The sequence below is a fragment of the Chionomys nivalis genome, chromosome 6 (assembly GCF_950005125.1).
Source record: "Chionomys nivalis chromosome 6, mChiNiv1.1, whole genome shotgun sequence".
Lineage (NCBI taxonomy): Eukaryota > Metazoa > Chordata > Mammalia > Rodentia > Cricetidae > Chionomys > Chionomys nivalis.
Window position 1 is genome coordinate 85,430,706 of NC_080091.1, and position 72,089 is coordinate 85,502,794.

The 72,089-nt window shown below is 37.7% G+C and overlaps 1 protein-coding gene across 1 annotated transcript; it reads right to left on the bottom strand.

Annotated features, from left to right (window-relative positions):
* Positions 1-25,817: 25,817 nt before the first annotated feature.
* Positions 25,818-40,390, bottom strand: LOC130875561 (UDP-glucuronosyltransferase 2B7-like). Its single transcript, XM_057771559.1, is given in 7 exon segments — positions 25,818-26,094; positions 27,911-28,130; positions 31,115-31,202; positions 33,212-33,343; positions 38,662-38,810; positions 39,669-39,721; positions 39,723-40,390. Coding segments are annotated over 7 exon segments (1,587 nt in total).
* Between the last annotated feature and the right edge of the window lie 31,699 nt (positions 40,391-72,089).

Here is a 72,089-nt window from a genome sequence, read left to right on the forward strand (position 1 = left end):
GGTATGGGAAGATCAGCATTTCTTAGACAATGGTGCTTTTTTAAATTCTTGATTATATATAATGCATTATGTTATAATCAAATTGCTGCATTTCCTCCTGGAAGAAGGAGGAAGCCCTATAATACTCAGGAGAGGAGTGCAGATGGAAGTTTCTGTCCCAACTGGTCCCACAGCCATTCAGTCCCAAAGAAACACAAAGAGGCTTATATTAATTATATACTGTTCTATTAGTTCAGGCTTATTATTAGCTGGCTCTTACAACTTAAATCAAATCATAATCCTTATCTATGTTTAGTCACATTGTTTGTTACCATTTCTCAGTGTAGAATTTTCATCTTGGTTCCTCTGGGTCTGGGTGGTGACTCTAGACTGAGTCTTTCTTCTTCCCAGAGTTGTTCTAGTCAGGTCACCCCATCTATACTTCTCTGGCTCCTGGCCAATTAGGGCCTTAATAAACCAATATGAATGACAAAAATCTTTACAAGGTACAAGAGCATTAGCCCACAGTACTTCCCTTTGTTTTCTTTTCAAAACAAGAGCTCTGAATCTCCTTTGTTTAGCTTTTTTCCTGACCATCATCCAAAATAACTTGTAACCAACATGCTAAACAAAAACAAACATCCATAAACCATTTTGGGGGAATATAGGCATTGTTTTCTAGGCTACTTCCTGCTTATGGGTACACCAATAATCTTACAGGGACCTTAAGAAAAATTAGGATTATGGTCAAGTACTGACTGGATTCTTTGAGCCTGGATCATCTCAGCCAGCAGTCTTGAGACTGTTCTGGATGTAGAACTCACAGGAAACTGCAACAGAGGTACTCTGAAACATTGGATCATCTGGGCCATCTGTTTCCATTGAAGATTTTTCAGGGGATCCTTCTTGATGAAACTGTCCCCCCTCCCAAGTGCTTGGATTAAAGGCATATGCCACTACACCCAACTACTCTCATTTTTTCTTTTGTAATTGATTTTTATTGAGTTATACATTTTTATTTTCTCCCTCCCTTCCTCTCCCCTCCCCTTCAACCCTCTCCCATGGTCCCTATGGTCTCAATTTACTCAGGAGATCTTGTCTTTGTCTACTTCCCATGTAGATTAGATCATGTATGTCTTAGATCCATGAATGTCTTTCTTCAGGTCAAACTTTCTCTATCTTTTTTTCTTTCTTTCTCAATCCTACATATATTTTTAAACACACTGTAAACCATATAGAGTTTTTTTCCAAATCTGTCTTTATTTTATATCTCTTTTTTTCTCACTACACAAGTATTTAATTTGCTAAGTGATATGGCTAGGATTAAAGCTGCATCTTTGGTAGTTGGATCAGCCTACTCCTTGGCTTCCTGAGAGTCTAGCTTCATGGTAGAGGTACTAGTGGGAGCCATGTTTTTTTTTCCACAACTCTGTGGAGTTTGTAGGTACATGCCACCACCAAGAAGCATGCCAATGGTCCTGTTAAAAGAGCTGCAAGGTTTTTGCTGCTAACACTAAGTCAGGAAGCCTCTCTTAGAAAAACCACTCTTCTGCTTGCCTCTAGCAAACAGAGCCCACCTGAGGCAACGCTGCTACCAAGAAATCATGCTTCAGACTATTTTTTGACAATGGCAAATAATAATTTGTAACCACTCCTCCTAAACAATGATAAACATTTATAATCCATTGAATAACCAACCCCTCATACCTCAACTTTTGAGAGTTTGGGAGTAGTTTTCTAGATGACTTTATGTTAGTTGGGGTTCTGGTAATATTTGGGGAATCTGGAGAAAATTGGGATAATGATAAAGTCCCAGTTGTAGTAGTCCATGTGGTTGGACCATCTTTACCAGGCACCTTGAAGATATTTTGGCTGTAGAGCTAAGAGGAAACTGAAACAGAGGGGTTCTGAGATGGTGGGTCATCTGAGCCATTGGCTCACATCAGAGATTTTTCAGGGGGGTCTTACTTGATCAATCCTAATTTTTCTTAAACTGGAAAGAATTCACACACAATCTTTCATTTCCTGTGGAAATAAAAGCATAACCTCTTCCCCAAATGCAACATATCTTTTGATTTAAATTTTGAAGTCAAAATATTATTAAAATATATAGGTTGACTTAATCCAGCTGTTTCCATAATCCAATGTCTCTTAGTAACCAAAAAATTTAAAGACAACACAGTAACATATAGAATCCAGACTCTGTGTATTATCCATCATTTTGAGGCTTATTGTGTTTTTATGGCTCTATTTTTTTAAAGGCCTTTACTGTTTTACTGTTAATTATTTTTATATACTCTTTTTCTTGTCTCTCCCAATGTTATTTTTGAATACACTCTAACCTGTTTAGAGTTTTTTTCTATTTTAATATGTCATTACTGTGTATCTGTAACCTTTTTTGTCTGCATGAGAAAAACCTCGAATCTGTTGTGCAGCAAGCTGATGCTTTCAGCTCAAGTATCAGGCAATGACCGAGAAACACCTCTCTGTACTGTGGCCCATGTGAGACATTGCAGAAATCTGCTATGTCCTTAGCTTATGGTGGTTGGTGTCTGATTCCACCTCATGGGCAGTTGTTTAGAGATGTGTCTACATACCATATGGCTAGCATAAGAGCCTAGAAAACTCAGTGCAGCTTCATTTCTGTGTATTTAGAACCTTTCTAAAGCCTTTTCAGGTCTTACGTGGATCCACACCAGATGGTGGGTGTCTTATGTAGACAGAGATCTTTTATCCCACAGCCTATTTCAAATAATCACTCAGAGGCTTACATTAATTACAAAGGTCAGCCAATATCTCAGGCTTATTATTCACTAGTCTTTACAACTTAAATTAACCTATATTCTTGTGACTTGTTACTTTATCTTATGTACATCTGGCTCATTTGGCAGGTCATTTTTGTCTCCCTTGAAATCCCTAACTCTACCGTTCCTTTTTCCATCATTCTCTGTGCGGCAGGCTATCTCACCCAACCTCTTTTTGTCTTGCTATCTGCCCATTAGTTTTTTTTATTAACAATAAGCATAAGTCACAGCAATAACCCAATAAATTCCTTGACTCACTTTGCCACACTTGAGTGAAATTACTAATTTGGTTTTTCATCAATGCCTTTTCTGATCTTAATAGGCATTTGTTTTCATGTTTCTAGGGAAAAAAATCATCTATGTAAATGTAGTCCAAAAAGGGACAAATACAGATAAAATCAAATATTATTCTAGTAGAATGGTTTGTGTGACTGTTGCTGTAGGTGATGTATAGACTCAGCTGCTGGTCTATAAAGAACTTTATAATGTAAGGAGGGTATCACGACAATTAAAGAGAGGGGGGGTGCACCTTTCCTCACTAGACTCAGATATGACAGGGAAAGTAGAAAAAAGTGAGAGTGAGGTGAAATATTGGCTTGTGCTTTCTTAGAGTCAGTGGAAAACAAAGAATTTCTTCCCTTCTACATTATGTCATTGATATTGCTATGGTCTCATGTTTGCATGTGCAGGCAATTCTAGGAGAGCCTGATTCACCATAGACTTTACTTCATGGTATTCTGATTCTTACCATCATGGTGTTTACTCTTTCATCATATTCCTTGAACTGTATTTACAGGAACTGTGATGTAAACATATCTATTGGCACAGGAATTTCTGAACTTTTGATATTGGTATTATGCAAAATTGTGCTTTTCTGTGGTGGCTCTCTATTGTAAAGTGTGGCAATCATATTGTAGTGGTTTAAATATGAATGATCCTCATAGGCTCATATACTTGAATACTTGGTTACCAAGAACTTGGCACTATTAGGGGTATGCGTTTTTGAAGTAGCTGTGGCCTTCTTGGAGGAAGTGTGTCCTGGGGAGTGGGTTTTGGGATTTCAAATGCTAAAACCAGGTCTAGTGTCTCTTTTTCTCTTCCTGCTTCATGCAGATCTGAATGTAGACCTCTCAGCTACCTCTCTAAAACCATGTCTGCCTGCATGCCACCATGCTTTCTGCCATAATGACAATGATCTAAACCTCTGTACTGTAAGCCAACCCAAATAAACCCTTTATAAGAGTTGCCATGATCATAGTGTTTCTTCACAGCAACATTGAATAAAACACAAAGATACCTATGGGTATAAGGATAAGATTTAGAAGTATTACGGAATTGTGTTTGCTCAGCAAAGTAGATTTTTTCCCCCTAAGGTCAGTAATGTCACTAGCCCCAGAAAGCTGGCTAGGTTTTCAGTACCAGTCATAATTTCCTTCCAGTACACTTTTCTTTTGTTCTGGCTAATCTTATGTGAACTTGACACACAAAGTAGAGTTATTTGAAAGGAGGGAACCTCAACTGAGAAAATGCCTCCACAAGATCCAGGTATAAGACATTTTCTTAATTAGTGATTGATTGGGGAGAGCCCAGCACACTGGATCATGCCATCCTTGGGCTGGTGGTCCTGGGTTCTATAGGAAAACAGACTGGAAGTACGAGGAACAAGCCAGTAGGCAGCACCTCTCCATAGCCTCTGCATCAATTTGTGTCTCCAGGTTCTTGCCATATTTGAGTTCTTGTTCTGACTTTCTTCAGTGATGAACGGTGGTATGAAGATGTAAGCTGAATAAATCCTTTCCTCCCCAACTTGATTTTGGTCATGGTGCTTCATCCCAGCAATAAAAAACCTGACGAAGACATCCTTATTTCAAATGGTTGGTCAGGGTAGTCCAAGTGACTCTCCCAAAATATAGGCTACTGATGCAGTCCTTGGTTGCCTCTTAAGGGTGTAGGGTGGGACCCCATTTCTGAAGACATTGTACACTAAAAACACAGAACTCAGAGGATTCTACCTGGATTTGACCGGTAAGTCTCTTCCTGCAGTCTGACTTCAATGGTTCCAGAAAATACTATGAGATCTGCCAAGAGAGGAAGTACTTAAGCAGTCTTCCCTAGCTGAATGTGTCTGTGTCCTGTGGCTCATCTAAGAAGCATTCATTGGAGAGCATTTCTATAGGACTATTGTGTTAAGGGGATGGAATACTGTTTTGATCTTTCATATTTGAGTTTTTGCATTGTGAGTGGGCATGTGGTCTTTTCTTATGTTTTCTATCTGATGTAATATTCTAGCCTGCTTCATTCAGTGTGGGCTCTTCTAAGAATTGCACCCCTGGAGCTAGGCCTTGGAGTTTGGTGTGGCATTGAAGTTTAAGATTCTGTTGAGGTTTCCAGACAAAGCCTGCACTGCTTGTCAGGAGCTATGTCTAGAAGTGTGGAGATGGTTTGGGTGGGATTCCGGTGACACTCTCTACGGAAAGCCAGTGGAGAAGCTACATGGCTGGAATTAGGGGTGGGAATTTGCTAATGGCACAGAAAAGCTTGCTTTTGGTGACACTAACCTGGGAAAGTCTGAGTGGTAGCTGTGTGGTCATTGCTAGGTATATATAGAAATGGTGCTGGTGAGCATGTGCAACTCAACCAATAGCTAGTGTAGAAGCTTGCACTTCTACACCATTCTTTTAAATTTTAACTTATTTTTATATGTGTGGGTATTTGGCCTGCATGTATGACTGTGTACCACTTGTGTGCCTGGTGTGTGAGGAGGTCAGAAGAGGGCATTGGAGTCTCTGGGACTAGGGTTAGAGAAGAAAGTGAAGCTCCATATAGGAAAATGTAGGTCCTGGAAGAGGAGTCAGTGCTTTTGTCTGCCAAGCTCTTTCTATCTCCTTACTTTACATTTTATTTAATGAAAAGATACAATTTAAAGAATTGACTCAGGTCAGAAATTTTGCTCTGCTGGTGAAGGCACTTGCCACCAAAATCCCAATGACCTGAATTCAATCCTATTTAAACACATGGTGGAAAGAGAGAACCTGTTCTCTCAACTTGTCTTGTAGATACACCCTCTGTAGATACACCCTGGTATCGAACTGAAACCCACCGCTTAGGAATATTGCTGCAATGTAAGTGCTTCTGGCAAATTTTGTTTTTCTTCTCTGGTTCACTTTAAGGACAAAGCAATCAAGAGGTTAAAGTCTAAACTTTATGTTTTCTTGTAAATCAATACTTTTAGTTTTTGATCATTTGGACACTTGGGTACCATAGAACTCAGATGACTTGAAGGTTATAAAAGTTTATTTGTGATCTCCTTTCTCTTTTTTTTTTAATCCATAACCACCTTGCTTACATTCTCCTTTACTTAGAAATATAAAGATGATGCAATGCAGTTGTGTCAAAATTATTTATCTGTCCATTTAAAATGTACTTAAAATTTTGATACTATAAAACCAACATAGCATACAATTTAGAAATTCAAAAGTTAAAGTTCAATGCTGTACAGTAAATTTATAGAATTATTAAATTGTTACATTTCATTTGCTAAAGTTTTATCATTTAAAAAATCTTTTAAAAATGTTTCTGTAACAAAATACTTGCAGCATACTATAACACATGGAAAAATGCTATAGTTTGCTCATAATTCTGGTAGCTGGAAAGCCCAGACAGCCTGAAGTTAATCCCTAGTGACAGCGATTTGTCTATATATTAAAATGACAGAGAAATAAGACATAAAATGTGTATGTGCAAAAGAGGCCAAGTATGTGCACTACTTCATAACAATTTATTATTATAGGAATGACTCTAGTCCTAACTGATGTATACTCCCAGGAGAAATTTATAATCATCTGTCAAAAATCTCTACTGCTTCTCAACTTTTTTTTTTTTTTTTCAGCAGGTGCCCATCTTTATTTATTTGGCTTTTCAAGACTGGGTTTCTCTGTAGCTTTTGGAGCCTGTCCTGCAACTAGCTTTTGTAGATTAGGACAGAGATCCGCATGCCTCTGCCTCCTCAGTGCTGGGATTAAAGGTGTGTCACCACCGCCTGGCTCAGGTGCGCAGCTTGACGGAAGCCGTGAGAGCTGTGATAAGCCTGATCACGTGGTCGGGTCTTTGGGATGAGTGTGTAAGAGGAATTGGAGACTTGTGGCTGTGGGCTAGGCAAGCCCACAGTTCTGTAAGCAGAGTTTACTGGGCCACTGTCCTCAGGACTTCCAAGAGGGAGCAAGGGCTTTTACCAGGAACTGACTGCTAGAGACCATTGTGTTTCATTTGACAAGCACTCTGGCTGCACTCTGTTTGTGTCCTGAAAATGGGAGTGACATTGAAGTCAAAAATAATGGGCTGTTTGTTTGGCAGAGGAAGTCTCGGGCAGCGTGATGGTCAGGCTACGGTGTGGTCATTGCACTCTCCGTTCACTGAGGTTTACAGGGTGCGAGACTTCTCAACTTTTTTACAATGACCAAAGTTTATCATGTGGATAGGTCATATTCAAATTGCAGCACTCCACACTGAAAATATGGTTTGGGTGATAGAGACACTAATTATCATGGTCTTAAATAAAGTTGTTGTGGTGTGTTTTGTAACAGACCCCTGGATCTTAGCAGAATTGATGCCACAGTAGAAGAATGGAACACATTCAGCCTTTGGAACTCAGCACATAGGCAGCAACACTTGAGAAACAAAGACAAAAAACAAGAACTGAGACCTAATCTACCAAGGCCCATAGTTCCAGGAATGTTCCTAAATGCACTAACAATGCTTTTCAGCTTCTGTAGCTACACTTCTGACTAACTGTTTTTGCTGAGGTGTGTCAATCCAAGATGTGGTTTTGGGCTTCAAAGTTCAACCTGAGAAAAGCTGGGACTTTCTCCAGCCAGTGAATAAAAGCTTACTATTGGCTTGAACTCATGTCTAAGTAGTCTTCTCTGGTGGATATGTCACAACATTTCCACAGACACTGGGCATATGTTCTTTTGACTAGACTTATTTGGGGACACTAAGAAAACATTCTACTCAGACTTACCATTTGCAATGCTATTGTTTACTACTAATATGTATAAATCTATGTATGTATTTTTGAAGTTTTATTTATTTATTTATTTATTTATTTATTTATTTATTTATTTATATGTTTCTGTGCACATGTGTGAGTATTCTCATGGCAGCCAGAAGAAGGTGCCTGGTCTGCAAAGCACGAGTAATAGGTAGTTTTAAGCTGGCCAACTTTTAAGTACTTAGAATCGAACTCTGGTCCTCCGCAAGAGAAACAAGAGCCCTCACAATGTATTTTCAAAAGGAAAGGGATAATTTAGTTACTTTAAGTTTATTTATTATTATCCTCTTACAAAATTATTTCAGGTTATCTGGGATTCATTTCATTGAGTATAATTTTTTCTTTGATCATGAGTTATGTAAGAAGTAGTTGAAATTAAAATTACAGTATATTTCTATCTCTTACCTTCTGTATTCCTTTATATATTGTCTAAGTTTGTAAAAGTTTCCCAGTCTTGCCACCTAAATCTCTCTTTGATGAAAAGAAGTAAAATAAAAAAATCTGAATTTCAGTTTATGTTGTTTGAATTCAGAAATTTAGTAAAAGAATTTGATTTGTAATCCAGAAGTATGCATTCTGATTTACCTGTTTTAGTGTAATATTCACTGTTCTTATGTAATTCTGTATGTATGACACCTTTTGCTCTGATATTAATTTAATGTCCCTAAAGAATGCACTGTGCATAACTGGCACAGAAAGATACTTCTCTTTGCTTTTATAGGGAACATTCAAACAACAATGGATGGTGTCTATTAGGAATTCACAGGTGGAGATTTGTCTTGGTTTAACCACTTCTCAAAGCTTTTGGTTAAATGTGTTTGAAATTGAGATTTTTTTTTTCAATTTTGATTTCAATCGTCCAATTCCCAACCTTGACCTTTTAAAAGCCAGGTATTATCTACAAACATAATGGTCCTTATATTGCCTAATTTCCTTTCCCTTTTATGCCATTCTCCTTTTACTGACATAATTAGTTTACAAGGAGACAACATTTATTTTGGCCATCATGGGGAAAGTGTATGGCACAGCAAGCTCCTTACCTCATTCTAGGAACAAATGGCACAACACTCTTGCTCTAGGCCTCACCACCTAAATGTTTACTGCAATGATCTGGAGATGAAACCCTCAAAGTTTAGTTTTATAGAATAATCAAAATTGAACCTAGGTCTGGGGCTGTAATTTGATTTATAAAACACTTGTCTATCTTAAATAAGTTCATATCCAAGCACCATATACTTCATGTTCAGGTAATGGTCCTTGAAAGGTGGTGGCATGAAGACCCAGAATTCAGCATGATTTTCAGCTGCACAATGAATCTGAGATCATAGTAAGATCTTGCCTCAAAGAGAAAGTCCTAAACAAAATAATAAGAAACCAACCAGCTGCTCTGTAGGAAGCGACAAGATGAGGCAAAAGTTTTATTGAACCCATGTAAATTTGCATAATACTCTTTTTATTAATTCACTCTTTTATTTACATTATACATTATTTTCTCACTGCAAAAATATTACTGATTCTTTAGTACATGAAATGTAGACTTTCTAACACTTTTTAATCAGTGGTTTAAATTTTTTTTAAAAATTGACTAAAAACTTAGAAAACACATCTTGCAATTTTAGCTTATTTTTATTGATTTGTTCATGACAAAATATTTACATGAAAATGTATGTTTCATGCAACAGCAAAAAAGAAGCTACAAAGAGAGAACCAGAAAAGTTTCCAAATGATGATCATGCAGACTATATATTATATAGAATGTTTTTCTTTTATTGAAAATAGGTTCTTTTTCCATTGATTATATACTGAGTATATTTTTCCCTCATTTTATTTCAACCAGTTCCTCACCACCCCTGGATCCACCATCTTTTGCCTCTCCTTGGAAAAGAACTGTCTTCTAAGAAATAGCAACCAAATAAGACAAAATAAAATAAAACAAAGCAAAAACAATCACATTTATATTGAACATGGTATACCAACAGGAGGAAAAGAGGCCCAAGAGGAGGCATAAGAATCAGAGACCCGGAAATAGACAAGATTGCCGGGCAAAAAATTGGAATCTTGGGGGTAGGGTGGGATGGGAGTAAGGGGAGATGGAGAGAGAAAAGTGTGAAGGAGAGGATGAGGGGAACTTGGGGAAACGGGATGATTGGGGATATAGGAAGGTTGGATAGGGGAGCAGGGAAACTCATATCTTAGTTAAGGGAACCACCTAAGGGTTGGCAAGAGACTTGAACTTGGGGTGGCTACCAGATGCCCAGGGCAATGTCCCCAGTTAGTTCCTTGGGCACCTGAGGATAGGGAACCTGAAATGAACCTATCCTATAGCCATACTGATGAATATCTTGCATATCACCATAGAACCTTCATCTAGCGATGGATGGAGATAGAGCCAGAGACCCACACTGGAGCACCGGACTGAGCTCCCAAGGTCCTAATGAGGAGCAGAAGGAGGGAGAACATGTACAACGAAGTCAGGACCACGAGGGGTGCACCCACCCACTGAGACAGTGGGGCCGATCTATTGGGAGCTCACCAAGGCCAGCTGGACAGTGACTGAAAAAGCATGGGATAAAACCGGACTCTCTGAACATGGAGGACAATGAGAGCTGACAAGAGGCCAAGGACAATGGCACGGGGTTTTGATCCTACTTCAGGTTCTGGCTTTGTGGGAGCCTAGACAGTTTGGATGTTCAACTTCCTAGATCTGGATGGAGGGGGGAGGACCTTGGACTTTCCACAGGGCAGGGAACCCTGACTGCTCCTGGGACTGGAGAGGGAGGAGAAGAGGAGTGGGGGGAGGGGGAGAGGGGCGGGAGGAGGGGGAGGGAAATGGGAGGCGGGGAGGAGGCGGAAAATTTTTTTTTCAATAAAAAAAAAATCAGAGACCCACTTGTTCCCACACTCAGGAGTCCTATAAAAGTACTAAATTGACAAAATCCAACATTCCTTCATGATGAAATACCTCAAGAAACTTTTTAATTGAAGGACAATAAGAAGGGCTATATATGAAAAATTTATAGCTAACATTATAAATGAAAAAACACAAATATTACTGCTGAAATTAGCATAAAGGCATGGATCAGATTGTCCATGTGCATTTATTTAATATAGTCCTTGAAATCTTAGCTAGAGCAATAATACAAGAGGAGGAAATAAAATGGATACAAGTAGGAAATAACATTTTCTGCTATTTGCATATCGTGTGATCTTATATGCAAGAGATCCTAATAGTACAGAAGATGAGAAAATAGTTCTAAGTACTAATGAGCTTTTTCAACAATGTTTTAACACAAAATCAATATACAAATATCAGTAGCAGGCCAGGGAGATGCCTTAGCAGTAAAAGTACCTGCCATTCAAGCATGAGAACCAGAGTAAATCCAGATGGATGTGTTAGTACACCTGTGTTTCATAGTTTAGAAGGTCTTGAAGACAAGGGAACAGCAGATCAAACTGTCTAACTAGACTTGTCCATATTGGTGAGCTCTGGGCTCAAATGAAAGACTGCCTCAGTGAAAGACATGGAGAATAATTGAGAAAGACTCCCAATACCAATCTCAGACCTCCACGCAATGCATACACATGTGCACCACACACTCACGATGTACTAGTGCAATGCATACAAACATGCATACCACCCACAAAAATACATGCAAAAAACCAGGAGGCTTTCAATATGTTTATAATGAGCATTCTCAGAAAGAAATTGGGAAAAAATTCTACACAAAGCAGCTTTAAAGCAAAACACTATCACCAAAATATAATGTAGGAATAAACTTAACAATGCTATAAGAGGAAAGACCTCTGCAGTAGAAATTTTAAAAAACTGAAGAAAAATTTAAAGAGAGTACTAGAAAATGGAAAGATCCACTATATTAATGACATATTTGATATTGTAAGGATTGCATAGAACACAACTACAGATTCGGTACAATTCTCATCAAAATTAAACTTATACTGGTGTAGGAGGTCCTTCTGCCTTTGTGTTGCTTTCATTGGTTAGTAAAGAAAGTGCTTTGGACACTTGATAGGGCAGAACATAGGTAGGTGGGGAAAATTAAACAGAATGCTGGGAAGAAGAAAGCAGAGTGAAAGCTGCCATGGAGCCACCAGAGTAAGACATGTTGAATCTATCCCGGTAAGCCACTGCCACGTGGCGATGTGCAGATTAATAGAAATGAGTTAAATCAAGATGTGAAAGTTAGTCAATAAGAGGCTAGAGCTAATGGTCCAAGAAGTAATTTAATTAATACAATTTTTGTGTGGTTATTTCAGGGTTAAGCAAATCAGGCAGCCAGGACAAACAAGCAGTCCTTTACATTATACTTTACACAGAAGTATAAAATATCCTAAAGCTCACAAGAAAGAACAAAAAATTCCAAATATCCAGTGCAATCTTGAGCAATTAGGATAATGCAGAAAATATCACCACGTCCAATTTGAAATTATCCTGCAGATTCATAGTAGCAAAATCCACATGATACTCACACAGAGGAGACATGTATTTCAATGGGACACAATAGGAGATTCATAACTGAACATGAATAGTTATCACCACCATTATTTTTTGAAAAAATGTAGAAATTATACACTGAAGAAAAGAAAATTCTGCAATAAAGAATGCTAAAATAGTTATCAATATGTGTATACTGAACCTAGGTTAATATTCTTCACCCCATACAAAAAAATTCAAAATGGACCAAAGATGTTGATATTAAACCTGAACTTAGGAACTTTTAAAGGAAAGCAGGACAAGTATTTCAAGACATGGTATTGGGCAAGGACTTTTGGAAACGAAGTCTCACAGATAAGAAAATGAAAACAGGAAGTGACAAGTAGGATTGCGTGAAATTTAAAAAACTTCTGTCCAGCAAAGGATGCAGTCGAGGGAAAACTCAGCCTAGAGAATGAGAGAAAACTTTGCCAGCTACATATCTGCGAGAAAATTGAAACATGGAATGTATGAATAACTCACAAAACAGAACACTGAAAATATGTGACAACTCACCTAGTAAAAGGGCAAATGAAGCAAACAGGCTGCTCTCAGAATAGGAGACTATTTTTGTTGTTTGTGTGTCTATGGTTTCAGTGCTGACCATACTGATCCGGACAACCAACAACGGGACTCATTCTTGGGAGAGGCTAATTCTCCTTCTCCCAAGAGTCATTAGTTGCCTGCAGTTTTCTATCTATGGTAGGGACCTCTAGAAAATTTCTCCCTTTCATGTTAACATGTTCATTGTTGCTGCCATTGTTCCAATCTTATTTATGCAGCCACCTCTTGAAGAGACGGTTCTACAACAGATATCCTGGTCCTCTGGCTCTTAAAGTCTTTCAAACCCCTCTTCTGTCATGTTCCCCGAGCCTCAGAAAGTTGTATTTATACATTTGTTTACACACACAACACAGCCAGACACACATACAAATATACACCCCACATACGGTCATGCAGAAAATAAGGAAACAAAACAGAGCTAAAATTGAATATATGTATACGTATGTCATACACACATATATACATATACATGTATATATATACATGTATATATACACACAACACAGCTATACCACTTCTGAGCTGGACTCCAGAGATTCCAAGGGTGCACATCACAGAGATGTACGCACATCAGTGTTGCAACCCTATTCACAATAGCTAAGTTATGAAACCAGCTTAAGTTTCAGCACAGACAACAAAGAACACGTAGATTATATACAAAATGGGATTTTTCAGCCTTAGAAGATGAAGATATGTCGTTTTCTCAAATACAGACACAAGTGGAGTTAATCATATTAGGGTAATTAAACAGAACTGAGAAAGATAGTGTTTTCTCTCTTGTGTAGACTCTTAAATGTTATATGTGTGATCTCTTTCTTCTCTCTCTCTGTCTCCCCTCCCCCAGTCCTAAACATAACCAGCTAAATCCATATCTAAATCTATATAATGTCACTTGTATGTATGTAGGCTTTCAGGGATGACCATTTGGTGCTGGGGAAGACTAGTTCTCCTGCTCTCAGCATTCCTTAGCTGCCTGAAGTTCATATTGTAGGGTTGACCCCTTTTGGTTTTTCTCCATCTCGACATGTCTCTTGTTGTTGTCCTTGCTCATCTCCTGTTTAGGTGGTCATGTCGGTGGGACTTTAGGGGTATAGCTTCTGATGTTGCCAGACTGATTTTCAAAAGTCTAGTCTTTTAATAAAAAAACCCCCCACAATATACAGGTTCACCTTCAGATGAACAGAAACACTAAGATTATACAACGCCTATTTTAAAACATTTCTAAAACTTTACTCTAAAATTATTTCTAGTAGATGATCTGAACGAAAAGCCAGAGACAAAGCATGTAAATTCTATTTCTTTAACCTTCTCTCTGAATGTCATTTTCTCACTTAGTTCTGAGAGAACAATGTCACACAGGAGGAGGAAATCTTCAGCTCTACTTTTCCACTGTATAGCCAGGCCAGAAATGCAGAGGGTAATTTTTTAAAAAGTATTTTAAGAATCTCAGCCACTAGCTGGGCCATGGTGGAACATTCCTTTAATCCCAGAAGAGGCATGCAGATCTCTGTGAGTTTAAGGCCAGTCTGACCTACAAGAGCTAGTTTCAGGATAGGCTCCAAAGCTACAGAGAAACCCTGTCTCTAAAAACCACAAAAAAACAAAACAAAACAAAACAACAACAACAAAAAAACCAAAACAACAACAAAAAAAGAATCTCAGCCACCAGCTCACCACACTGACAAATGGCATCTTCAACTATAACATCAAAGTTTAAGTCTTGCAGCTTTGTCAAGAGTCTCTGCAGCACTGTCCAGAATATTCAAATATTCTACAAACTCTCTTGGCTATTGTGACTAACAGTTCCCAAATCAACACTTTTATTACTCATGTAATCACTGATTGACTCATTTTGTGATGTGATCTTCAAACTCTCGTTTCATCAAATATATAGAGAAAGTCTCAAATATTAAGGAATTCAGTTAGCTGGGGTCAGTATGAACTGGATGCCCCCCAGGATCTCTGTAAACGTTCATTCAGGATGTGCCAATAGCGACCCGATGGCTGTATTCCAAGGTCACATCAGCACACTTACACAATTTCCTGAGTGAAAGTAAGATGTCCTGGCATCAGCAGAGGAACCAAGGTGAGTCAGCTTTGTAGGTACTTGGTGCGGTGTAAGAGCTTCTTTGACATTTGCAATTCCTATGAACTCATGCTTTCATGCAACAACGAATCAATCAAGAAGTTAATGTGTAACTCCTACACTTCAAAGTCCACTGTTAGCGAGCACCATCTGATGGTGTGGAATGCAGTTGGTCAAACAGAACTTTGGTGACCTCAAGGCTCTAAAACAATTTTGTATCTTTTTAAGATATGTAAGACTATCTTCCAATCAAGAGGGAATGACTTTGCATTTATAGGTTATATATATGTTGTGTGCAGTATTTTTGGAGTAGTGTCAAAAATAGTGTTCTCTGGAATGTACTGCATATAGCTATATAAAATATAAATGCAGGTAAATAATATTAATTAGCTGTTATTGAGTAAATGTATATTTAAAAACTTTGATGATAAAAACACACATATGTTAACAAAATGAATTTAAGCTGATAATTCTGTATTTCATGTTTACAAGATTGTAAAAAGAAAGGCCCTTGGTTTGAGCAGCTTTTTGAGTCAGGAAGTGGATGGTGGTGGTTGTGTTGGAGTCACTTGCACTTATCTCAAGTTTTTATCTTTAATATTCCTAGTTTTGTTTTATAATACACTGTAAAAGAAATCACTCTATCTGGTGCGCATGAAGGGCGTTATTAAACCACACAAAGGCAGTGGGATTCTGTCATGCTACATGCTGTAGCAGCCACTTTGGTTATAATGGAAAGCATAGTCAACCTTCCGTCACTCCTTCCTTGCCTACTTTCCGGCATTCGAGGGTTTTTTTCCCTTGAGGCCCTCCCAGGCACAGATTCCCAGGTCTTCTCACTTCATGCATGTGTCCACCGCTACTCTCCCAGGCCATTTCCGCTGCGCACACAAGTGCTGTGGCAGAAGCTAGTCCACCTGCCTTTGCCAAGCCGTCTTCTGTGTCTCCCATTGATCACCACCGCTGAGGCCAGAGAGCATTCACTACTAGCACGCTGAACCAGAGCTGTTGGTTTGTCCTGCACCTGAATTTCTCAGTATCTACTCCCCTCCTGACTCGGCACTGCACCTGCTCCTCCTGCTGGCTGAGCATCATCACTACATCTGATTACCTTTGCACAACCCTGTCCTTTCAAACATTGGCGTCAGAGCTGGTAAGACACTTTTAGTTTTTAAACGGTAAACAAACAAACAAAAATAAATAGAAAGACAAGAAAAAAGGGGGGGGCAATCTTAAAATCCTCCCTATGTTAAATGTTGAACATATCACAACCCAGGACTTTAGGACCCTGCTTACTGTTACTATTGACTGGACGAATGAGGAGATAATAAATTTCGCTGGGATTGACTTAATGTTGGTCATAATTATTATCAGTTTGATTGTTCATATTTTATCGTTAAAATGGTTTGATAATTGTGCCAAATATGAGAAAATGACAGATAAGATACAAACTTTAGAAAAACTTACTATTCATAAGATACAAGCCTTAGGAAAGGTTGCAAATAATAATATACAAGCCTTACAAATACTTAGTAATGAAAACAATAAAAAAATAAAATGCAGACTTTAGAAATGCTCAGTAATGAAAATAATAAAAGTAAACCTAAATTTCCAGAAGAGACCATAAAACAAGCATTTTGGAAACTTCTAGACCAAAGCTATAAATATGAATAGATGGCATTGTAATTGAAGGTTTGGTTGACACAGGCGTGGAGGTAACCATAATCTCGCCAAAATCCTGGGATCCAGATTGGCCTCTTCAGAAAGTAAATGTTCAACTTTTTTGGATTGTAACTTTATCTCAGGTAAAACAAAGTACCAGATGGGTCGAATGTAGAGAACCAGAAGCATAGATAGGAAAATGAAGGCGATTCGTGGCTAACAGTAATAAATTTATGAAGACATGATTTATTGCAGTGATGGAAAACATAGATCAACATTTCTCAAATCTCAGAAACAACCCATAAAGTAGAGAATGCTTCTGAGAGAAATATTAGAAGGTATTTTCAAGAGTGGTCAGACTGCTCCAGTTATGCATAAACAGGACACAGCAGTGTCAATCTGGGGGCTTAGGTCCCAGCCCCTCACATCTATCCCAGCCCCCAGGCCTGGTCTGGACTCCAAATCCCAGCAGGCCAGGTCCTGACCCCTTCCTGGGGGTGGGGTCATGACCACTCCTGAGGGTATTTAAATGAGTTCCCAAAAGAGGACTACATGGTCTCCCTCTTTTCCTCCTCTCTGAGAGTGCAGAACTTCCATTAAACCTGGAATATTTTAATTTGGCTTGTTGTGATTCAGCTTGATTGGGAATTTTGCTTTGACAGGGAGCTCACATTAGGAAATATTCCTAACAAGCAGTTGTTGGTCTTTCAACAGTACCAATAGTCATACCTTTAAAATGGTTAACTGACAAACCTGTCTGGGTGGAATAATAACCTTTAACGTCAGAGAAATTAGAGATTTCTAATTGCAATTCTTCTGTGCTTCCCTTCTGGACAACTTTGGTAATAAAACACATTCATAGCATACAGAGGGGAATCCTATATCATCTCCTCTTTTCTGTCTAAACAAAAGGAAAGTTTTAACTTTAACATAGTAAAATTACATATAACAAAGTAGGTAGCAGACAAGAATTACATTTACAATATTTTTTGGCTCTAAAGTTTTATATCTAATTTATCTTTTAGTATAGCTGAGAACAATTATAACTATCTATTCTTCAACTCCATCAAAGATCCCAGAAGGATATAATATTACCCAAGTTAACAAGAAGTACATTGTAAGCAACTTCCAAAACTCTAGATTAGGCAGAGAAATTTTGTTGCCTGGATAGTCACCAAAAGTTCTATAACATTGGGGTATCCATGTTCTGCTTACAGGCTTATAGTATCTGGCAGACATTTTCATGAAGCAGGAAATTTGAAGATCTGTTTTGACTTGCAATGGCAAAGTTCATCATTTGCTTTCTTATGTGTTTTGCAAAACATCTGGCAGTTCTTTCATGAAGCAGGAACCCTGAAGGTCTCACCTTTAGGCAAGTTCAGCAGTCATTTTTCTGCGGGTCCTACATGTGCATTTCATATAGCATACAATCAAGCAGTCCAGGAAAGAGCAGTTTCTTGCCCAAATGGCTAACAAACTCCATAAGGAGCCTTTTCAATGCCCAGCTTCCCCTTGAAGTAGATTGGTGCTGCTAGGACCGGATGTGTCTCCTTGTCATGAACAATTCTAAGTGCTTATAAAGTTTCAAAAGCCTTATTCTGTAAATCTTTGAAAGGTTTTAAGAATACCTATCAATCTGAAATATATCTCAGTACATCTAGAAAACCTAACAAACATGACTACAAATGACTATTATTGGTTACTATTAATATGCAATTTTTAATTTAATTTAACATTAAAGTTTTAAATGAGCTGTTTAAACATAATACCTTAAACAAGAATAGAAATGTATAATGCAAAAATTAACATTTAATTTCTATCAATAAATGAAGATCCATACCAGTGCAAAGCACTCATCTCTATAGCATATCCCTATTTAGATGAAAACAAACACTTATGGACAATATTTGGGAATTTTGTCATAGTTCTTTCCTAACTACTTACTTCTTTTTGTTGAATAAAGTATTTTTGGGAGTTCATGGAGACCATTTTTGTGGTCTTGGTCCATTAAACCACATTAGTCTGGAAGGAATACACAGGTTCTTATTCTCTGTGGAAACAAAAGCAGAACCTCCTTTCCAAAGCAGCATAATCTTAGACTCAAATTTTGAAGTCAAGATACCTTTAAAATATACATATTGATTTAGCTTAGCTGTCCCCAGATTCAAATGTTTCACTGCAGTCAAAAAATTAATAGAAAACATGATAGTATACATAATCCAGACATATATATATATATACCTTTATATATATATTGCTTTCTGTGTAAAGACTTTAATATTCTAATAAATGTTACAATTGCTTTATCATATGTGATGAAATACTGTGACTATCTGAATGTTCTTTTGTGAATCTGTCTCTGTAGTTGGTCATGTGTGTGTACGTGTCTGTGTGTCTATGTGTCTTCTTTCTCCAACTCACCCCATATAACATGTAAACGCTGTTGAGTATTATCTGAATACTTTACTCTAGCACTTATGGTGGATGTTTGCTTTATTTGGTTTCTTTCAACATATTTGTGGTTTCCAGCATTTACTGTTATGACACATGTATATACTTTAGGTCAGGCCATGTAATAGTACATAACATAAAATCACAGCTACACTTTACCTTAGATTATAAAAGATGATGGCATGGGAAATTCAAGGCAATTAAGATAGTATGTATGTATGTATATGTATATATCTATATCAGTACATAATATAAATAAGTCAACATTGTCTGCTTTTCCCATGGTATTATTGTTATGAATTCTAACATCAATTATTTTTTTAAATATTATTTGCTTATCTGAATGTCCTTTCGATTTGTAAAGAGTGATACTTGAATCTTTCTTGAGTTATTAAAAATGTACCTCTTCCTACAGTAGAGGTCCTTTTAATTTAGTTTTCTTGTTCTTCATTTATTTTGTAAAATATTCTCAGTTATGAAGTAATGGCTTCAGGTATTTGAAGATGTGGCAAAATTTTAAGATTTTAACACTTGATCCCTTAAAGCCTAAACAGTATTTCATGTGGGGAAGGGAGTTTGCTATGAGATTTTGTCAACTAGAAATATCAGAAGCTACACCCATAAAGTTTGACCAACATGACTTCTCAAAAGTGAGCTGAACAAGTATACCCATAGACATGTCACAGCGGGTAAAGAAAAGGCCACATTCAACATAAAGAAGTACAGGGAAGTAAAGAAAGCTGAGAGTCGGAGAGGGTGGTATTTCCAAGGAAGAGCATGCCAATTTGTTGCCCAGTGCCAGATGGTTAATCTCGAAAACATAGACACAAACAGCACTTTATGGACTGAGCTGGATATATTTAGGAATATGTATACACACACACACACACACACACACACTCAGTGATAAAGAGGCCATGAATTTGAAGAGAAGGGAGGGTTTTATAGGAGGACTTTGTGGGAGGAGAGGAAACAGAAAAAATGTAATTACACATTATTTAAAAAATGCAATAAAATATAACAAAATACTTGAGTCAAAATTCTTCAATGAAATTTTTCTATTTGTTTCAGGGAATTTTATTGAAACTTTCTTTATGTACATAGTGTGTGGGATCATCTCCATCTTCCTCTTCCCCCTCCAACCTTTTCTCCCGACTCTCAATCCATCTGGAATTCAATCTCTCTCTCTCTTTTTACAATTATTGTGGTTTAATGCATGTATATATAATACCCACTGAGTCTTATCAACCTTATCATCATTTGTTCTTCTGTATCTTACTTTCTGGAGCATCCATTTATATATCCAGTTACTGGGTCTTAATTTGTCTAGTTTCTTATCCTCAAGTTTCTATAAAACCCATTAAGTATTGAAAGTATATTTTTCTATGATTTCAACTGCAGCACTTTTTAACTTCACTGAGTTTCAGAAACTGTTGCTAAAGTAGTTAGGGACAAAGCCTGGATCCCTTCTGTCTTACAAATATGTCTAAAAAACTTACCTACCTGTCCTATATAAGCCAACAAAAGAGAACAGTAATGATGAGAGGAGAAAAAAAAAAACATTATTTGATGTGGTCACACTGGAAAGATAAACATATAGTTCTAGAAGCCTCTACTCCACTTGCCCAGTTCATCTGGGAGTGCTTAAGGATTTAGGTATATATACGGCAGGAAATAAGCATCCAAAACGAGTCTTCCAATGGAGTGGGCTTGCTCATCTGTGGTCATCATCTCTCCGGCTGTAGTCTCTTTTATTCGGTCACCTGAAAACTTGCCAGAACTCTGTGAAGTTTATTCAGGAGAGAAAAGCTTGCCCACTAGCTGGCACCAAGGACTCATCGCTTTCTTTCTACCAGCATGAGATTACGGGGTGGGGGTGGGGTGGGGAAGGGGAGAGGAGGAACAGATTATTTTGGTGCCGCCCACCGCGGCCCCCCGTCTGCACCCTATGTGCTAGAACCCAGTTCGCGAGCTTCGGGCAAGGGGCTGGAAGTTGAGAATACACACGCAGAGACAGACAGACACACAGACCTTCCAACACTGGTACAAAAAGCCCCTCTTTAATAGCACCATGGAGGCTTAAATACACTGCAGTCAATGGCCAACAGGTGAAAATCCCATCCTCTGATCCTCTAGGCAAAGCACAGCTTTTAGTCACTTCAATTAGAAGGCTCTAGACAGGGAAGAGCAGCAGGCCAGGACCTAATTGGTCCCAACATTTTGAAGTCTTTTGCTTGAAGAGTTTTAATACCCAAAAGAAGGAGCAGGAATGTCTGTCTTTAGAATATCTATTTTTTCACCAGAATAGTTAAATGTTATTTCCTTAAATTTGTTCAATAACAGCATGAGATAATGATAAGATCAAATTAAATAAATATTAATAACAAATTAATAACAACTATGTAAGCACTAATTGAGAACCTGTAGAGTAAAATTTTTAACATTACTCCTGTTGCTATGATGGGAAATATTTATGCTGTTGAAAGGCATCCTGTAGACTGCAGGGGATCAACTGACCCTTTCACAGGGATCGCATATCAAATATCCCGCATATCAGATATTTACATTACTACTCATAACAGTAGCAAAATTACAGTTAATGAGTAGCATGAATTATGGTTGTGGTCGCTACAGCATAAAAACTGTATTAAAGGGTCACAGCAATTAGAAGGTTGAGGTGAATTATAAAATATGTGTAAAAAGATTATTATGGACTGCTTTAAGCAAATATATCCGTGCTCTGTCTCTTTCTCAAAGCAAGGCAATGGAGAAGAGCACTATTTAACTTTAATTTGCTGTGTAAATATTGATTTTCCTTCAACTTTTATTTTTCACAGCGATTACAAGAAGGTTGTATGATATTGATTTTCTCTTATATTTTGAGGTCAGTTGTGTGCCTTGGGGAATTTGTGGTGCCACTGGCAGTAGATCTAGTATTTATACGTAGCGCATGAACTGGCTTTCTGGAGCCCATTCCTTATAGACGGACACCTTGCTCAGCCTAGATACCGGGAAAGGGAGAGCTCCTTGGTACTGCCTCAAGTGATGTGACAGGGTTGGGTTACTTACCAAGGGAGACCTCACTTGCTCTGAGGAGTGGCTGGGGGTGGGACTGGGTTAAAATAGGGGTAACAGGAATAGGAGAGGGAGAGGAATCTGGGTTTGTTATGTAAAATAAAAAAGATTGCTTTAAAAAATAAAATATCCTTTCTTCCTGTGCATTATTATCACAGTTGGTATATTTTTAATAATTCTCAAGTTTTACATAGTAGAGCACTGTAGAAATCTTTTTCAAATATGAAAAGTGTTAATTAAATATCTATTACAACTTTATAAACTTTCTATTGAGCAAAAGAAATGCTGTTCAGTTGGATTCTTTCTTTCCCGTGTTCTACTTTGCAGACTATGCTCTGAGAATAAAAATTCTTTTTTTTTAATTTTTATTTTACTTTTTATTTATTTATTTATTTATTTATTTTTTATTATTTTTTTTTTTTGGTTTTTCGAGACAGGGTTTCTCTGTGGTTTTGGAGCCTTTCCTGGAACTAGCTCTTGTAGACCAGGCTGGTCTCGAACTCACAGAGATCCGCCTGCCTCTGCCTCCCAAGTGCTGGGATTAAAGGCGTGCGCCACCACCGCCCGGCTTATTTTATTTTTTTTTAAATTAAAATTTCCGCCTCCTCCCCGTTTCCCATTTCCCTCCCCCTCCTCCCACACATTGCCCCTCCCCCCCACTCCCCTCCCCCTCTTCCCACTCCTCTCCCCCTCCCCCTACTCCATTCCCCCTCCCTCTAGGTACTGAAGAGCAGTCCAAATTCCCTGCCCTGAGGGAAGTCCAAGGTCCTCCCACTTCTATCTAGGTCCAGGAAGGTGAGCATCCAAACAGGCTAGGCTCCCACAAAGCCAGTTCATGTATTAGGATCCAAACCTAGTGCCATTGTCCTTGGCTCCTCATCAGCCTTCATTGTCCGCCATGTTCAGAGAGTCCGGTTTCATCCCATGCTTATTCAGTCCTAGTCCAGCTGGCCTTGGTGGGCTCCCAATAGATCAGTTCCACTGTCACAGTGGGTGGGTGCACCCCTTGTGGTCCTGACTTCCTTGCTCATGTTCTCCCTCCTTCTGCTCCTCATTTAGACCTTAAGAGCTCAGTCCTTTGCTCCAAATTGGGTCTCTGTCTCTATCTCGATCCATTGCCAGATGAAGGTTCTAAGGTGATATGCAAGATATTGATCAGTATAGGATAGGGTCATTTCAGGTTCCCTCTCCTCAGTTGCCCAAGGTACCAGCTGGGGACGTCTCCCTGGACACCTGCGAGCCCCTCTAGAGTCAAGTCTCTTGCCAACCCTAAGATGGCTCCCTTAATTAAGATATATATTTCTCTGCTCCCGTATCCACCCTTCCTATATCCCAACCATCTTATTCCCCCAAGCTCCCCCCATCCTCCCCTTCTCACGTTTCTCACCTCATTTCCCCTTAGCCCCATGCCACCTCACCCGCAAGTTCCCAGCTTTTGCCCGGCAATCTTGTCTACTTCCCCATCCAGGCGGATGACTATACGTTTTTCTTTGGGTTCACCTTCTTATTTAGCTTCTCTAGGATCACGAATTATGGGCTCAATGTCCTTTATTTATGGCTAGAAACCAATTATGAGTGAGTACATCCCATGTTCATCTTTTTGGGTCTAGGATACCTCACTCAGGATAGTGTTTTCTATTTCCATCCATTTGCATGCAAAATTCACGATGTCATTGTATTTTACCGCTGAGTAGTACTCTAATATGTATATATTCCACACTTTCTTCATCCATTCTTCCATCGAAGGGCATCTCGGTTGTTTCCAGGTTCTGGTTATTACAAACAATGCTGCTATGAACATAGTTGAACAAATGCTTTTGTCATATGATAGGGCATCTCTTGGGTATATTCCCAAGAGTGGTATTACTGGCTCTTGGGGTAAGTTGATCCCAAATTTCCTGAGAAACCGCCACACTGCTTTCCAAAGTGGTTGCACAAGTTTGCATTCCCACCAGCAATGGATGAGTGTGCCCCTTACTCCACATCCTCTCCAGCAAAGGCTATCATTGGTGTTTTTGATTTTAGCCATTGTGACAGGTGTAAGATGGTATCTCAAAGTTGTTTTAATTTGCATTTCCCTTATTGCTAAGGAGGTTGAGCATGACCTTAAGTGTCTTTTGGCCATTTGAATTTCTTCTGTTGAGAATTCTCTGTTCAGTTCAGTGCCCCATTTTTTAAATGGGTTAATTAGCATTTTAAAGTCTAGTTTCTTGAGTTCTTTATATATTTTGGAGATCAGACCTTTGTCTGTTGCGGGGTTGGTGAAGATCTTCTCCCAGTCAGTGGGTTGCCTTTTTGTCTTAGTGACAGTGTCCTTTGCTTTACAGAAGCTTCTCAGTTTCAGGAGGTCCCATCTATTCAATGTTGTCCTTAATGTCTGTGCTGCTGGGGAAATACGTAGGAAGTGATCTCCTGTAGAGTACTTCCCACTTTTTCTTCTATCAGGTTCAGTGTGTTCAGACTGATATTGAGGTCTTTAATCCATTTGGACTTGAGTTTTGTGCATGGCGATAGATATAGATCTATTTTCATTCTTCTACAGGTTGACAACAAGTTCTGCCAGCACCATTTGTTGAAGATGTTTTCTTTCTTCCATTGAATACTTTTAGCTCCTTTATCAAAGATCAGGTGTTCATAGGTTTGTGGGTTAAAATTAGGGTCTTCTACTCGATTCCATTGATCGACTTCTCTGTTTTTATGCCAATACAAGCTGTTTTCAATACTGAAGCTCTGTAATAGAGTTTGAAGTCAGGGATGGTAATGCCTCCAGAAGTTCCTTTATTTCAGTTGTATTCTGTCTTTAAAGGTGATTTACCTTCCAACATTTGTGTGCATGCATCTGGATTTCTGTGAAACTGTGAATTGTACGTGGTTTTTCTTTCTTGCCAGGACATTTAAGCAATTGTACCATCTACTTTTGTAGTTCTCCACTTACTCTATTTCTTTATTCCCCCTACACATGTTTTAGTGTGCTTTAAACTTCACTTTGTATTAGTTATTATTGTTGTTGTTGTAGAGTGTGGTGGTGTATGTGTAAGAGTGTGTATGTGTGTGTATGTTGTGTGTATATGGGTGTATGTGGGTGCAGAGATGCAGGTTGTAGGCACAGAACAAGTCTGTGACGTTGAATCTCTCCTTTCACAATCTATCAGTTCTGGGGTTTGAACTCGAGTACTCAGGCTTATGCAACCCAGGCCCCTATAAGCTGAAACAGCCTGCTGCCTTTCATATTTGTTTCTATAAAAAATACAATCATCTTTTTTATATATAGTTGTGTTCATTGTATCCTGAAACATCTTTCCTCTACTTTGGTAGTTTGAATAAAATCTGCCTTGTCACTTTTTTTTTTTGACAGACAGTGATAGTTCATTTGATTTTAGAGATGATCTCTCTAAAAAAAAATCACAATAGAAACTTCAGGCTTCTTATTTTTCTCCCATAAACAAGATGGTATTTCAGTAGTTATCATTGTTCTCAAAATGATTACATCCATAAATCAGTAAAAAATTAGTTATATCTGGACATCAATATTTAAAATGGTTAATTTTTAAGAAGGAAAATATATAGAAAATCAAGTATTGTATATCTTTTAAAATACTTGATACACAGTGTTAGAATTGAATGAAATAGTCTTGTCTTCTTTCTTAAATAGTCCTATTCCTTTTTATTCTTTTGCTTCTTTACAAAGAATCGGTAAACAAACAAGCAACATTTTATAGTGAGGAAAATCGTAGCTGCCACACAGGCCAGGAGGAATCCAATCACATCCAGAGAGTAGTACTGGTACCAGGTGAGGTTAAAGGCAAGAGGCTTCAGGTGCTTGGCCCCTTTGTGGCGCATGACAAACTCAACCCAGAAGACAGCTCTGTCCAGGGGCTTCATGGGCTGGTCATGGTGAATGGTTGATAACCACATCACATTCTTTTTATAGCTAAAGGAAAATATGATGGGTATTAATTTACAGAAAGAAGAAACACATGTCTATAAATTTATGTGTATCATAACGATGATTACATGAAATACAAAGAAAATTGTGTGTTTATCACAGTAAAGATCTTCTTAAATAATATATCATCTAGAGCTTCTTCAACATACAGAATTTAAATATATAAGAAATGCTAGGAAAAGACAAATATTCATAAGTAAGAGATCAGAATCAATTAGCACTCCAAAGCAAAATAAACAAAGTCAAAAGGAGCTAGCCTTTGGAGTCTTTGAAACACAAGTAATTGAGAAAGCAATTTCTAGTGTAGCTGGTACAGAAGAGTAGAACAATTTGGAAATACACAACGATGCCTGTCATTTTCACTGTGGTCCGTATCTGGGCAAAGCTGTTAAGGAGTTGGGTTTAATGAGGAATTTGTATTGACCACTTATTAGTGCTTATGGGTTATAAATGTAGGTGTGCAGTGATTGTTCATTTAGTGGATTCTTGGTCTTTTCATTAATTTCTCCTTCTAGTTTTTCACTGTTAAATGAAAATAATAAAATTAAAATTCCTCTATTCAGGTGAAAATGTTTTTTAATTGATTTTTATTGAGCTCTGCATTTTTCTCTGCTCTGCTGCCTAATTCTTCCTTCCCCTTCAGCCCTCCGCCAAGGTCCCCAGGGTCTCATTTTACTAAGGAGATCTTGTCTTTTTCTACTTCCCATAGATTAGATCTATGTATGTTTCTCATGACTCTTGGAATACTGTGAATTATTCTTACTGTAAACAAGAATTAGAGTAAATTCTTGCAATTGCTGTTCATGTTTTTCTTTTATGTGTTTTTTTTAATGTTGAGACTATTCAATATTTTACGCTGAAACATTGAAGATATATTTGATTCTAGTGGTGAAATGATTTCAGACAAAGATATATGGGAAAGGAATCTAGCTTATTGACATTGATCATCAAGTGTACAGTTTAGGATGCTGAATCATAACCAAGTGCCAATGGCGATAGAGGCAACTCCCTTCTTATTATTTATAATATACTGGAGAATACCAGCCAAAAATGCTGAGAGAAGTAAGAGCTTTTCAGACAAAGGCAGAAGTAGTAACATAGTTGTTATACAGGAGATGAGACCTGTAATATGAATGTTGTACAGTTTACTGAAGACTAATTCTATTAGTGTCATAAGCTTTCAAAATGTATCACCTATGGATCAAAATATTGCCAAACATAAATTTGTAAGATTAAATATAATTGGAAGTAGGGATTAATTTTTATATTACTGGTTTACAGAAAGCCATTTAGAGGTGATTTTTTTTTAAGTAAAAGAGAAAAATGGTGGGCATGCTCATTTGTTTCACTAAACTTCAACTCTCAGTACTTATGTGAACAAAACTGTATTTACTCTAAAATTAAACCTCTGATAATTTTTGTTGTACTAAAACAGCTCCAAAGTACTTTGGTCTTGGGTGTTGGCACATGTTTTCTATTCTACAGCTTTGTATGATGAAAGAGGAGGATGTCAAGTTAAACTCAGACATTGTCTAAAACAAAAATAATGAGGAAACACATTGATACTCCCTCACTGTCTAATGCAGCTCTTTGTACTTATCATTGATTCTTTGTCTAGGTTAATTGCTGCTCTCTGGAACTCTAGTGAGAAATCATTCATAATAAATAGGCTAGTGACAAAGCTCACTGTTAGATTAGTTGCTCAGCATGCATGTGTAAAGTTCTGGGTTCCAATACAACGCAAATAATAAATAAATAAATAAATAAATAAATAAATAAATAAATAAATGTTTATACTCACGAAGGATTGTTAATGACTTCCTTCAGGGCATTAAGCAAATCTGAACTTGTCATTGTATGAAAATCTACTGAAGCAGCTGCTCCTTTGGCCACCAAGTGAGCAATGTTATCATATTGTTCTGCAAACATAGGGATGCCAACCATGGGGATCCCATGATGAATTGACTCATAAATGCCATTGGCTCCACCATGAGTTACAAAAACTCTAGTTTTTGGATGACCTAGGATCAGAAGAACAACAGAAAATATACTAATTAGAGCTCTTAGATATAAATAAAAATCTGTAATCAAGTAATCAAAGGGTCAGCGTATTTTTAAGATTGAATAATACAACTTTTGGGCATATATCCAAAGGATGCTCAATCGTACCACAAAGACATGTGCTCAAATATGTTCTGAGCACCATTATTTGTCATAACCAGAACCTGGAAACAACGTAAATGCCCCTCGACTCGAATGGATAAGGAAAATGTGGTACAATTGCACAATGGAGCACTACACAGCAGAAAAAAAATAACATCTTGAATTTTGCAGGAAAATGGATGGAGCTAAAAAACAATATTTTGAGTGAGGTAACCCAGAGATAGAAAAACAATTATCATATATACTCAATCATAGGTGGTTATTAAATTTAAAGCAAAAAAAAGTCAGCCTACAAACCACAATCCAAGAGAATTTAGCAAACAATAAGGACACTAAGAGAGATTTACATAAATCTAATCTACATGGGAAGTAGAAAGTAGGAAAAGACAAGATCTCCTGAGTAAATTGAGAGCATGGAGACCTTGGGGGAGGGTTGAAGGGAGGAGGGTAGAGGCAGGGATAGGAGCAGAGAAAAATGTAGAGCTCAATAAAAAAGAAAATTCTATTAACAAAAAAATAAAAATTAAATTGAATTACTTAAATTGCTTTAGGTCTCACAGCAAGAGTCATCCAAGTCCAAAGTAGTGTAACCGAGAGAGCTGCACCTTTTGTTTTTTTTTAAAGGTGATGCTAGGGTTTACAGGAGAATTAGTTGAGTGATGGATGAATGTCAGATGTGGCACGTGATGACGCTGGAACAATGAGAAGGGGTTTTCAATTGAACACATAGAGTACATACTTGATGGAAGAAAATGAATGTCTCAGAACACCGTGTGTTTGTTATAACTTATCAACTTAAAGAGTTCATATGTTAGTGACATCCATTTCTTTCTTTCTTCTTTTTTTCCCATGACCCTCTTCCCCAGTGCAATAAATGCTACCAAAGGCATTTGAGGAATCTATAGGGAAACACTGTCATACAGGCTTGCTTATTAGTACATGCATAGTAATATGTGTATGTGTGTGTTCAGGGGGTTGGAAGAGTTTTGCCAAATGTAGTGATGTTGTTAGCCTCATCAATCATAGACTGTTAAGAAAATATCCAGGACAAGGAATGGAAAACTTAACTTTTAGTTGTTGGTTTTGTGAGGATGGGGTGTCCTTGACTCTTTTCAAAGAACACACACTCCAGCCATTGTCCTTGATTGCTTCCCAGAACTTGAAGATAAAATATCTGAAGACATTATACACTCCAGACATAGGAGCTGGAGCAATTGAGAAGCAATTAATTTGGAAACTTCCTCTCTGAGGACTTTCATAGTATTGGAAGGGGCTACATAAAATCTCTAGGGAGAAATGCAATCAATAGTCCTATTAGCTGTCAGACCTATGACTTATAACAATGACTGGCATGGCAAGATATCCATAATAGCAAAATGGTGGCACTTTTTCTTAGGAATAACCAAGATAAATCCAAGTCTACTTGGATTTGAGTCCAACTCAGTGGTAAGAAATTCATGTGTGGTACTATAAAGCGAGTCAACTATCCAACCCAAGTATAATTTCTAACTACATTATTAGCATTTATCCTTATAACTACATGTAACTGTAACTCTCACAAGTCATCAAAAAATCTTCCATTATAGCAAGTGGAGAATATTGCAGAGATCCACAGCTGGTCACAAAAAGGGAGAGAATAAATGATCTTTGGATACCCAAGGCCAATAAGTATACTTAGAGCAGTACAACTTCTAAATCAAAGGCTATGGAAATATTTTGGAAAAGATGTCAGAAGAGCATAAGAGCCAGGGGACCAGGATGCCTGATGGAAGATGGTGAGGTGTATATAAATATACATATATATATAATATATAACACACACACACATATTAATATATATATATAATAGGGATATTGCATCCATGAAATCTCACCAGTGTGATTGCCTGAATAAAACCTGCATAATGACAGCACCATTTGACCTGTCATCATAGATGTGAAAACTTCACAAAGTCCTATTCCTATAGAGAAAACTGTGGACAGTCAATGGGCTTTCAAGATGGGAGAGCCAAGTTTCTCCAGTATGACCTCCCTAATCTATTATCCAATCCTCCATTGTCAGCCCTAAACATGTGTATATAACAAGCAACAAAAATTGGACATAGTGGAATGGTGATACGGTAGAGGGCAAAAGGAGAAACAAAGCTGAAAATGATGATAATATAGTACTTACATACGATTTCCTCAAAAATTATGTATTTCACAAACGAAAATGATAACTAACACATGTACTAAGTCTGACACAATGCTTTTTAGGGCATTCAGGACAACCATGACAACCAGAGTATTATATTGTGCCAGGACAACAGTGGCAGTCAGAGTGCTGTATTGTACCTGCGCAGTGGTGGTGCACACCTTTATCCCAGCACTCAGGAGGCAGAGGCAGGAGGATCCCTGTGAGTTCAGGGCCAGCCTGGTCTACAAGAGATACTTCCAGAACTGGCTCCAAAGCTACAGAGAAATCAGGTCTCGACAAAACAAAATAGAGTGTGGTATTGTTGCATAATAACCAGTGTGAATTTTTTGTGATGTGCAATATTGTCATTGATCACTAATGTTTCTTATCTTTTTTGAAAAATTCCTGTTTTAGTAAAGGTAACAGGTATAAAATTGAATTTGTAAAAGCCAAGGTAAGTATAGAATGCTCCCTATGAGAGGCAGCTTCTTTTACAATGCACACTTGTTCCTGGAATACAAATGCCAGCTCACATATCAACCTCTTTCAAGCAAAACATTTTTTAAAATTGGTTTTATTTTTGATTTTTCTAAAATGAATCAGTTTGCTTCCTATTGTATTTCAGCTTGTGACTCATATTTCAGCGCTTGTTTCCCAGAGTCTCACCTAGAAGGTCATTCTGGGGGATCCACTTGAAAATCCTGGTATTGGGACCTAAGGTATCTGGTTCTATACCTTCATATCTCCAAAACACCTGTTAGAGGTTAGACAATAATTTATATCAGATTTCAAAACTTAAAATATAATATTTTAGAAATTAGTCAGTGTTTAGCTAAATGCCATTCTTATTTCTGGTATGGAAGCCAGGTAAAGAGACATTAGACATTAAGAACTATCAAAACATGAAACAGAATATGGAACAGCATCTATGTTTTCTTTACATTTAATCGGGTTGAATGTCATCATGATTTTCGATGTGCACATATGAGAGAGTTAATGAAACATGAATATATTTAAGAAAAGTTTATATGTTCATAAATCAGCTGCAAGAAAGAATGATTAAACTTGTGTGTATTTACTATAATACTTCTAATTTTCCTTTCTTAGTTTTATGCCAGTTTATCACAACCAGAGATCTTACTTATATTTATCCTATGTTATTTTAATAGAGTTTGACACTTATTTTTGTTATTCATTATTTATATTCAGCAAATAGTCCATATTTACAATTTTCTCTGTTTACTGGTTCTTTGGAAAAGGCACCACCACGGATAGTCAGAGAATGAGTTATCAGTCAATTCCATCCTGGCCATAATCTCACGGAATGTATGTGTTTATGTTGTCCACTAACTACCAGTGACTTGGTTGCTGGCATAAAGCTCCCCATGCTTGCTTGCACCCTTCTGCATGCTGCTTCCAGCATGGAAATAACCACTGGAGCGACTGACATAATTTCTTTTAACCAATAAAAAATTAAGTCTCATATTACTCATCTTTGATTGAGGCACCGGTTTTACTAAGGAATCACAAGAAGTGCAGAGCACTTCATCACACAAGTCATATCACTGTCACTGAGACTGGATATTCCTTTCATGTGCGAAAGGAACCTGCTGTGCTGCTCATAAGTGCCAGTAGCTGTAGAAATCATTCAAAATCCTAATGGTGCTGCATCTGACCCATATGATAGATGGCAAAACACTTCAGGGTTAAGGCACTTTGTGAAATGCCAAGCAGTTCCACAGGCCGACCACACAAATGGTGCTAATTTTGAAATCACAAACCACCTTTCTAAATGCGAGCTTCAGCTACATGTTCAATATCTTTTTGCCAAAATAAATTTAAACTTTTCGTCAGGATCTCAGGGAAAACCAGCATGAGTTATTACAGGCAGATTTATGGGATAGCAAACTAAAATATAGTTCCTACATACTCCAGATTAAAGTTCAGACGTGGTAAATTTCTTTGAATACCTTATGAAGAGAGTCAGCTGGACCTTTCCTGGTATTAATCCTATTTCTCCTGGATTATCTCTTAGTTCCCATTTCTTCCTAAATGAAACCAACTTTACTCTTCTGGGTTAGAGACAAAGTGCCATAGACAAGGTTTGACTGTGTGTGGTTCACCAGAAGGACAGGGACCATTCCACCTTCTCGTTTACATTGTCCTGTTTTAGGTTTGGCAGATTCTTCCTTTCTTTTTTCTCAATGAACATGGTACAAAAGGACTGAGATGATGAACTCTCTTCTTCCTTTTTCTGAGAAGTCTTCTGATTCATAACTTAGCAACCCTAGTTCAGCATTCTCATAAAGATGATAGGGAAACATGGGAAGTCTCTATGCTATTGCAGGTCTGGAAGACTATTAATGCTATACTATAGACATGGTTTCTATATCTGCTAGCAAAGTTTTAAAATAAACTCTCATTTTTCCCTGAATGTCTAGATTCAAACAAGGCTCAAGGAAAAGGTTTAAGTGACCACTGAGAATTTAGTTATTCTTGTGTAGTTTTGCTCCCAGTATCATCAGACTAGAGAAGTTTAGATTGCACTCACTCACCACGCTTCCCTGTGATTACGATGTTTATGTCACTGTTATTGTCATAGAAAACACATTCTGTAGAATCTGCCATTTTTATCTTTGTTTCTAACCTGACTAAAGGCAATCATAATACTTGATTTTACATAAAGGGACCTTCCAGTGTCACCCCTTTCCAGATTTTAGTAAACTAAGTAGATAATTGCCTCCCATGGGGACACTATTTTACCTTTTGTGAAATCTGTGCAAGGGCTGATGCAATTGCATTGGCTCTTTCTTTTGTTGTGTTTCTGATCATTGATCCCAGAGAAAACACCACAACACCATGTTCCCCAGAGCTCTGTGCAAACTCTTCCATTTCCTGTGGATACATAAAATATTTTATTATTGAAAATCGATGAAAAATGAAGCATTATAGGAAAGATAAGTGCCACTGATCAAGCACACATAAGACAATCATTACTGTCTTAATCACCCCGTACTCGTGGGATCTGCACTAAGTATAGTCATATCATTGAAGAACAAATATACCAAGTATTATCGTCTAAAAATTTTTAAGATGCATCATGTACATCTTATGAGAGGCTTAGAAAGTTGTAATTCTTATTTACATTCATTTCTTAATCTACAGAAAATATGATTTCCCATCTCTTCATTTCCATTTAAACTTCCTATGACTAGTCATTTAATGTAAATAAGGACATTATTATATAACATTCTATTACTGTGACACACACATATATCTATATATATGTTACTTAGTATAAGCCTTTCATTCTTCTTGATGTAGGGTTTCATTCTGGTAAGACAATTAAAATGTAATATTTACATATGCAATTTATATAATTATTTTTTGAAGCCATGTTTGAAGAAGGTGTTTTTATTGCCTATAAAACTATGATACACATTGATTACACTAATTGATTTTACTTTGTATATATAGTTCAGATACAAATCTCTGTAGTATTCATATACAAATAATGCTAAGACACTTAATATATTTTATAGACTGTTGATTTCTTTTTTTAAAGCAAAGAAGCCACAGGAGCATTTCATAACTGATGGAAAAGCACACAATTATGGAAGATAAAAATAAGAATTTAAGCATTTATTTTTATTTGGTGTGTGTGTAACGGTAACCATAAAAAGGGCAGAAGACAAGAAGCAAAGTTTTCCCCTTCCACCATTCGTGCTTATTGCTATGGGATGAAGCTCAAAATATCAGGCATTTCGTCTAGTCTTTTTTTTTTTTTTTTTTTTTTTTTTTTTTTTTTTTTTTTTTTTTTTTGCTGAACAGTCTTTCCAGACTAAATACAGAAATGTTAATACAGAATAAGACAACCTTCATAATATATAACTTAGGTTAAAAATCCTGTTTACAAAATGTAATAACAACAGTTGCTATAACCAATTATGACCATTCCATTGTTGCACATTGTTTTTATTGCCGTCTTTCCTTTGTTGAGATACTAAGAACACTGTCTGTTTCTCATAATGGAAATTGAGGAATCCCTCAAGTACTGTACAAAATGTGCAAACCTATAGACGTATGGAATCAGCTTTTGATTATGGAAAATCATTGGGTATAGTCTAAATGATTCAAAACCATTGTTGGGTGTTGTTAGCCATTTAAAATTATTTCAATGACCAGTGAGATGGTTCGGTTGGGAGGATTCCTGTTACCAAGTCTGATAACCTGAATTTGATCCCTGTAATCCACATGTTGTAAGAAAAGAACAGACTCATGCAAATTGCCTCTAACATTCATTCATAAGCCATGATGTCTCTTTCCCCACGTGCACATATTGTAGTTTATATGCACACACATACATAACACAAATTAAAAACAAATGAAAAAAATTTAATATTATGTGGTTGGTAGTGATATAAAGACCCACAAATTCTTTGGATATCATATTATGTGCCATCAAAGAAAGCTTATTCTCTATAACTATTTTAAAATTGTGAAGTTCATTTCATAACAGATATAATGGCAGAATAATTGAATAATTAGATCTAATTACTGTTTTCATAAGCAAGTGGTAAGAATAATTAGGTGTTCATGTGCATATATATATTTTTCTGTGGTTATCCTGGGAGGCAGCTATGATGCCAGGACCTCTGTTCCCCAATGAAGCTTTAGCGGTCTCCTGTAGTCTGGCATAAGACAGAAAAACATGACCCAACTTCTCAAAGGACGAGTGCCAAACTTGTTATCCATATCCAAGAGATCTGCCCCTTAAAATGTGTGCAAATGAGAAACACTCAATAGACTTGAACATTATATATTATATATTTGTCAGTATACCTGTGTGTGTATGCACATGTGTGTGTGTATAATGACAACAATTAAAGAAAAATCTTCACGTTAATAGAGTAAATTACCCCCTTTATACTCTAAGCTACAAAACTTTGAGATATCAAGTGAGGAACATATTAATTTATGGACTGAAAGCAAGGAAATGTTGAGCTTGAGTTTTTCTGTAAATATCATGGAAGCCAAACCTTCACAATATTGAGGAATGGTCTTCTGCTTAAGCTACAATACTGTTGAAGAATCTTGGCAAGATACATTTTAGGTTTACATTTTCTTCATCTAGTTTCCAAAAATGTATACATTTACTTTCATAAATATGTATGGTATATGACACTGTCTGAGAATGTGCTAAAATTCTCATTTTTATTGAGCAAGATGAATCTTCAGTTTCTTTAAATATAAAAGAATACTAGTTTCAGTAAATCATTATACATACAATGCAAATGTCCTCTGGGAGGATCACTGATAAGTCCTTGACTGCTGGTCATGGTACCTTTTAGGGAGTTCTGAAAACTTGAAGAAGTGTAGTTTAATGAACTATGAGATGTTTTTTTTTCTGGTGTTTGGGATAGTTCAAATAAATCTCTGCTTCCTTTATGGTATAGACAGCTACTTCCCCACATTGTGCCCCAATAGAGTCTGCCTTACCCTAGGACAGGCACCAACAGAGCCAAGCTCTGAAGCTGCTGAGTCTATGACCAATATAAATCATTGAGCATTGTAGCTTGTTCTGGCCACAATGTTGCTTCACTCTCACAGTAACAATAAAATTACCAGTGAAAGAAATTCTCAGCATTAACTTGGCTTTACCCACTAAGAACCTTGGTTCCCCTGGTTTCAATCTTTCTCTTGAACTTCATATGATCTTTCTACTGTTTGACTATGATTAGATGTGCCGAAATCTATGAGTAATTTATTCTGACCTCACCCTTTTGTTATCTAAACTGTAACATCAAACACCAGTCTCCCATAAAGTTCTTTCCAGTCTTGCCCCTGTGCCATCTAACTCAGGGGCTGCTTCTTGGAGGTGATTTTTTTTTTAATGTCGAAGGAAATATGATATTAACTCTCCTCAGTTTATTCCTTTTCTCTGTGCTCTTAGTGACATAATTAACAGTTTAACCACTTTTCTATTGGTAGGTTTAAATGATCAGTTTGTCTAAATCCCTGCTGTCTATACCTTCTTGCTAAGGAACACTGGCAATTCTAGCTGTTTATCTTCTTATATCATCTTAGCCTTCTTCCTTGACCTCTCTTTTACATCTTAGGTTTTTGCTTTAAATCAATGACTTTAAGATATGTTTTATTCATGTTCTCTCTCCTTCTGCTCCTCATTATAACCTTGGGAGCTCAGTCCGGTGCTCCAGTGTGGGTCTCTGGCTCTATCTCCATCCATCGCTAGATGAAGGTTCTATGGCGATATGCAAGATATTCATCAGTATGATTATAGGATAGGTTCATTTCAGGTTCCCTATCCTCAGGTGCCCCAATGAACTAACTGGGGACATTGCCCTGGGCATCTGGTAGCCATTCCAAGTTCAAGTCTCTTGCCACCCCTTAGGTGGCTCCCTTACCTAAGGTATGAGTTTCCCTGCTCCCCTATCCAACCTTCCTTTATCCCCAATCACCCCGATTCCCCCAGTTCCCCTCATCCTCTCCTTCACACTTTTCTCTCCCCATCACCCCTCATCCCCATCCCACCCCACCCCCAAGATTCCAATTTTTTGCCCATCAGTCATGTCTATTTCCCATAGCTGGGAGGATATCTATATGTTTTTCCTTGGGTTTACCCTCTTGTTTAGCTTCTTTAGGATCACAAATTATAGACTCAGTGGCCCCTATCCATGGCTAGAAACCAATTATGAGTGAGTACATCCCATGTTCTTCTTTTTGGGTCTGGGTTACCTCACTCAGGATCGTATTTTCTATTTCCATCCATTTGCATGCAAAATTCGAGAAGTCATTGTTTTTTACCGCAGAGTAGTACTCTAATGTGTATATATTCCACACTTTCTTCATCCATTCTTCCATTGAAGAACATGAACAAGGAAGTCAGGACCATGAGGGGTGCACTCAACCACTGAGACAGTGGGGCCGATCTATTGGGAGCTCACCAAGGTCAGCTGGACTGCTACTGAAAAGACATGGGATAAAACCGGACTCTCGGAATGTGGCAGACAATGAGAGCTGACGAGAGGCCAAGGAGAATGGCACAGGAACTTTCAACTGGCGATAGATCGAGAGAGAGACAGAGACCCAAATTGGAGCAACGGTCTGAGCTCTTAAGGTCCAAATGAGGAGCAGAAGGAGGGAGAACATGAGCAAGGAAATCAGGACCACGAGGCGTGCACCCACCCACTGTGACAGTGGAACTGATCTATTGGGAGCTCTTCAAGGCCAGCTGGACTGGGACTGAATAAGCATGGGTTGAACCTGGACTCTCTGAACATGGCGGACAATGAAGGCTGATGAGAAGCCAAGGACAATGGCACTAGGTTTCGATCCTAATACATGAACTGGCTTTGTGGGAGCTTAGCCTGTTTTGATGCTCACCTTCCTGGGCCTGGATGGAAGTGGGAGGACCTTGGTCTTCCTGTAGGGCAGGGAATTTGGACTGCTCTTCAGTATCGAGAGGGAGGGGGAATGGACTGGGGGGAGGAGAAGAGGAGTGGGGATGGGGGAGGGGAGTGGGGGGAGGGGGCAATGTGTGGGAGGATGGGAGGGAAATGGGAAACGGGGAGCAGTTGGAAATTTTAATTAAAAAAGAATAAAAAAAAAGATATGTTTTATTAATTTGATTCAATAGTCTCTTTAGATTATAGTCGCTTCTATTAAATATATTTCATTCAATTTTTATTAAGGGAATATAATATGTCTTTTAGTATGGATTTGGTTCAGGCAGAAATTTCTGTTTGTTGTTTCTCTGCAAGTGGCAATAATGAATGCAGCAATACTCTACATGTGTGGTATACTTACAAATTTTACTATATATATATGTGTGTGTGTGTGTGTGTGTGTACACACACACTACAATATTTATTTAGTTAAAAATCAAAACAAAACAGAACTTATTCAGCTGTATGTTAGTCACTTGACAAATTTTGCATGAATAAGCATCCCTTATTATAGCATTGAATTATGATGTTTCCCCAAGGTTCTCAGGTCAGTCTATAAATAAAAGAAATGCATAGGTTTGTCACTACTTTAACCTTGAGCATATTTTGGCAAGATTTTCTTTTTCCCCACTTTTTATTCACTGGAATAAAACTAAAAAAAAAAAAAAAAAAAAAAAAAAGAAGCAGAACCATTTTTTACTGAAATGAAGTAAAATCAAACAAAACTAAACTAAAAGAAAATTTTACCTCAGGCAAGGGTTTGGCAGGTTTGCAGTGCAGTCCTCCGACAAACTCAATGTTTGGTAAGGTTGGGCGAGGAAACTCCATATCCCAGTAGGAGCGAATGAACCACATTTCTGCTTTCTTCATTGTGTCAACCATAGTAGTAGGTCTTCCTAAATGGAGAAATGAGAGTTGTGGGTGGAAGAGTACAATGATCATGAAAGTGTTGTCATGTGGATAAAATAATATTGTCTAAAATATTGGAATAATTTTACTCAAAGAAGCAAAGTAGACATTCATGAAACAAATACATTAAGTTTTTCATAAACCCAATTAAAGTACAATTTATCTGTGGTTTACAAAATGTATGTATGTTGAAGGTGAGCTGAGATGAAATGCTACTGCCACCTCGATGACTCAGCAGTTCTATTCATTGTAGAAGCCATAAAGTCCCAATGTACTGCTATGCACCTTGTTCTTCTTTGAAGCTTCAGAAAACACATGCAAAAACAAAAGAACACTCTATATCTAGCGTCAAGCTATTCCAGCATAATTATGGACACAACTTTTGCAGGAATCATGTTTGTTTTACAACAAACAGGCTATTCCTTGACTCTTGGTTTTCTAAGAGAATTATGAGGGTTATGTCTGGAAGAATTTCTTGCATCTGTCTCTACTTTTCATTTGGACTAGCAATGTACTGATATGTATTTCTTTGTAGAAATATTTACAAATACTATCTGGAATGTTCTTAGAAAGTTTGTGAATAGGAATTTTTGCTTTTGCTTCATTGGGACTTAACTTATTTAAACCAGGAGATCATGACTGCCAACAATACAGAACAAACATATTTGGGTGCAAACTTCAGTAGTCTTTAAAATGAAGGTTTGGAAATGATGCTGTAGTGAGATTGTTACACAATAGTATATTTCAGTTAATAATTTCAGCATGAAAGCATATTTGTACCTAAGATTACTTTTCAGAGCAATGCTATTTAGGCCCTCACTCTTGCGATGAAAAATACAACTTACCTAAAATTTCACTGAAAAATGGATCCCAATCCTTAGCAGGAAATGACTCAAAGAAAGTCAAAATATAACAAACATATCATATTTTCTACTCTCTCCATGAACGACATTTGACCACCTAACTTTGACATAATTATAGGCACATAAGAGGGAGGGAATGAAAGCCCCGCACTAAACTTCTCTAATCCGTAGCCACCAGCATAGCGAAGACTATACATAAAGGGTACTTGGAGTACCTCAGCTATCAGCTCACCACAGGGACCAATGGCATCTGAAAAAACAACATCAAACTTGGATTCCTGTAGTTTTGCCATAAACTGTTTGTTTGTAACTACTTCTCTACAAAGGTTTAAAATATAATCTGAATATCTCCCAAATAGTATGTTAAACGATGGGTAATTTCTCCAACATGAATCTTTTGGAACGTCATATATCCACCCATTGACCCATTCACCAAAAAACTTTTCTACTTTGTCATTATTGATAGTTGAAGGAAATGTCTCATATTTAAGACCAGATGCTCTTTGTTGATCAAAAAAGACAGAAGATGAAGGTCTCAGAACTGTCACTTCATGGCCACGTTGTACAAGTTCATCCAGTATTATCTTCAGATTCATCCAGTGACTGTATTCCAATGGCCATACCAACACCTTCCCACAGCTCCCAGATCTGAAGCAGCAAGTCATCTGCAGGAGCAGCAGAGCAGACATCCACTTCACAGGCATCCTGGAAAATCAAAGTCCTTCTGTTCACAGGTGCCCCGTTCTGTCACTATTTGTGCTTTTATCTAAGAAGGAATTAGCCTAGAAGTTAAAATATAACTTGCATTGTTCAAACCTGATATTGAGTCACAATCAACATGTAGAAGGACAAAAGATGAAAGGTTAATTTAATTGCTATTTACATAAGTATGTTTAATGCCTCTTTTATGATTAAGTGTCTTCAATAAGCCGGAAGTGATGACTGCGTCTTCAATCATTTATGCCACATAGATACTAGAACAGTCAAAAATGTTTCACCAAACATTTTAGTGAGAGAAATCATGTGGCTGCTCTCTGAATTTTCCTCTCAATAGAATGGAAAGCATATTAATTTACACAACTGATCATTATTTCTCCCATATAATGAATAATAATGTTGATAAATGTACTCATAACTTAAACTCTGGCCAATTTTTTATAGTATATTTGCAATAAGGCATAAACACTTTGATTACCAGTTTGCAAGCATTTCATGAGAAGCAGTAACCTTAGTTCTTTAGTTTAGCAGTAAATTTAGTTCTTACTTTGGGAAAGCAAAAAAAAAAAAAACCTGGGAAAGTGAAACCATTCCACTGGCATGTTCTAGAAAGGACTAAGTATGGAAGGACATGGCGAGATTGCACATCATAGGTGTAAGGGCCAGAAGTAGTGGACGGTTGTGCAGAACAATATTCTCTGGACATCCAGAACCATTACACATATGAATCACAGTGGCTGTGACTGGATTCACAAAACCTACACAAGACTAATCCAGCCATAATCCCAGAATAGGTTTGGGGGCACTTGAAGCCCCATGCCTACCTGAGGAGGTATTGGTACGTGATAGCTCCTGGGGAGGAAGAGTCATAGTTCCAGACTTGAGAGGGATAGGCATGCCCTAGCAGATGGCTTTATACCCTCCACATAATGGCAATATGAGTAAGTGAACTCAAGTGGGTTTCAATAATGAGTTCCTAAAGTTAGGAGTGAAAAGCAGGACAGAATAGTAGGGAAAATGGATGGGAGGGGAGAGCTGGTGTTTGATCAATAAATGTTACATACATGTCTCATACTCTCAAAAAATGAAATAATGGTCTGATAAAACTGAGCACAAGGCATCTACAGTCTTGGCTCAGAAAACAACCCTGAACCATAGAGAACTTAGCCTGTTACGGAGAAAGTAAGCAGGAGACTCCTAGAAGCTTCTTCTCATGCTCTGGATGGGAGATGACCTGCTTCTCACAATCTCTGCATCTGACTTGGTGGACTTCATGGTCAACAAATGATTACATTTTTACCAGAATAAAATAACTAGATCCTATCACTAGATCCTCCTGCATAGATCATCTGGAGATGTCCTGTGACGTAGCTGGTCAACTTGCCCATAGCCCCTGTATCTTGAATCTCCCAGCTCTAAAATCCTATTGCCTTACCCTGCATTCATTCACAAAACAGAGAAGCACATGGGAAATCTATTCTGTGTGTTTTACTCAGTAGAATCTCTTGTAAAATGACTTCTAAATAAGCTCACTCTCCTGTTACTGTTATGGTATCCACTAGAGTCTGTCTCTGCATGTTTTTCGTCTACAAATAGGTTGGCTGCATACTTGAATGTATTGGTGAAAGGAAGCCCATAGAGGATGATAGTCAAGCATCTGTACCCACTCATGATGCCACTAAACCTGCTAAATAGAATACCCTAAGTGATTTTCTCTACAGAGACTCTCACAAGACAATGGGCTGAGTTGCATATTCTTCTATAACTCTAACATGTTTTAGTAATTGATTAGCTTGTTCTCAGAATCTCAGTGTCTCACAAAGAAACTGAGAAGCTTCGTTGTCAAAAATCAGGTGTTCATAGGTGTGTGGATTAATATCCCAGTCTTCTATTCAATTCCATTGGTCAACCTGTCTTTTTTATGTCAGTACCAAGCTGTTTTCATTACTGTATCTCTGTAATAGAGCTTGATGTCTGGAAGTTCCTTTATTGAATAGGATTGTTTTGGCTATCCTGGGTTTTTGTTTCTCCATATAAAGTTGATTATTGTTCTTTCAAGGTCTGTGAAGAATTGTGTTGTGATTTTGATGGGGATTGCATCGAATCTATAGATTGCTTTTGGTAGGTTTGCCATTTTTACTGTGTTGATCCTACCTATCCAAAAGCATAGGAGATCTTCCCATTTTCTGAAGTCTTCTTTAATTTCTTTCTTCAAAGACTTAAAGATCTTGTCAAATAGGGAGGGTGGAAGGGGAAAATGAGGGAAGGAGGGTTGAGGAAAACTTGAGGGAATGGGATAGTTGAGATGGAGGAAGGACAGAGATGAGAGCAAGGAAAGAGATATCTTGATTGAAGGAGCCATTATAGGGTTGACAGAAACCTGGCTCTGGAGTAATTTCCAGGAATCCAGAAGAATGACCCCAGCTAAGACCTTAAGAAAAAGGGGAGTGGCGGTCCAATCTTGATTTGTCCTGTGGTCAGATAAATGAATATCTTAAACATCACCATAGAACCTTTATCCAGTAACTGAGGGAAACAGGCAGAGATCCACACCAGAGCACTGGACTGAACTACTAAAGTCCAGTTGAAGACTGTGAGGAATGAGAATATGAGCAAAGAGAGCAAGACCACGAAGGGTTAATCCACTGAAAGAGTTTACCTGAGCTAATGAGAGCTCACCAACTCCAGCCGGATTGGGAAGGAACAAGCATAGGACCAAACTAGTTCCTCTAAATGGGTATGATGAGAGGCCACTGGCAATGGCACCAGTTTTATCCTTACTGCATGTACTGGATTTTTGAGAACCTATTCTTTTTGGATGTTTACCTGGCTCAGCCAAGATATAGTAGAGGGGGTCTTGGACTTTCCACAAAGCAATGTGTCTTACCCCCTCTTAGGATAGGATGGGAGGGTGTGTGATGGGAATGGAAGGAGGGGAGGAAGTGGGTTATTATATTTTTAAAATATATTTTTTAAAAATATAATAAATAAAAAATTAAAAAAAAAATACAGAGAAGTTTTAAATGAATGCATCTTTATACCATTCACTTCTGGAAGCAGTATATCTGCCATTCCTGAGAGTGTCAACTCCTACAAATGTACAGCAGCCCTTGGATACTGACACAAGTTCTACCTTACACTCCTGATATGGGACAGCAATCCCTGAAGTTTCCCGTTTGATATCTACTACATTGCATTCATGAATGAACCTTCCTGAACCCAACATGGTGACCCCATGCTGTATAACCTGTAGAAAATGATAATTTTCACATATCTAGACCTGGTTATGCCATGCTAAGACTATTAGTATTTGGAAAGTTGAGTAGTAGCTTGTGATAGAAGTGCATTCAGCCTAGGACAGAGAAACATCCATCAATATTAATGTTTACTACAGCTGAAGATGCTGCACAGACACTACTAAAGCACTCCCCTGGAATGATGGTCATACAGTTACCTAAACACAGTAAAAGGCATCATTGATAGGTCTTTATTATTTAAAAATAAGATCCACTCACTAGTTACTTTGTCATCATTAGGTTCATGCCTGACAAAAAAGCAAGTTGTAGGAGAAATGGTTTCTGTTGGCTCATATTTTGAGCAATTTTTGTCTATCATGTCATTGAATTCATAAGAATGTTCATGTTGGTGAGAGCTTTGACAGCTATTCCTTTTATATTGTGTAACTAAAAGGTGAATATTCTTTGGAAATGCCTGTGCAAGTAAACACTTCCTCTTCTAAGTTGACTTTTTTGTAGGTTGTTTAGATATGATAATGAGAATAGTAGCCAATACAGGGAATTAATGATGATAATGGGCTCATTACCATGTTAACCTAGCTTTAGGGTTCATAAGTCTTTTTCTAATAATTTTTCAAAGAAATATGGAAAATATGGACATGTGAGAATGTAAGACTCTAGAATTCTGTATGCAAATTCTGTGGGCCATTTGGATCGGAGTCTAGAAGATCAGAAATTGAAAAAACAAAGTGTGAAAAGTGTAGACTGAAGTTTTTGTAGATAATAAAGATTTCACCAGGGTCGGTGTTAGTGGCCTTTATGTTGTATTTTAGTGAAGAATCTGACAGTGTTTTATCTATGTTCTGAGAACCTGAGTAACACTAAATACAAAAGTAATGGAATATGTCAATTGGTGGAAGAAATTTAGAGACCGCTTCACATCTGACCTACTTTTAAATGAAAATATGGAATCAGAACTCTGAAATCAACTTACTCATTTAAATAGCACCAATGTCTGTGAATACAAAGAATGTGGCAGTTCCAAGGAACAGACACTGCTACCATACTTATTTTGTGGGGCTAATTGTTTATGCATTGTTTTTAGAGGACTTTTGCTTCCTAGAAAATCAGCATTAAGTGTTTTTCAGAGGCTACAATTTGTGTCACCTCACCAATGTATCTCTCTAAACATTAGAGCAGCATTGTAAGAAAATATAGATGAGAAAATAGAAATCACAATTAAAAGGAGAAGGGAAGGAAGAATGGAAGGAAGGAGCGACAGAGGGAGGAAGAAAGTGAGGGAAGGAAGGAAGGAACCAAGTCTCTATAATGTGCAGTTTTATTTAGTTACACTGATCATTAAAAAATGGTCTCTTTAAGGTACTCCTCTGAAGATTATATGGCAGCCTAATGTCAAACACATATCCACACACTATACAATATTAGAAGTAAGTGAAGATGGAGAAAGAATTTTATATGGAGAGATGTTCATAGCTTGAATTGCAATGTTTTGCAACACCAGAAACCTATAACTGCAACAGAGGTTAGAATTCAGAAGACCTGAGCTCCAAACTTCTGGTGTTTGCTTGAGAAGCTATACAGCCTGTATGGGATCTGGTTTAATCACAAGGTTCTGGTTTAATCTATCATCTTTTTTTCTGGCTGTCAAACCACCAAGGTTTCACAAAAGAAAGTGAGAGTGGTCATTTTGTTGAAACTGCAAAAGATTTTACATAGTGAAATCTGTTATCAGCATTGGTTATGTCAGTTGGGTTATGATAATAGCTTAATCCCATATTGCATCTGTTGACTTTCTTTGCTGATATGATTAATTCAATTTCTCACTTCAAATTTATTATATTATTTATAAAAATATGTTAATTTTAGTTTATTATATGTTTGTTTTTCATTTAGAGTCATATGTTATCTTATTGTTTCAGAAATTTTGTATTAGCATGTTGTGAATTGTCCACAGAGCAAGACAAATGTATTGATTTTATAATCATGATGGGTAGTTTCATTTATTAGTTGACTTAATTAAGCAATGTACTATGATATAATCTTCGGGTTACATATGTGCAGTAGTCCTGTTGACTGCAAGATGTAGGACTCTCAGCTACTTCTCAGCACTATGTCTGCCTGCATGTTACCTTGTCCCATCATGATGATGATGGCTGAACCACTGAACAGTAAATGAGTGATTTTCTATATAAGAGTTTCATGGTCATAGTGTCTCTTCACAACAATAGAAATAACAATAGGCTAAGACCAGTTCTGAATCAATTTATAGGAATTATTAGGTTATTACATTGAAGATTTGCCTTAAAAAATCCACTCAACAGCATATACCCACTCGGTTCCTGTTCCATATCACCATCTTGGGACTCTGTTTTGGACGGTTCCTGTGAAGTAGCTAGGTAACTGCATTAGCAACTCTATTTATTCAGTCTTACTACAAGGCAATGGGCTCTGCCACCCCCAGACTACCATAGGAAGTAACACTTTGTATCCCAATTGGCTCAAACTGTAGAGAGCCTTCAGGAATAAACCGGTATGCCTTTTCTTCCCACTGTTGCCCAGGTATCAGTTTTAAGTTTCTGCTTACTTATCTGAGGACTCATGAAGCAATAATATAGCATCAACCACAAGAAAATTGTCAGGGAGTTTGGCATGAGGGTCTTTTCCCAGAAAGGTCCTAAGAAGCAGAAAAGTACTCCCATTACTTATGCTAGGTAGCTGTCACAAATGCTAGCCTGATTGGTTTGGTCTTTGTTGAAAGTCTTACACTCTCATGAAGCACTCAGCTAGCCTTACTCATTTGAACCCCCAAAAGAGTTTTGTTGTAGGAGGCTGCTTTTTTTTTTTTCAGCCAGCTACCCAGACTCCCAAAATAATCACTCAGAAACTATATTATTTAAATCACGGCTAGGCCAACAACTTAACCATATTGCTTCCTAGTTCTTATATCACTGGCTAGCCCAATTCTGTTAATCTGTGTATTTCCATTGGCTGTGGCTTACCGGCAAGATCTCAACATATCTGTCCCCAGCAGAGGTTACATGGCTTCTCTCTGTCTCTGCCTTCTTCCTTTATATATCTCTTCCAACCTGGCTATATTCTGTTAATTCATTGTACAGAAGCAGCCTTTTTATTCTTCAACCAATAAAAAGAACACATATACAGAAGGACTTTCCACACCATTTCCCCTTTTCTGTTTAAATGGAAAGGAAGGTTTTAACTTTAACATAGCAAAAATACATATAATAAAACAGGTATCAAGCAAGAATTATAGTTACAATATTTATATCTACTTTATATTTCATCATAACTAAGGAAATTATGTTTAAAACTATCTATTCTTTAACTTCATCAAAGACTCGAAAAGGATATCATATTACCTAAGTTAACAGGAAGTGCATTTTAAGCAACTTCTAAAACTCTAGAATTGAGAGAGACATTTCACTGCCTGACAGTCGCCCAAAGTTCTTCTGTACTATTAGGGCATCCGTCATCAGCCTACAGGCCCATAGTATCTGGCAGACTTTTTCATGAAGCAGGAAATTCCAAAGAAAGTTCCACCTATATTGGCAGTTTGTCAGTCACTTTCTTCTGTTTCCTGCAGAATGTCTGGCAGACTCTTTCATGAAGCAGGAACCCGGAAGGACTGTCTCATCTTATTTAGGCAACTTCAGCAGTCATTTCTCTGTGGGTCCTGCATGTACAGCATAAGATCAAGCAGTCCAGGCAAAAGCAGTTTCTTGCCAAAATGGCAAGACCAACTCCATAAGGAGTGTCTTCGATGCCCATCTTCCTCTTGAAGTAGATTGGTGCTGCCAGAAGCAGATGAGTCTCACTGTCATGAAAAAGCCTCAGGTTGAACAGTTCTTTCTCAGAAACACTCCCTAGTAAGATGAGAAACAAAATGTTAGTATTTTCATAATTCACGTCGCCCAGAGAGCAGCTGAACTAGTCATTGATAAGAATGTATTAACTGTCAAACAACTGTTACAGACTTTGGATTCTGACCAGAAGCATGTTGGTTCCAAAGGTGTGACTTCACTCTTGTGCAATCAACCATCACCTTATCTTGCTAGCTGACAGTCTACAAGGAACAGCAAATGTTATTAGTACAAACCAAACAATAGTTATTCATACAGATAGTAAATGTTAAAAACCAAGCTAAGAGAGAATAATTTGAGTTAGATTGTTCATTTATTTTCAATCCACAAATTATATTCGTGAAATTTGTGAGAGGAACTGCTATAAAATTTTTTCTTTGACAAGTCTGTTTTTGATACAGTGCTCCTTGTTTTAGGTTATACAGACATATGGGTGCTCTTTGAGAATAAAGTGAATTTATGATAATAGACCTGTGTTATTTATCAGAAGAAAACAGACGTACAGGGATGGGCCTCTATTGTGCTCATCTTCCTGCTTTTTACCCTGACCATTTGTGCCCCCCTTTCACTTGTCATCCTGCTTTAATGAAGGGTAATTGTGAAATCTTTGTGTGGCAATTTTCTCTGAGATAAAACCTCCATCTTTTAGGGAAGTTCCTTGAGATCCATAATGCCTTAATAGAGGAAAAGCGTTCTATCCTACAAGAAAGCTCTCTAACAATCAGGATGTTCTGAGGAATATTGAAACATCCTATCCTGAAAGACAGCTTCTAGAAAGTAAACAACTCAAAACATGTGAGTAGCTCCCTGAGACCAACTAGATTCTCTTGACCCTCTATATTTATATATGTGTATATGCAGTAAGAGCTGCTACGATATACTCTCTTACAAGATGAATAACCTGGAAGAGGAAGAGACCATCCAAGCTGTCTGGAAGAGTTTCAGGTCAACTGAGCAGCTTTGTAGAGACATTTTCCAACCTGTCAAGCTGCCTTCAATTTGTGCATTGAGCTCTAGTTTTCAAGATTCCATGAGCCTGATAATATGGACTTTAACATTTAATTGAAGTAGAACAACCACAGAATTGTTCTAGTATAGTAAAATATGTTGATAACAGTGTTTAAACACCTACATAAAGAGACATATCAACATATGGCTACACTAACATACCTAATATGCGCCTATTAGAAAGAGCCACAAAGGATTGACTGTTTAAAGGATTGTATCTGTTATCAGTCAGGTGATAATAAAGGATGAGAACAGAATACATAAAAAGAAATAAAATATTAGAAGGTAACTTTCATTTAAGGGTGGCAAATAAACTACTCAAATATTTAAAACAAGAAGTTATTTTAAATTTTATTAGTATTCAGAGACATGTTCTCAAGCTTATCAGAGAAATTCCCTACAGTAACTGAGAAAATGATAGAGGTATTTAAACTGTCCCTCAAGCAAATTATTCTCATGTTTGGACTAGTAAATTCTGTTCAAACTGATAATGGACCTCCTCTTCCTCTGCTTCCTTCTTCTCCTCGCCTCCACCTCTTCCTTCTTTTGAGACAATGTATCATGTAAACCATCCAGATAACCTCATAAACCTTATGGGGGATAGGGGAGGGAAATGGGAGGAGGTGAAAATTTTCAATAATAATAATATAAAAAAACCTTATAGCCTGTTAGAAGAAGACATCTCTCTTCACTTGATGAAACTGAATCATCTTACTGAGGACCTTATTTGACTGTGATGTTTATAAGCCATTGTTAATAAAGTTTAAACTTTGAACCTTGTCTTGAATCCATTTTTTCCCGTTCCTCTAGTTATGTAGACATCCTGACTAAAATTCTAATCTTCATGCTTAATCCAACTATGTGCTGAACTAATTTGAATAGGCAACTACTTTCAGCTTTATCTTTTGCTTCTAAAGTCACAAAATCATGAACAAAGCATTGCAAATAACTTGGAATATACATGTGTAGTAGAAACCATAATTGATATAAGAAGTGAAAAGATGAACTATGTCTTAAAAAGGATTTTTTTTGTTTTGATTTTGAGACAGGGTTCCTCTATGTATCTTTGGAGGCTGGTCCGGAACTCACAGTGCAGACCAGGCTGGCCTCGAATGCACAGAGATTTATGTACCTCTGCCCTCTGGGTGCTGGGATTAAAGGCGTGCACCACAACTGTTCTGCATTGTAAAGGAATCTTTAATATTGTTGAGAGACTTAGTACAGTTAGATAAAGTTTAAGTTGTTTATTACTCTAACTGAGTGTATCATCCTTAAGTGGACATTGTGAGAGTGTATAGCCCCTTCAAGACCTAAACCGAGAAGACTCAAAATAGGGCAGTAATCAACACTGTTCCCCTTATTGCCCAGATCCAAAGACAACCTGTGTTGCAGATGAAAATAAAATACTCAGATCTATTGGCTGAAGGAGTTTCCACACAAGCCTGATTATATTTATGCCTTATAGGCCACACTATAACCATTCCCAAGGCCCTACCCAAAGAGCAAGCTGTGCCCCGTAGCCTCTGTTACATTTGCCCCCCTCCTCTACCTCTTCCACACTGTACTGCTCACATATTAATAAGTCTGTTAGTGAAGAAACTCTGTCTCATAAACATTGATGAGTAGATTCATCCCTTTGCCTTGTGGGACTGAATCATCTCACTGAAGAGACCCAACTGTTTTCTGATACTCAACTGTCTGCCACTTTTAAAATTCTTGCTGAAGGATTATTCAACTTTGGACCGTCTTTTGAGCCACTGTTTTCCTATCCCTACCTAATAATCTTCAATACATATTTTGAGTCCTCTTGGAATTGTGTATAAGAGAACCCATCTAGCCTGTGTGGCAGCTTGTATCAACCCTTTAAGTCAGAAAATGAAGCTAGGATTAAGTAGTACATACAGAAATTGAGTCAGATAATAAGCACTTGACATTAGTATTATTTCTTTGGTGTATATATATAAAACATATACCTGTCAAATAGACAGTCAATATTTTCTATTCTATGTGCACCTTTTCCCACTAACTCAAAATTCTACCAAGTCATTTCCAAGAAAACACTTTACTCTTTGATATCATAGGATCATAAACTGAAATTCATTCATTGAGACATTGAAAATCTGCCACAGTTAACAGTCTCAGCAATGTTTAAAAGATCAAAGTCCAAAATGTCTCCTGATACTCAAAGTGAACATTCTACCATGAGGTTTTATGATACACTATCTTATAGCTTCCTAAAGTATTGACTATACTTTGCTACTGTAATAGACTTTATGACTTGCTTTTATTTTACTTTTTGCTTTTATTCTTTCTCTTACGTCTTCCAACTTCGGATAAACATACAGTTATCCTTCCCTATGCAGCTGATATTTGGTGCCTTAAAGGCATTTGGCTGGATAGCTACCTAGATTCAGAGTATATTCTGTCCACATTTCTCTCTGTATAGTTCTTTAAGAAGCATATGGACCTGACTGTTCCAATATGCAAGCAGTACAAATATGGTCAGATTGTGGATCACATGCCGTGATCCTCAAGAAAAAAGAGGAACTTTTTAAAATTAAATTTTTTTATTTTGATAATGAATAAATGGTAGCTGATATGTGTAGAATTGACTCTGAATTCAAATGTGGAAAGCACCCTTGACCATTTGTTTAGAGTAGTAATAGAAATGCAACAATAAAACTCACAGAATCAACAAAACTTCATGTACATAATCTTACATCAATAAAAAGAATCCAGTTCTTGGTATTGGGAAGTTCTTCTGTATATGTGTTGTTTTATTGGTTAAAGAATAAAGAAGCTTCTTGGACCTATGACATGGCAGAATAGAGTAAGACACACATTCCAAGCAGAGATAGAAGAGAAAATAAGGCAGAGTCAGAGAGACACCATGAAGACACCAAAAAAGACAGACACCTGAACCTTAACCATAAACTATGAGCATTGGTCGAAATATAAAATAATAGAAATGGGTTAATTTAATATGCAAGAGCTAGCTAGAAATACATTTAAGATATTAGTCACAGTATTGCAATTAATATAGTTTCTGTGTGATTATTTCCGATATGCACGGCCAGGAAATGAATGAGCAGTCTACATCTACAAGTTCTGGCATAGGTCAGGAAGTTGGAAACTAAATCCTAAATCATCAGACAAGTAAGCAGGTGATTACATTTACTAATACCAGAATGGGACCACAATCAGCCCTTGGCATGCAGCTAGCTTAAATTTACCTTTAAGGTGATACAGAATGTCAAGATCTTGTTAGAAGTCACTAACTGGACAGAGGGTCTTCATGAATATTGAATAGTCAATACTGAATATATAAGAGCTAATAGAAAGGAAGCCACTGAAATTCTACTTTGTGATTTGTGGATGTCTGCAATGATAGAGAGAGATAGAGATAGATAGAGACAGAGAGAAAGACAGAGAGGGAGACAAAGAGAGAGAGAGAATGAAAGAAAGAGAGGTAAAGAAAGAGAAAGAGAGAGAGAGGAGGAAAGGAGCAAGAAGTATGTCTGAAAATAATCCTCAGTAGTGTTAAATTTTCAGCTCAGTTGAGTAAATTACCAGACAGGGAATTTTTTTTTTTTTTTTTTTTTTTTGGTTTTTCGAGACAGGGTTTCTCTGTAGTTTTGGAGCCTGTCCTGGAACTAGCTCTTGTAGACCAGGCTGGTCTCGAACTCACAGAGATCCGCCTGCCTCTGCTTCCCAAGTGCTGGGATTAAAGGCGTGCGCCACAGACAGGGAATTTGTATATGCATAAGAACATAAAATAGAATCAATGGATTTAACATATCCTCAGGTCAACTTCTCATACTCCTGTAGTAATACATGAATTCCACTTGACTTCTCAGAACTGTGAGCTCTAATCAGAAACACAAAGCAATTAATGCAGAGTTGTGATACAGGTATTAAATCAGTATATCACTAGGGCAGTAATCTAAAGGTATCTAGTAACATGACTCAACAAAATTTTCTCAGTCAGCTCTAGACACACCATCTCAAAACATGTTAACTTTCCAAATCTATGTTAAAATGCAATGTCCAATATTAAGTCAAAACACTTTTTATCATTTATAATGTACAAACTTCATTATAACTGTCAGAGATTGAGGTTCTGTGATACACGTTATTATAGTTTCCTAAAGCACTGTCTGTACTTTGCTACTGTAATAGACCTTATGGCTTGCTTTGATTTTACTTTTTGCTTTTCCTCTTTCTCTTACATCTTCCAACTTCAGACAAAGATATCTTTTCCTATGCAGCTGATTTTTGGTGCCTTAAAGACACTTGGTTGCATAGGTACCTGGACTCAGAGTATATTCTGTCCACATTTCTCCTTGCATAGTTCTTTAAGAAGCATATGGACCTGACTGTTCCAATATGAGAACAGTACAAATATGGTCAGGTTGTGTGGATCACATGTCGTGATCCTCCTGAGAAGCAGCTCCTCAAGCCTTTGTGTTGAAGACTTTGAAACTAGACTCTGTGTGTTACTAGCTTTGGTTACTATCGAACTTCAGGCACTGTTGCTAATCTCACATGTTCTCTCTTGTGCTCTCAGGGACTTTCTGGACCCCTGATATACTGGCCTGACAGCTGAAGGACTTCACCATGGAATGGGTCCCGAGGATAGATCGTTTCTATCTCTATTTCCCAATGGAACCCTGCAGCAGCATTTTTTGACTGGCAACTGTTCCCTGCTTGGTGAGGTGTCTGTTAACTTTTTATTAACATAATATTAACATGATATTATAAGAAACATTTGCTGTGGATAAATCGTGTATTTTCAAAAGACAAATCTTGTGTGGACATCCTAATTGTTGAGCTCCTTATAGCCCATTGGCCATGCTCTCTACATCCTCACTCTGATTGTTTACCTAATTCAAAATGGTACAGCTGAAGAGCAAAGTGTAATTTTGAGAGCAACATTAAAACTTAACCCTAAATTTTGTTCTTTGAATAAATGTTAACTGAGGAAGGATTTTTGCCAGGTAGTGTATTTCCAAATTAATAAAACATAAAAGTTTCTTTGTCTCATTCAGCATTTTCCTAGGAGACAGGGGATCAAGACCATGGTACAGGAACCCACAGAGATAGCAGACATGAGCTAGTGGGTGCTCATGCCTCTGGACCAACAGCTATGGAGCCTGCATTGGAACAACCTAGGTTCTCTGCATGTGGTTGACTATTTTGTAGCTTGTTTTGTTTTGGTTGCCTAGTAGTGGGATAAAGACCTGTCCCTGATGCATGAGCTGGCTTGTTGAAACCTATTTTCTATTTGGAATGCATTGCCCAGCTTTGATGGAGGGGGAGGATGCTGGTCCTGTCTCAACTTGACATGCCATGCTATGTTGACTCCCATGGGGCACCTGCCCCTTTTAATGGAGGAGGCACTGATGGAGGTTCATTGGAAGGTGAATGGAGGGAATGGGAGAACAGACAGGAGGGGAAACTATGGTTTGTATGGAAAATAAATGAAAAAAATTAATAAAAGCAAACAAAAATGAAAGTAAAATTAATAGGTAAAACAAAAATAAAAGACTATATTTACATATTATACCACCTTTTGTAGGAGGAATTGTTCATCCTGGCTGCCTGGCTAGCTTAGACCCAAAATAATCACACAGGGATTGTATTAATTAAATCACTGTTTGGCCAATTATCTCTAGCTTCTTATTGGCAAACTCTTCCATCTTAATTTATTCCATCTCCATTAATTGCCAGGTGGCAGTGCCTTACCAGCAAAATTTTGGCATTTCTTACTCTGGTGGTGGCTCCTCTGTCTCTCCCTTCCTTCTCCCAGCATTCAATCCGGTTTTCCCCACCTACCTAAGTTCTGCCCTATCAAAAGGCCAAGGTAGTTTCTTTACCAATAAAAGTAACACATTGACTGAAGGACCTCCCACATGAATCAATTACAACACAATCTCATTTTTTTTACTTCAGCTCCTCTTAATATTGTGTGTCTTTCCTGTTCTGAGGTATTCACCAGTAGTATATTATGATAAGATGCATGAATTTTTTTAAGATTTTGTTTTAATTAATTATTGAACTAACTCCCTCATATACATTTAGTTACACAACACCAAGCTGTAATCACTACTCATATGACTATGAGAAAGGCTTTCAGGATGAGATCATTACTTGTGTAAAGTTTTTTCACATTAATATTTCATAAAAGAATAAAGGTTATTTATTTGTAAATCTATTTCCCACGTTTTTTAATTGTTTGTGAATTTCATTATATATTCCAATCCTACTCATTTTCCAGTCCTTCCATATCTTCCTTAACCTTGTAACTTCCCTCCCCAAAAGACAATAGAAAATAAAATTTACAAAAAAAGTCTCCTGATAGAAGGTGCAGTGTTTCACAATCACATGGTGTACTCTTTAAACAAACAGCTTTACTTGTGAATGTTTACTGCAATGAGTCATTGGACTGGTTCAAGGCCTCTGGGTTCTGCAACACTATCAGGGCTGGATCCTCACTGAGACTCCTCTGAACTACTTTATTGCTGCCATGTGTCATGGAGATCCTGCAAAGTTGGTTCTGCAAGACCTGCCCCTTGAACTGCAACAGTTTATAGATGTGGCAGGTGCTGGAGGGACCAGCTCAAATCCTTGGATTTGGGTTTGAGTGTTAGCTGAGTTGATCACCAAGGCTAGCTGTCTTATGATGCCCAGGGGAGGGGTGAGGCTGGCTTTCCTGTACCCACACAATCAGAGCTAGCTGTTCCACACCCATGCCACCAGTGCCAACTTTCTGGCACTGCCAAGATGAGCAGGCAGGAACAGCTCTCCCACAGTAAGTCATGAGGCCATGCTCATCCACAACTTTGTTCAGGGTGAGGTCACCTTAGGCTTGTGGCCAGCAATTAGTGGGTCTAGCTCTCCCATGCCCACACCATGGGACCATCTCTCTCACACTGCCCAGGCAAGGGACAGGGCCAAATTTTCTGCACTTGTATCTCTGCTGGTGCTACTGTGTGGTGGCTGGTGAGGGGCTGGACCAGCTCAGTACCGTACTCAGACAACATCGTGGCCTCATATGGGAGCCCAGACCAAGGAGGTCCACATTGCATGGACACTGTAACAGACATTTGCTCCAGAAGAGCCATGAACTCAGACATGGTCCTCTGTAGCAGCACAGGCCCAGATAACACCATGACCTCTGATAGCAGTTCAGGCCTCTCACATCAGGCTGTTCTTTGCTGTCTTCACGTCTACAGTCCCACCTGTCTTCACAGAGAACAAACTGCTCCCGCTTCCCTTTCTGTCTCACCTCTCCACCACATATTTGCTCATCATAATGCTGCATGCCCTGACTCAGGCCCAGGCCTCTCCTTAGTTTTAATTTTTAAATTTTTCATTTTTATTTGTTGAAGAAGAGGGTTTATTTCATCTTATAGGTCCCTGTCCATTACTGAGGAAAAGTAGACCAGGGGGTCAAGGCAGGATTCATGAGGCAGTACTGAAGCTGATACCATCGAGGAAATCTGCTGACTAAGCTGTTCCTTATCATTTGATCAACTTTTTCTTTTTATTATGTGTTTTATTTTGTAAGAATATAATATATTTGCACTATTTCTCTCTTCCCTTCCCCTCTAATGAAGATATGCCTTGATAGAATGATCAGTGAATGTTCAGAAGGCCGTTCATAAACTAGAACGATGCTGAAATGTAGTTCATGTGCATTCTCAATGAGCTCTACTCACTCTTCATTTTCTTTCCCATCTTTACAAACTTTCGATAAATGAATAAGAAGGATTTTATGGAAAGGAAAGCTATGGCTGCCACACATGCCAGTAGGAATACAATCACATCCAGAGAGTGGTACTGGTACCAGGTAAGGTTGTGGCAAGTGGCCTCAGGTGCTTGGCCCCTTTGTGGCGCATGACAAACTCAATCCAGAAGATGACTCTGTCCAGGGGTTTCATGGGCTGGTTATGGTGAATGGTTAACAACCACACAGCATTCTCTTTATAGCTGAAAGAAGGAAAATTAGTATCAACTTATATAAATATGAAAAATGCACTTGTGTAATTTTTTGTGTATGCTTTATGTTCATGACTAGGAAGATCTACAGAGGCATGTCTAAGCTCCTTGGACATGCAAGATTAAGCATGTAAAAAGAAAAATAAAAAAGATAAAATATTCCCAAAGTAGACGAAGTATGGAAGGATATGGCAAGATTGCACAACATAGGTGTAAGGGCCAGAAGTAGTGGATGGCTGTGCAGAACAATATTCTCTGGACATCCAAAACCATTGCACATATGAATCACAGTGACTGTGGCTGGATTCAGAAGACCTACACAAGACTAAACAAGCCATAATCCAATAATGAATAGGGCAGCACTTGAAGTCTCATGCCTATCTTGAGGTATTGGTAGGTGATGGATTTTCTGAAGTTCATTAATAGATAGATAGTTATAGTTTTCCATTGTTATGATAAAAGATAAAAATAGATATAAATATTGTAACTGTAATTCTTGCTTGATAACTGTTTTGTTACGTGTAATTTTACTATGTTAAAGTTAAAGCCTTTCTTTTTTGTTTAAACAGAAAAAGGGGAAATGATGTAGGTAGGTCTTTCTATCTGTTGCTTTCATTGGTTAATTAATAAAGAAAACTGCTTGGCCTGATAGGTCAGAACAGTGAGGCACACACCATAGCTCTCCTCTCCAGGATGGATGCAGGTTAAGATCCTTCCTGGAAAGCCACCTCCTCGTGGTGCTACACAGATGATTAGAAATGGGTTAATCAAGATGTGAGAATTAGCTAGTAAGAGGCTAGAGCTAATGGGCCAAGCAGTGTTTAGAAGAATATAATTTGAGTGTTGTTATTTCCAGGGCTAAGCTAGCTGTATGGAGTCGGGCGGGATGAAAAGCAGGCCTGCCTGCTGCTCCTTCTACATTCATTAGAAATGTATGGATCTACAAACAGTGCAAAATTAGCTGGTATAGAAATCTGTGCAATACAAAAACATATGTTAGCAAATTGGTCACCTAAAGAAGCAATGTAAACGCCCCTACAACTGAAAGTTTAGAATCAATGAGCTCCAGGTTTATGCCCTTTCTTTTCTTGCTCAATCAGTAAATCAGGGGAGGGCCCAATGTCAACAATCATATGACTTTGATTCTTGCCTCATTTTCTGGCCCATTTTCCCAAGTATCATTGCATCTGAAGCAGTGACAGTATAGTTTTTAAAATAAAACATTCAAACTGCTGTATCAACTCACCAAAAGACTTATGTTCTTTGTAGAGCTATTGTGTTAGACTAAGTGGCTCAGAATATGCCTGCAATATTTGCACATTGGAACTTCATCTGTTGCCCAAACAATGGCTATGACCACATCATGTGAAACAGACATTTTTTTCTTTATTTCTTTGGGAGGTCAAATAATATATTTATATAATATTCATTCCATACCCAATCTTACCTAAATCATCCTCTTATATTCACTCTAATCAGTGTCCTTAAAAAAAGAATCTTTCAAGACCAATTTGTGCTCTACAAATATTCTTGAATGTGTGGTCTTCCAGTAGAGAAAGATTGACTTACCTGGGCCTATCCTCTTCCTCTCTCACAAGCCAATAATTATCCATAGTCCCATGGCTTGGGTAGGATAATGTACTTACCTTCCCTCTGCATGCTCAGGTTTGTTCTGTTTTTGGTTGTTCAGTTATTGTTCTTGTTTTTGATTCACATGAGTTCAAATGTATGCAATCACTGCCTTTTAATGATAAGTCAATTTTACTTTAGGACTCTAAGAATCTTACTGTAATGTAAGAATTTTAATGTAACTTTTTTTTCTTTTTTTTTTGAGACAGGGTTTCTCCGTAGCTTTTGGTTCCTGTCCTGGAACTAGCTCTTGTAGACCAGGTTGGCCTCGAACTCACAGAGATCCACCTGCCTCTGCCTCCCGAGTGCTGGGATTAAAGGCGTGTGCCACCACCGCCTGACCTCTTAATGTAATCTTAAACACCAATGGCAGGAAAAATTGCATGTAGAGTTCTGAACATGAATCCACATGCTTGGATTGTCACTGACATTGTAAAATTCTTTCTTGTCTGTATCTCATTCTCTCTTTTCCTTCCTGGGTGTTCTGTATGTTATGGAGTATATATGAGCCAATTTATGTGCGTAGATCTTTGTTTAAATGTTCCAAGGTGCTGTGGGCCAATGATCTCTTATCCTGTTACTTGTATTATTTTTAATAAAATTCTGATTTACCAGTAGCCAGGCAGGAATTATAGGTGAGGTGATGGCAACCAGATAGTAAATAGAGACAGGGCAATAAGTATTCTGGGAAGAGGGAAGTTTCAGTCTGCAGTTGTGATCCAGACACAAAGGAAGCAAGATGTGACTGCCTCACTGGAAAAGGAACCAGGCAGAACAAAAACCCCAGACCAAGGACTAAACAGATATGAGACCTGGTGTACCAAAAGCCTTAGTCAACAAATGGTGCTCAACATGTAGACAACTGCATCCACTGAAAGTCTGAGAGAGCTTGGGAAGTAATTCTAGGAAGAAAAGAATAGAGTTAAGTACCGCTTATTGACAACAGCATTTTCTCAGGTGGGCTCTGTTTGCTAGAGGCAAATGTGTCTCATTTAAGAGAGGCTTCCTTACTCAGCTTTAGTTGCAAAACCTTGCAGCTCTTTTAAGAGGTCCTGCCACAAAACACTTAAACAGTGTTGATTAAAAGTTAACTGCATGCATTTTGGTGGTGGCAGGGAACCTGAAATGCCATAGAGTTGTGGCAATAAACATAACTCCAGCTGGTACCTCTGCCATGAGGCTGGAATTTCAGAAAGCTAAGGAATGGCCTGAATCCAGTCGTCAAAGCTACAGCTTTAATCCTAGCCATATCACATAGCAAATTGAAGACTCACATGACCAGAAAAAGAAAGATATACAGTAAAGATAGATTCAGATGAAGAAAGCTTCTAAATGATTGATGGTTGTTTAAAAATATATGTAGGCTTGGGAGAGAAAAGAAAAAAGAATAATGTCCTTAAAAAGAAGAAAAAAGAGTAGTTGGGTGTGGTGGCACATCTTTAATCCCAACACTTGAGAGGCAGAGACAGAAGGATCTCTTTGAGTTCAAGTTGTGGTGGTACACACCTTTAATCCCAGCACTTGGGAGGCAGAGGCAGGCAGATGTCTGTGAGTTCAAGAAGAGCATGTACATAGCAAGTTCCAGGACAAAGATACACAGAAAAACCTTGTCTCAAAAAGAAAAATATTAAAAATAAATATAAAAGAAATAGAGTTTAAAATAAAGCCATATAAAGATAGAAAACACACAGAGAATCTGGATACTATATGTTATTATGCTTTTTAAATTGTTTGAATGCTGAGGAAGGAGCAACAGCTGCTTAAGGTATTTGTTTATAGATGATGCTGAAATAATCCAAGATAGATATTTTGAAAATACATAGACTTCAAAATTGAAGTCAAAAGGTATGTTACTTTGGTAATGTCATCATGCCAGCATTTCAGAATGTGCCCATGGTGGTCACATTAATATATTCAAGTCACTCTAGTCAAAAACACCTTCTGTAGTATTGAAGCATTTGCTGTGAATATAAATTTTTAATATCTGTTTGACTAAGGGAAATTAGAGTTTCCTTAAAACTTTACCTTTCATGCCATCATTTCTATAATCAGACCTTTCAAGGACGTTAACAGACTTAGTATATGGTAACCTCCCATGGGATGCTTTCCCTCACCTTTTGTGGAATCTGGGCAAGGGCCCATGCGATTTCATTGGCTTTGTCTTCTGACATGTTGCTGACCATTGACCCCAGAGAAAACACCACGACACCGTTTTCTCCAGAGGTCTGGACAAAGTCTTCCATTTTCTGTGAAGAGAATTTGCTTCATGACAAAATGTAGTTGTGGAATAACCACTTATGAAACATTTATAAAAAACGATGAGAATAAAAATTTAAGTGTTTCTATGACTATTTAGAATGGTGGTGTTAAAACGTACAGAGGACAAAAATGGCAATATCAAAGACTGAACTTCACAGTCATCCATACAAACTGTATTCACACATTGTCTAACAAACATTCTTTTTTTTTTTTTTTTTTTTTTTTTTGGTATTTCGAGACAGGGTTTCTCTGTAGCTTTGGAGCCTGTCCTGGAACTCCCTTTGTAGACCAGGCTGGCCTCGAACTCACAGAGATCCGCCTGCCTCTGCCTCCCGAGTGCTGGGATTAAAGGCGTGCGCCACCACCGCCCGGCTTCTAACAAACATTCTAAATATTTTCCTCTGGCAAAATTAAAAATCAGGAGTGAAAGCATATCCTATGAAGTATTCATAAAATTATAGATTCATCTACAGGCTTTCATCTTATAGAAAGTGTAATATTTTTCCCTTGTTATTTTATTTTCTCCTATAATGGTTGTTTTGAAATTTTTAACTAGTGTTTCATGAAATAATATTTATGTTGTAGTATGTACATATGTGATAATTTACACAAGCTTCCTACTATGATTAACAAAATGTTTTGGTTCTTTGTGACAAAATCGTAACTTCATGATAAACATATATCATATAATAATTTCATGATATGTATATGAATAGGATATTTTCAGAGATAACATCTACAATTTACTGGTTGGAGAGAAACTATGTCTATGTTGTTTGTTCAGATATCATTTACCTTGGGTATATATTCATCATGATTTTGGGGATTAACAGTTTCTGATTGATGAGCTTAAAATTCAGATTTCTAACTGCAATTCTTCTGTGCTTCCATTCTAAACAACTTTGGGACTTTCCCACAGCCTTAGCTGTGTGTTCCTTATATGTCGGACAAATTATTCCCGTGGTCTGATAGTAGGAAGACTTAGCCCCAAACTGTGTAATTCTGGTGAATAAAATAAGACAGTCAAATCTTTTGTTCCACAATGCAATAAAAATACTTTAAAGCCTGTTTGCTACAATTAACTCACTGACAGAATGATTTGGGCAGACGAGGTGCCTTTGTATAGATAGACTTGCGGGACTTATAATACTCAAGAACAAAATTGCAGCGCATCTGGATTTGTTGTATCAAAGCCTTCCTGAGATTAAAGAGTCCAAGAAGTGCCCTGAACTTGTCCTGCCTGTCCCTGTGGGAGACGCTGCACTCTTGCTGCTCCGACCTGGAAGGCTAGTACCTCAGTTTAATGACACTAGATCTTAGCTTAGGAGACTGTTTATGCTTTTCTACTAAGATTTGTGTAACTAACAGATAGAGGTTATTAAGGGATTTAACATCTCTAGGAGCTGGCATAGCTTTTTCACAAAACCTCCGTGGGAAGTAAGTGCTGCCAGGGGCCAGAGTTGCTAGGATGTGTCAGGACCCACATTTTGTACAAATTACAGGATATTTCCTTTGGTCTAAATACATAGGGTAGAAGACACATCTTTAGACTTAAAACGGTTTTATTGCCAGTTTACTTTTGGCGAATGTGTTGATACGAATCAGAACCGTATTTTTCCTCCTACCGTCCTCGGGTTGCTATGGTTACTCACTGTTTTGCAGGGCTCCACAGAGGTACTGGGAGCCAAAAGGAGCTACTGCGTCTTGCTTTATTCGCGTTTTATTTATCAGAGACTTTTAGTTTATATATTTAGCCACTCCGTTTAAATATAGACTAGTATGTGAAATTCTCTTTTCATCCATAGCTTTTTCTTTGCTTAGTTTTTCCTTTTTATGATCACTTTCCTCTAAGAGATAACCCACAGCCACAGATGCCTCCCTGAGCCATAAAAGTAACTGACAAATTGCTTCCTTGGCTCTTACCTGTCTGCTAGAAATTATTTGTGGACATGAGGAAATTGCCTGGCAATCTTACTGTTGCCAAAGAATTGCTGACCGTATGTGTATAAAAGTTGTAGACTTTTGGTACCGGGGAGAAAAATTAAAACATGATTCGAACACCATGGGTGTGAGCTTATTCTGCCACCTCTTAGACTCAAGTTTTCCAAGTCCTTTTTGCTACACTGAGGCAGCTGACCTGAACGCTGGCAGGAAGTCAGAAGAGCTGGATTCTGCTGTCTCCCAACAGCGCTAATGTCAGATCTCTCAGTTTTATTTTGACAATTTAAAACTTTAATTAAGGTATACATATTATATCAAAATTATAATGTTTATATATATATATATTTAAACTTCGTTTTGATATTAATGGTCATATAACCAATTCTAATCTTAATCTTCATGTAGCTTCCTATACATGATTTCAGGCTTGAGTCTGAAACAGGTTTTTAGGAATTAAGCCCGTGTATTATGGGTGTATTTAATAGATTATGTCCTTTAACTTCTCCGAAATCTACTGCATATGACATTAAAAATGTTTACGTTTTCTGCAATGAATAATGAAAATTCCTGACAGGGACCTTTGAAGTCTCCAAAAGATGGTGGGGCCCCACAATGATTCCACCTGGATTGTGGTAACACCACTAAGTTGGCAAACATCATCCAAATGTCATCTTTGGACTACAAAATGTCAGGACAGATAGTTAAGATGATCCAGGCTATTAGAATACTCCAACCAGGACTGCAGATGGCCTTGCTCTTGGCGGTGGCTGCTCGTTTGTTCCTGGCTGCCCAGATTCGAAATTATCACACAGGATCTATGTGAATTTCAATACTATTTGGTCAATAACTTAAGTGTATTTCTATCTTGTGGGCCCATATTCTATATAAAATAATTTACAGGCAGGCACACTGGCCACTAAGCAGATACAACCCTGCCAAACAAGTAAGACAGCCAACTAACAAAAGCCAGGAAGTATTGCTCCTTTCTCTTTTGTTAATAATGTAGATCACCTGGGGAGAGGTGTTTGCTAAAGCAGGTGAGGGTGACTGAGTTGCAGGTCTTTCCCTAAGCCCCACGTCCCCCAGAAAGAGAATATTAATGAGCTTCCACGTTGGTTTACCGGAGGAAGGGGGGAATAAAAGATATTTTGTATAATAAACATGGGTAGATCTTCAGATGCAGAGAAGCCCAAGATGCCCTTCCATGATGACTGTGTAAACTGTGTCTGGTTATTTCTCGTGCCTCCATACCTGTCCAGATAGGAAAAGATAGTTTCTATGTTGGAGCCTACGGTCCCTGACACTATCTAGTTCTACATCTTAAATTAACCCATTTCTATTATTTTATATTTTACTACCAGGCTTGTGGTTTACCAGAACTGGAGCTTGGGCGTTTTCTCTGCCTGCAGCTACATGGTGTCTCTCTGACTCTGCCTACTCTATCTTTTCCAGCCTGACTAAATTCTGTGAAGCCATTGGACAAAAGCAGCTTCTTTATTAACCAATGGCAATAAAACATACTCATAACATACAGAGGAGAATCCCATGTCACCTTGCATTGTCCCATCATACCAGAACTGGACAAAAGCTGGACTCCCTGGGAATTGACCATAATCTCAATTTTCTCAGGGTCCCCTAAAGATGCCAGTATCCATGACAGTAGGAAAGAGTTTAGAAAACATGATACCCACATTCCCAAAAGGTGTGGTGGATGGTTTTTGGTCATTCAATGGATTATTAATGTTTGTAATTGTTTAGAAGGGTTGGTTGCAAGTTGTTACTGGTCATGGTCAAGAAAATACTATTCAAAAGAGGTTAGACTCAGCAATCTCTTTCCAAAAGAAAAAGGAGTGATAGGAATGGTGGGAAAAATGCAGATTATTGAATTTATTTCCCAACATAACTATTAATCTCAAAAAATTTTACATTGGTATGGATTTTTGTATATTGATACAAATTTAAAGTTGTTTTGTTAACTGTATATATGCTTCTGCTTTTGTTTGATGTATTTTGGTATATTGATACAGATTTAAAGTTAGTTTTCTTATACTGTATATATGTTTCTATTTTTGTTTAAAGTATTGTACCTATGCAGCGCATTTAATTATGAAATTTAAAGTTTTAGTCCTTGAAAGCTATTTAGGATAATAAATAAATATAGGTTAATAGTTAATCACTCATAACTCTCAAATTTATAGTCATATTAGGTATGTTTTCAAGATCATACAGAGATATATTTTGATTGATAGGTGATCATCAAACAATTTAGAGAGCTACAGAATATGGCATTTAAGATGCTTTAATAACCTAAGAATTTTCATGATAATGAGATACATCTGCTGCTGACAGGACTGATCTACTTCAGAGAATATGATGGGTATCAAAGAACCTCCATATTGAAGTTTGTTTTTTTGTGGCAAAATCTAGCCGTTTAAGCAAGAAATTGACATTGCCTTGACTGCTGATAATATGGTGTCTAAACTGGCAAAGTCAGACACAAAAAAGTGACTGCTAGGACAGTCTTTAAAATTTCCTGCTTCTTAGAAAAGTCTGTCAGATATTCTAGGCTTTTAGGTCAAAGCTGGAAGCCCCAACGTTGCAAAGGAAGCTTGGATGATTGTCCAGGCAGCCAGCTGTTTCTGTCATTTCTTGCGTTGTTGGAAGTTGCTTGCTGCTTACTCAGGTAAGATTATATCCTTCTCAGGACTTTGATGAGGCTGAAATCTAGATTGCTACAGTTAACAGTTTTTCTTAATAATGTCTGAAAGTATTTAGGTCAGAATCTTTGGATTCTTTAGGAGAGGACAGCTAATGGAGTAATTTCTCTCAATATGCCAATTACAAATGGACTGGACATTTTCAATATATTTCTTACTTGATAATTGTTCTTGTTGTGTGTAGTTTCATTTTTGTTAAGGTTAATAGCCCTTCTTTCTATTTAGACTTTACCTGATAATCATCCTTATTCTATATAGTTTTTCTATGTTATAACTGTGCCTTTTTTTTTTAGAAGGGAGAAATGTTATGAAAATTTTGTCTGTGTTGGGGTCTGGTGTCCAATTGGAGTAGAGCATTGGTTTGAGATGTGTGGTTCATATTCACGTGGCCAAAATTTATCATGGAATTCACTGGCAGATACTGGACAAGGGAAAGAAGGACCCTTAGAAGAGAAAAAGGCAGGGCCTTGGGTGTGCGCAGCTTTTTGTGCTGAGGCGTAGATGGAGGTGGTGAGTTGCAGTCTCACAGTTATCTCAGGTTTTAATCGTTAATATCTATCCCCTAGTTTTATTTTTTTAATAAATAGTAAAAGAAATTACTATAAGAGTGCATTCACTAATTGCAGGAAATATAACTAATAATATGAATTTAAAAGTAATAGAAAAAACATAAAACATAATAAACAAGGCCTGAAAGATATCTTAGTAATTAAGAGCATGCACTCTTTGCATGGACCAAGTTTGATTCCCATACCCACACTGAGCTGTTTATAACTGGCTGTAACTCTGGCTTCAGGGAACCTGATGACTCTGGCCTCTCTGGATGCCTGCATTCAAATGCACTTACAAACCCAAACACATAATTTAAAATAAAATAAATATTAAAGGAAAAGAATGAAGATCATAGTCAGAAATACTAATTCTCTACCTCGCTGATCTTCAACTTCCACAGCTCCCAATAGTGAGCTACGTGGCCCCGAATTGTCAGTAAACGGATTCAAGGGATTGGTACCACCTTACTTCAGGCCCATCTTCATCCACGACTTATACTCTAATTCCTTTGTTTTGATGATTTTCTAGTCACAATCACCCATCTTGTTTTTTTTATAAATATTGTGATTCACCATGTTTATGTCCATTTTGATATCATATCACTCCTTTTGCAAACTGCATGTAGTTACGACTGGCTTTTGACTTATAAACTTTGTTGTTTATACCTAGAATTGCTAGTTAATTACTATCTTTTTATGTCGTTGATTGATTCAGTTCCTTCGTTTGTCAGTTTCTCTGAGTGACATCTATCATTGCTGGAGAGCAGAGTTGTTTTTTCTCTGAACTGGGACATTAGCACAAACTGTCCACAAGAGGTCAGTGTAGCCTCTGAAAAAGAAAAGACTGCCTCATAAACTTAAAAGATGGCTGGCTAATGAACAGGGTCCCTCTTTCCACCTCTGGTTGGCCTGGAACGCACTATGTAGGACGAGTTGTCCTCAGACTCACAGAGAAGCTAGGGTAAAACCCAATAGCACTGTCGAGAAAAACACAATCACTCTCAGTAATATTCTGCTGTACTCATAGGTCAGTGTGTAGTCATTGTCAGATATCGTTCTTTCTGCAGCAGATAGGAACAGACCCACAACCAGACATTATGCAGAGACATGGGGTATGGATGGAGGGGGGCTGTCCTTGAAACAGACAGTTTTAAGAGGATTACTCCAACACATGCTTCCTCTTAGAGCTCAGGGAACTCGAAGGAAGAGGAGGAGGAAAGACTGTAAGAGTCAGAGAGAATGGAGACACTAGGAGAGCAAGGCCCTATGAATCTACTGAGCAAGGATGATATCAATTCGTAGACAGTGAAGCAGCAAGCACAGGACTAATACAGATCTGAACCACTTCCTTTGCGCATACATTATAATTTTCAGATTTGTGTTTTTATACGACTTGCGGTTGTGTGAATCAGTAGGTCTTTGATGCTTGTGCCTGTAGACTGAGTTACAGACTGAGATGCAGTCTCCAAATGTATAAAATGAACTGGAGAACATTTGCAAAGGCTGTGTTGAAATAGAAAACCAATTAGTGAAAACAAAGCCTTTTCATATCTCAGTGCAATAATAAGATCGATATGGCTGTATTTCTAATCACATATACATTCTATGAGATGTTGATTAAAATGAAAGCAGAAAATAGCTGGAATTTTATGCCATTTAGGCAAAAATGGGTAGTATGACTTAAGAACATTACAGCCAAGGAGCTCAATTTGTCTGTCAAAGACACAGAGGAATATATGGGAGTACATGCGTAGTTTCAGGGGCGCATGATATATTTTGCTTAATTAGCCTCTGGAAAGACTATAGAAGAAACCTCGGCAAATATTAATTGCTTACATGATTAAATCTGCAGGGAAATAAAATCAAGAGATTGATGAGAAAAAATATAGGGATTATCACTTATTCTAAACACATATTTTGCAGCCTCATTGGTGTAGTGAGTGAGATGGTCAATATGGTTGCCACCCTTTCCCACTTCTGCAAACACATACACATCCTAAGGGGAAATCAACAACGAACAATACACTCAGTCACCTCTATAAAGAACAGATAATATCTATTGGTTCTTATCATGTTAGGATATTCAGTGATTGTATTATTAAAAAGTGGGTTTTTCTTAGAATCCAAATGATCAGTGGACTTTAAGGGTAGAGGTATAAATGTATTTATTCATATAGTACTGTGATTTTCTGCATTTAACAATGACCAGAAAGAACAAAGCATAATAGAACTTTGGCTTCTTGTAGCCAGTAGCAATGAAGGACAAAGTGATTTTCTGTGTATACTCACAAGCCATTACTTTGGTGGCCAAGTATTAGCTGCCACTGCTATAGTATCTATTTCTCTAAATATAAGACTTGTAAAAATCTTTCAGAGATTTAAGTGAAAGTCATTACTTAATAATCTGAATAATCATCACCCTAAATGAATGATACCTTCATGTACTTTGTTTACATCCTGCACTCACATTCTGTGAGATTTTTCTGTTGGATCTGTTTTGGCAAAGTTAGAATAATCTTGGCTTTTCTCAAACTGCTGAATCACAATGACACTATTCATCATTACACTCAGAGAAATGAGGTCAATTAGCCATCGATAAAAGGGTAATCATTAACTACAAAGTCTGGGTCAAATAAGGTGAAACCTGAGAATGATTAATTAATAACAATAAATATTGTCTAAAGGTCAAAAAGGCCTGAACTAATGTACTGTAGATTCTAAGAGATTAAAGCTGGCAGCCCAGACTGTTATACCTATCAAAACTTTTAATAACATAACAACAGACACTGAGAAAATGCAGAGAATCATAAGTATATTCTTTAAAACCAACTGGAAGGTGTAGAAGAAGGAGAAACTGTGCTTGATGTACTATATGAGAAGAAAATGAATGAATGAATGAATGAATAAATAAATACATGCATCCCAGCCAATCTCCCCAAAAACCAAACCAAACCAACCAATTAAACAAAAAGCCCTATGACTCTACCAAATTGGAAACTTTTAAAGAAATGGATATTTTTTTTATAGGTACTCACAAACGAACATCAAAACCAGACAAGCAGTTTAGACAGACCTACTTCTCCTAGTGAAGTAACACACAACCTGTGGAGTAGCCAACTAATGTTTTATTTGACTCAAGGTCCATTCTACAAGACAGAAAACATACCCAACACTTTTTGGTGACCAAGAACCAGAAATTTGATAGCCCAGAGACCTAGAGTAAAACCAAACAAGTATTTTCTAAAGACAAAACAGTATCAATAGAATGACTTTTAGTAAATTTATGCTTATGTACAGAGACTACTTTTTCATTTCCTGGCCACCCAGACATGAATAATAACACAGAAATTATATTAATTAGAACACTGAATGACTTATTAGTTCAGGCTTTTCATTATCTCTTACATTTTAAATTAACCCATTTCTATTAATCTGTGTATCACCATGAAACTGTGGCTTATTGGGTAAGTTTCTGGCCATGGCATCTGTCTCGTTTGGCAGCTACATAATATCTCTCTGACACAGCATACTCGCTCTCTCTCTCTCACTCTCTTTCTCTCTCTCTCTGTTTGTATTTCCTGCCTTGTTCTATTCTGTCCTTCCATAGGTCCAAGTGGCTTCTTTATTAAGCAATGGTAATAAAACATATTCATAGCACGCAGAGAGGGATCCCTCATCATCTCCCTTTTTCTGTCTAATTAAAAAATAAGGTTTTCTTACTAGACCTGCATGGAGGTGGGTGGTCCTTGGACTTCCCACAGGGCAGGGAACCCTGATTGCTCTTAGGGCTGACCAGCGAGGGAGGCTTAATTGGGGGAGGGAAATGGGAGGCGGTGGCTGGGAGGAGGCACAAATCTTTAATAAATAAATAAATAAATTAATTAATTAATTAATTTAACAAAAAAAGAGAAAGCCACTTCATGAATATATGTGGAGATTATCTGAATGTGGGGCGCTCCAGACCTTCGTCTGGTTCAGATTGTATAGTGGCACCAGCTTAATAAAGAAATGACGCTTCTAACTCAAAAAAAAAAAAAATAAGGTTTTAAGTTTACCATAGTAAAATTACATATAAAAAAATAGGTATCAAACAAGAATTACAGTTACAATATTTGGTCCATTCACATTTAGCAAATTAAGGAAAATACTCTATAATCTATCTTATCTTTGTGAGTCTAAAGTTCTATATCTAATTTACCATTTTTCATAGTAAGGAAAACAAATATTTCTAAACAACATTAATGGAATCTGGGCGTAGTTTTCTCCAAACTGTTTCCTGCTGTTTGTTGGGTAAAGTATTTTTAGGGTTCACAGAGACCTTTCAAAGGATTTTGTCCCATTAAACCCCATTAGCCTGAAAGGAATCCACAGGTTCTCACATCTGTGGAAACAAAAGCAGAACCTCTTTTCCAAAGCTATACATGCTTGGAAACAAATTGTGAAGCCTAGATACATTTATATTGGTTTAACTTAGGAGACCCCATCAAATGTCTCTCTGCAGTCAAAAATTTCAAAGAAAATATAATAATATACACAACCCAGGCTCTCTCTGTATAATCCATCTTTACATGGGTTTTTTTACTCTATTACTTTTTAATATTTAATTATCTTTACTCATTTTATCTATGACTGTCTGAACTCTTTCTTCTCTCTCAAGCCCATGTACATTTATACAACTCTGTGACCTATTCAGAGGTCTTTTTCATCAGAATCTAGAGTAAGGAGTACCTTATTATTATTTTTTTTTAATACCAAATGGTCTTGGCTAGAGCCAACTCTGCAGCACTGCCTGTTAGCTCCCCCCGTCCAACATGGTGGAGGTATGTTCACTGCCTCTGTAAGCCATGCTTACTGCCCCAGCTCCAGGATGCAGCAAACCTATGTTGCCACTAAGTAATTTGTAACACAATGCTCACAGTCTCTATTTCAGTGCAGGTTCTCCTGAAAGAGCAAGAGTTCTTGCTACCAGCATGAACCAGGAAGTTTCTTAAAGAAGTCATGCTTTTTGCTACTAATGCTGAGTCAGGAGGCCTTCAATTAAAGGAGCAGTGCCCCTGCTCTTGGCCAGATAACAGAATCTATCTGAAAATATGTGACTGCCAAGAAGATGCACTTGGCTCCCACTTTTGTTAGCTTTCTTAGGCTTTATGTGGATGAAGTTGGCCCACATGGGCATCGTTATATAAACAGAGACTGTTTGTTTGTTTCCCAGCTGTCCAGACCCAAATAATCACACAGAAACTATATTAATTGCAACATTGCTTGGTCTATTAGCTCAGGCTTCCCTATTTATCTCTTACATCTTAAATTAGCCAATTTCTATTAATATGTGTATCACTATGAGGCTGTGACTTACTGGGTAAAATTTCGGCTCCAGCATCTGTCTCCTTTGGCAGTTACATGGTATCTCTCTGACTCTACCTACTCTCTCTATATATCTCTGTTTGGATTTTCCACCTTTCACAATTCTGCCCTCCCATAGATCCAAACAGAATCTTTATTAACAAATGGTAATAAAACATATTCATAGCATACAGAGGGGAATTCCACATCATCTGCTGTACTCATGGGTCTTTGTCTATTCAGTTATCAGACATGCTTCCTTCTGCAGCAGATAGGAATAGGCTGACAAGATTCAGAGAATGGGGGAGAAAGAGAGAGAGAGAGAGTAGGTCCTTGAAACTTTGAAACAGACAGTTCTAAATAAGATGCCTTCATTACATCCCTCCACTTAGAGCTCAGAGAACTCCAAGGAAGAGGAGGAGAAAAGACTGTCAGCGTCAGAGAGGATGGAGGAGACCAGGAGAACAAGGCCCTCTGAATAAACTCATCAAGGATGATATGAATTCACAGAGAGTGAAGCAGCAAGCACAGGGCTTACATGGACTTACAGAACATGGACTTACACACTTCCTCTACATATGTATTAGAACTTTCAGATGAGTATTTTTATATGGCTTGTGGTTGTGTGGATGAGTAGGTCTTTGATTCTTGTCCCAATAGGTTGAGTTACAGACTGAGATGCAGCCAGCAAATGTATAAAATGAACAGGAGAATATTTTCAAAGGCTGTGGAGAAATAGTAAACCAGTTAGGGTAAACAAAGTCTTTTCAAAATAGCTCAGTGCAATAACAAGATCAAAGTGACAGTAATTCTAATTTCATATGCATCCTGCTATATGTTCATTAGAATGAAAGAGGGAAGAAATAGTCATTTTGTGCCATATAGGGGAAAGGGGGTAATACAACCTGAATATATATTAGTTCTTAGCATACTAGAGTATTCTGTGATTGTTTTTATTAAAAAAGTGTGTTTTGCTTGGAATCCAAATGATTGATGGACTTTAAAGGCAGACATATGTGCTGTTCTTTTGGAGACAAGGCCACGCATGCGCAGAAAATACAGTCTCCAAGTGGACTACAAACCCCAGTGGTACAGTGGAAAA